This window comes from Schistocerca gregaria, chromosome 3 (genome assembly GCF_023897955.1).
Source record: "Schistocerca gregaria isolate iqSchGreg1 chromosome 3, iqSchGreg1.2, whole genome shotgun sequence".
NCBI lineage: Eukaryota > Metazoa > Arthropoda > Insecta > Orthoptera > Acrididae > Schistocerca > Schistocerca gregaria.
Window position 1 is genome coordinate 37,746,592 of NC_064922.1, and position 72,089 is coordinate 37,818,680.

The window sequence follows — 72,089 nt, forward strand, 5'->3', positions numbered from 1 at the left end:
ATGGAATTGGTCCGCCTCTACCAATGCATCGGTCACCGAATCTGTTGTTGAGAAGCGCACAAACACTTCGACTAAAATGTGCAGGACCCCGTGCGGGTTTGGGGGTTAGAATAGGTCCGCGGTATTCCTGCCTGTCCTAAGAGGCGACTAAAAGGAGTCTCAAACTTTTGGGCCTTATATGATGGTCCCCTGTTGGGTTTGACCTCCATCTCTCAAAATTTTCTGAAGAGCGAGCCGATTGGGGAAGGGCGCTTTACTTGGTGCATTGTGTCCATCTTGCGATCAGACCGTTCGCCTGCTTATACACTGTTGAATTGCAGTCCTCTCCACTCTCCATCTCTTGGGCATGACTCTGTTTCTCCGTGCAGATTACACCTTGCACTGTGCAGTGCCTGTTTCTGCACCGACGGCGACCATGGACCACATGTTACCTAACATCCAGCACGGTAGCCAGGCTGTTGTGGTGGGGCCGCCATGTACCCTATTGATTGTAGCCCCCTGACTACACAGGGATCGCTCTAGTGATGCCTGCGCCGTTAACTCCCCACGTATGCCAAGGAGTAGATGCCTATCCTCCTGGGGTATCGGGACTCCCGGCAACAGCCATCCTGCCAGGTGGCTTTTGCCGTGGCTGGGTGGCGCCTGTGGGGAGGGCCCTTGGTCGGAGTAGGTGGCATCAGGACGGATGACCCGCAATGAAGCGTGGTACATCGTCTCTCGCTGGTGGCCAGCCGCCAGCAGTCTCTAAGCGTTCTCGGGCTCAGTTTAACGCTCAGAAGTACGATCCGAAAACGTTTCCCTCCCTGGCCACAGTGTGGGAGAAACGTATGTCTCAGGATGGCAGTAGCAGTTATTCGCCCCGCTTCTTAGTTTGTATGAGGGCTGATGGGGAGTCTTTGCTCTCCACAAAGCCTCAATTCTTCGTCAAGCATTTAGAGGACAAGTTTGGGGAGGTGGAGGGCTTGTCAAAATGCGCTCTGGGTCAGTCCTGATATAAACGGCATCCTCTGCCCAGTCACGATGGTTACTCGCTTGTGAGAAGTTGGGGGATGTTGCCGTTATGTTCACACCCCATAAGAGTTTAAATATGGTCCAGGGAGTTATTTACCATAGGGATTTTCTTTTGCAGTCTGATGAAGAGCTGCGCGCCAATTTAGAGCGCCGAGGTGTACATTTCGTCCGGCACGTTCATCGGAGTCTGAAGGAAAATCAGATTGCTACCGGTGCCTTCATCTTGTCCTTCGAAGGGGATACATTACCGGAAAAGGTCAAAGTGATGGTCTACCGATGTGACGTTAAGCCCTATATCCCTCCCCCGATGCGGTTCTTTAAGTGCTGGAAGTTCGGCCATATGTCTTCTCGCTGCACTTCCAGCCTCACATGTCGAGATTGTGGACGGCCATCACATCCCAATACTCCATGTGCCCCGCCTCCCATCTGTGTCAACTGCGGGGAGCACCATTCACCTTGCTCGCCAGACTGCCGAATTTTCCAGAAAGAGCGTAAAATCATGGAATACAAGACCCTGGGCAGACTAACCTATACTGAGGCCAAAAGGAAATACGACCGACTCCATCCTGTGAGAATGACATCTTCCTACACTGCTGCTACAACACCTGTGCTAGCCCTGTCTGTTTCTCCAATTGCGGCTGGATCGACGAGTAGTACAACTCCTCCTGCCCCCTCGCCAGTGGGGGCTCTACCCACCGGGTTGCTCCTGCGCCACCTACCTCAGGAGAAACACCATCCCACCCATCGGGGACGTCCATCCCCACTTCTAAGCCAGAGAAGTGTCCAACTTCTTCGGCTTCTCACGCTTGCAAGGGGTCCCTTGGGGGTCCCTCCCTTTCCAGGTTTCCGCCAGCGAGAAGGCTGACGACTGACAGTGGCGTAAGTGCCCGCAATCCGCTGGTCGTAGGGCTTCACGATCCTACTCCGTCCCGGAGACTGAATCGGTGAAGCCCTCCCAGCCGGTGCGACCCAAGGAACGGCGTGAGAAATCCAAGAAGAGCTCTCAGCCCAAGGAACTCGTGGTGGCAGCCATCCCACCGCAACCTTCCAGCTCTGCATCTGAGGATGAGGTGGAGATTCTGGCGTCCCCTGAGGACCTCAATCTCGCCGGTCAATCAGATTCCATGGAAAGCACTAACACAGGTGCTAAATCGGAGGCAGCAGGTGACCCAGTGGCGTAATCTCCCTTCCCAGTCCCGTCACGCCTTTCTCAGCCATGGACACACCATCCTCCAGTGGAACTGCGGTTTCTTCCACCATCTAGCTGAGCTCCGCCAACTTACCAGCCTTCACCCTTTCCTCTGCATTGCTCTGCAGAAAACTTGGTTTCCGGCAATGCGAACCCCCGCCCTCCATGGCTACCAGGGTTATTATAAGAACTGGGCAGCTTATGAAAGGGTGTCTGGTGGCGTCTGCATATATGTCCTGAACTCTCTTCACAGCGGGTCTGTACCTCTCCAAACACTTTTAGATGCTGTCGCTATTCGGCTGTGGACGCCACAGGCTGTTACCGTCAGCAATCTTTACCTTCCACTGGATGGTGATCTCGTGCAGCATGTCCTGGCTGCTCGGATAGCCCAATTGCCGCCACCTTTCTTGTTACTGGGCGACTTTCACGCCCATACCCATCTGTGAGGTTGGTCAGTGGCAACAGGTCGAGGCGCCATCGTTGAGCATTTATTGGCGCAACTTGATCTCTCGATATTAAATGATGGTGCCTTCACACACTTCAGTGTGGCGCATGGCACATACCCCGACAAAGACCTTTCGATCTGTAGCCCTAGCCTCTTACTGTCTGTCCAATGGAGAGTGCATGACGACCTTTGTGGTAGTGACCAGTTTCCGATCTTTCTGTCACTACCACAGCGTCAGTCTTCTGGGCGCCCTAGCAGATGGGCTCTGAATAAGGCTGACTGGGACTTGTTCTCCTCCACTGCCGCTATTGAGCCTCTCTCTAACGATGACAGTAATGCAGTGGTTCAATCGGTCACCACCGGCATCGTTACTGCCGCCGAATCTGCCATTCCCCGTTCTTCTGGGTACCCTCGGCTGCGGACTGTGCCTTGGTGGTCGCCTGAGATCGCTGAAGCGATTAAAGCTCGCCGGCGGGCGCTCCAGCTTTACAAGCGACATTCCTCAATCGAACTCCTTATCGCCTTCAAACGGCTGCGTGCGCGAGCCCGCCGCATTATCCGCCAACACAAGCAGGAGTGCTGGGAGCTGTATGTGTCCACCATTGGCCTCCATGTCACTCCATCGCAGGTCTGGGTCAAGATTCGCCACCCCTATGGCTATCGGACCCCTGTCAGCGTCCCTGCGCTCTCACTGAATGGAGCAGTTTGTACTGACTCCGACGTCATTGCAAACCGCTTGGCAGAGCTCTTTGCTCTGAATTCCGCTTCTGCCAACTACCCCTTGGGCTTCCGCTCCATTAAAGAGCGGATAGAATGTCGGAGTCTTTCTTTTCGCACCCACCATCCTGAATTGTACAATGTTCCATTCAGTGAGTGGGAATTCCGCAGTGACCTCGCCGCTTGTCCTGATACCGCTCCTGGCCCAGATAGCATCCACTCTCAGATGCTGAAACATCTTTCAGTGGACTGCCAGCGACACCTCCTCGGCCTTTACAACTGCATTTGGGTCGAGTGTGAGTTTCTGTCGCAATGGCGGGAAAGCCTTGTTGTCCCCATTCTGAAACCGGGGAAGAACCCTTTGGAGGTGGACAGCTACCGTCCCATTAGCCTCACCAACGTTCTTTGCAAGTTTCTTGAACGGATGGTGAGCCGGCGCTTGAATTGGATACTGGAGTCTCGCGGCCTTCTGGCTCCGTCTCAGGGTGGGTTCCGTAAAGGCCGCTCCACCACCGACAATCTGGTGAGCCTAGAGTCGGCCATCCGTACTGCCTTTGCCCGCCATCAGCATCTGGTCGCTGTCTTTTTCGACATGAGGAAGGCGTATGATACGACATGGCGTAATCACATCCTTTCTACGCTTTATGGATGGGGCCTTCGGGTCCCTCTGCCGATCTATACCCGTAATTTTCTGTCATATCGTACTTTCCGCGTGCACGTCGCGGCCTCATGTAGTTCCTCCGAAGTCCAGAAGAACGGTGTGCAACAGGGTTCTGTTCTAAGTGTCTGTCTGTTTTTAATAGCCATTAACGGGCTCGCTGCGGCCGTGGGAAATTCTGTCTCCGCTTCCCTGTATGCTGACGACTTCTGCCTTTACTACAGCTCTATTGGCATTGCAGTTGCTGAACGTCAGCTACAGGGCGCAATCCGCAAGGCGCAGTCTTGGGCTGTAGCGCACGGTTTTCAGTTTTCGGCAGCCAAGACCTGCGTCATGCATTTCTGCCGGAGACGCACTGTTCACCCAGAGCCGCGGTTTTATCTCGACGGCGAGCTTCTTACAGTGGTGGAGTTACATAGGTTTTTGGGGTGGTTTTTGATGCCCGGTTGATTTGGCTGCAGCTTAAACAGGCGTGTTGGCGGCATGTAAATGCTCTGCGATGCCTGAGCCACACCAGGTGGGGCGCCGACCGATCTACTCTCCTACGGCTTTACCAGGCGTTAATCCAGTCCCGTCTGAACTATGGGAGTCTGGCTAATGGCTCAGCATCCCCATCTGCGCTGCGGATGCTGGACCCAATCCTCCAAAACGGGATACGCCTTGCCACTTGTGCCTTCCGGACCAGTCCTGTGGACGGCATACTTGTGGAGGCAGGTGTCCCTCCACTGCGGATACGACGCCAACAATTACTGGCTGCTTATGCTGCCCTTGTTTTTAGCTTGCCCGAGCATCCAAATTATCGTGTCCTGTTCCCGCAGTCCCTCGTCCATCTGCCAGAACGTCGGCCCAGGTCGGGTTGTCCGATCGCCGTACGCGTCAAACAGCTTCTCTACGGGCTTGGATGTTTCCCTGTACCACCTCCTTTCCAGGCCCCTCTGCGTACACCCCCATGCCTTCGGCTCGACTTGGCACAGGGCCCAAAGGACTCAGTTTCTCCGGTGGCCTTCCGACGCCGCTTTTATTCCATCCTGGACACGTATCAGGGCTCTGGCGTTGTCTATTCCGACGGTTCGATGGTTCCTGGTCGTGTCGGTTATGCACTAACTCTAGGGGACCATTCTGAACAACGTTCGTTGCCGGCTGGCTGCAGTGTTTACACTGCTGAGCTGGTCACCATCTTTAGCTCCCTAGAGTATATCCGCTCCTGCTCAGATGAATCCTTCATTATCTGTAGCGATTCCCTGAGCGGTTTACGAGCTCTCGACCAGTGTTTCCCTCGTTCTCGTCTGGTGATGGCTATCCAGGAGTCCCTGCATACTCTTACCCGTTGCGGCAGATATGTGGTCTTTGTTTGGACCCCGGGTCATGTTGGGATACCCAGAAATAAAACTGTTGACCGCCTGGCGAAAGAGGCCACTAGTGCACCATCTCTGGAGATTGGCCTCCCGGCGACTGATTTGCGGGCACTATTACGCCGCAAAGTTTTCGATTTATGGGACACTGATTGGCGCAACATGCCCATGCCTAACAAACTCCGCCGTATCAAGGAGACGACTACTGTGTGGCGGTCATCCATGCGAGCTAACTGCAGGGAATCAGTCGGCTCCGCATTGGCCACACCTGACTGACACACTTATTTACTGTGTTGTGAGGATCCCCCTCTCTCTCGTTGTGGGGCGTCCTTGACGGTGGTCCATATTCTGTTGGAGTGCGCCCTTTTATCTGTGCTCAGGCAGACTTTTGCGCTGCCTGATACGCTCTCTGCGCTTTTATCTGACGACTCTTCCATAGCGGACGTAGTTCTGCGTTTTATTCGGGCAGGGAGATTTTATCGCTTAATGTAAGTGTGTGAGTTTTTGTGTTGATTCTGGCCTATGGCCTACGATTTGACTGATTTTTTTTTCATGTCTTTCTCGATGGTTGGCTTTTCCGTTTTTGTTTGTATGGTCGGCCAACCACCGTCATACTCTGTGTGATTTTAGTTCGTCTTGTCTGGTCTTTGTCTACGTTTCTCTTGTTCTGTGTCGTCTGTCTTATCGTCTGTCTTATCGTCCGTTGATCGTTTTATTCTCAGTGGGTGTTTTTAGTATTTGGAAAAAGGGACCGATGACGGTAGCAGTCTGGTCCCTTTAACCCCCACAAACCAACCAACCAAAATGTGCAGGACCTCCATCGTGCATGAACCACATGTTGTGTCACACTTGTAAAGGCACATGTTCTAGCAGCACAGGTAGTATCCTGTATGAATTCATGATTACGTGCTCCATTGAGCGTAGGTGGAAGAACATGGGGCCAAATGAAGACATCACCAACAATGCCTTCCACAAACGTTCACAGAAAATCTGTGTTGATGACGTGATTGCACAATTGCGTGCGGATTCTCGTCAGGCCACACATGTCGATTGTGAAAATTTACAATTTGATCACGTTGGAATGAAGCCTCATACGTAAAGAGAACATTTGCACTGAAATGAGGACTGACACATTGTTGGATGAACCATTCGCAGAAGTGTACCTGTGGATGCCAATCAGCTGCTGATACATGGTACAGAAACAACTGGTTCTCCCGTAGCTTTCTCCATACAGTGACGTGGTCAATGTTACCTTGTACAGCAACAACTTCTCTCACATTGAAATTAGGGTTATCGTCAACTGCACAAAGAACAGCCTCGTCCATTGCAGGTGTCCTCGTCGTTCTAGGTCTTCCCCAGTCGCGAGTCATAGGCTGGAATGTTTCGTGCTCCCTAAGACGCCGATCAATCGCTTCGAACGTCTTCCTGTCGGGACACCTTCGTTCTGGAAATCTGTCTCGATACAAACGTACCGCGCCACGGCTTTTGCCCCGTGCTAATCCATACATCAAATGGGCATCTGCCAACTCCGCATTTGTAAACATTGCACTGACTGCAAAACCACGTTCGTGATGAACACTAACCTGTTGATGTTACGTACTGACGTGCTTGATGCTAGTACTGTAGAGGAATGAGTCGCATGTCAACACAAGCACCGAAGTCAACTTTACCTTCCTTCAATTGGGCCAACTGGCGGTGAATCGATGAGGTACAGTACACACGGACGAAACTAAAATGAGCTCTAACATGGAAATTGAGCGTTTCCGGACACATGTCCACATAACATATTTTCTTTATATGTGTCTGCGGAATGTTTCCTGAAAGTTTGGCCGTACCTTTTTGTAACACCCTGTATAGGTTCTATGTGTATCTATAAACGTTTATAGCTTCTACGAAATTTGGAAGGTATCAGCGTATGAAAAAACTGATGAACAATCAAAGATTATTTCCAAATGAAGAAAGTGAAATAGCAGAAGACCTTCTAAAATAATGGCTTAGAGGCATATCAGACCTAGCGAGGAGGTGCAGTGGTTAGCACAATGGACTCGCTTTCGGGAGGACGACGGTTCAAATTCTGATTTAGGTTTTCTGTGATTTCCCTAAATCGCTTCAGGCAAATGCCAGGATGGTTCCCTTGAAAGGGCACGGCCGGCTCCCTTCCCTAAGCCGACGAGACCGGTGGCCTCGCTGTCTGGTCCCCTCCCCAAATCAACCAACCAACAGAGACATCGGAAGAATCATATTGGAATACAGTTTTGTTATCGATTTGTAGACATATTAGATTTATTCTCTCTATGACTCCTTTCCCCTGTCTTCTTTATCTTCGTGGATGCATATTTATTTTTTCCTCGACACTTGGACGATAGTTTACATATGAACGGCGGCTTTCGTCAACGAATTAGACTATCACATGTGGCGATAAAATTGGGAAGTTGTAAGGCTGCAAGTATATGTCTTGGTGGGATTGTTAGAAAAATACGAAGCAGGATCCGCTTTGTACTTCGTACCTTGTATTTTAGATCGATAACCTATGTCTGGGGAATAAATAAATTACTGTAGTTATTGAGTCTGTCTAGTCTTGCTGTTCGTTGAGTGCAATAATGATTTCTTCAGATTTACTTACCTCATTAGTAACCTCAACAAGGGTATGTCAGTATAATACTCAGTATGTGATTAGTTCACGTTGTTTGATCAAAATAAACAAAGATCTGAACCGATTTGTAGCACCTATCACGTCAGTTGACCGGCATAAATTTTGCCTCCTCTCGCTCTCAGAGAAAACGATATGGCCTACAAATTATTGCGAGATTACGTAGCTAAGGTCTTAAGCTTTAAAATCATCTAAGATTATTGTATGCATCATTTATAGTTTACTAGTTACTGTCGATCATGGACAATATAACGTTTATAACCCAAACTTTTTCGAACATGCCTAAGGGCCTCGAACACGTGTAGCCACTCGCTAGGTAAGCCTTCTCAGTGTTTGTGTGCTTTCTTAACTGCGCCCTCAGAGCTTCGGCGCAAAACAAATCTGGAGCTGCATTTTGTGGAGGGCCGGTGCTTTCCCAGAAGTGACCTCCTGCTGCGAGACTAGGGGTGGCGGCTGCCCGCCTTTGTTTGTTTGACGTTATATAAGACGTCACTCAGCGGTAGGGTGACGGGAGGGCGACGCCAGTTGTCTGCAGTAACCACATTAGCAATCTGCAGACAAACATGACACTTTGTCCTGACGTCGTCCTTGTGCCTCCACAAACATTCCCTGGCCGCGGTTGTGTGTTTCGGACAAAATAAAGAAGAGGTTCAGTCACCGAAGTAAAGGAACAGCACATATGTTAACTGCTTCTTGGAGTGAAAACTTTACAGTTCTCTGTTAATACATCGAAAGCGGAGTCATATGCCCTCCTGTAAAATTGCTGAAGGGAATGAAAACTGAACATCAATTAAGTTTGTCTGTGTTTTGAGGACGTTGGTGTAAGAGAAATCGTTACCCCTGTTCATAGATTTGAATCCACTTCTGTCATTTACGAACCCAGGGATTTCTAACGTGGTGAAGCCCTCTATTGGTGATTAAGTAGTTACACCAACGGAATAGAGTCTCAGTTGGACAATGATATGAATCTTTATTAAAGGTATTTTGGGATGATAGTGCTGAAATATTAATCTACTGTCAGAGATATTTCGAATCTTCGAATAAATTTTTACTTTGTTATTTACATTTCTAGTGGTGATCATGTCATCTGTTTGCACTACCATTCCCTGTTACCGAATAACCCACTTGCGTTATTCATTTGCGTGTATAAAAGAAAACGAAGAATGCTCAGAATGCTCACATGTGCATTTCACCAAGTGTCGTATAGGTTGCACATATATCAGAAATTTTGTGATGACTAAATCTTATACAAATGGTCCGCCCCCGGTAGCTGATTCAGTCTGCTTTCCGCAGCGCTGCGGCGAGGACGTCTTGTTTACGTCCCGTCCGCGCGGTCGCGAGTGCTCGTAGTTGTTTACTACTGCGTTGTCGCTAGTTTAGCGTCCATCACTACCGACGGAACATGGCACATTCATACAGACAAACCACCATCAAGATCAGTTTTCAACCCGATAATGCACGACCGCGAGCTTTTGAAGTGGAACGTTTCCTTCATGACGACGTTAAAATTGACCCGCGAGACGTAATTGGTATCCATCTCTCTATCACGAGCAGTGTTGTCTACGTCAAGCTAGTAAGTGACGAGGTGTGCAACAGAATCGTGAGCGCACATGCCAACGGTCTGAAATTCAAACATTCTGATGGCCATATTCAGGCGGTCTCTATCGATCACGCTGGGCTTGGCCTACGTACGATACGCGTCTTCGAACTCCCTTTTGAAGTACCACTGGACGTAGTCACCGCGGCTTTCCAGCCCAACGGCAGAGTAATCAGCCATATGGCCGAAAAATGGACCACCTTTACAACGTACCCCGTTCTTAACGGGGTACGACAGATTAAAATTGAATTGACCAAACATGTTCCGTCATATCTGTCATCGGCGGATGTAGGGCGATCATTATGTATGACGGTCAGCCACGCACTTGCTCTGGTTGTGGCCAAGTAGGACACGTCCGTTCGGATTGACTCCGACGACGGCTTACTCAAATCCCGACAGGTGAATCTATGACTCCTTCTACGGTGACGACCCTTCCTCTCAATTACGCCGAAGTTACACGTGCAGCAACCTTTACCGCTGCTGACGACATTAGTCCGATAACCGCCCTCGATGGTGAGAACATAATGGCTTCTGCAGTACAGGATCCGGCACCCCCACCTGAAGATAATCACCGACCGACCTTGCAAGAAGGCGTAGATGCCAGGATGGACATTGACCCACGGGTTGTGCCGACAGCAGCTTTTCTTCCAGACACCGGAGCAGCTGAAGAAATCTACCCACATTCAGATACTGAAGCACACGTCCGTAAACAGCGTTCCCCGCGAAAACACAAGAGACAGTGGCGTGCTCCATCGGACGAGTGCTTGCAGCAATCGTCTGCCATGGACTGTGGAAATTCCAACGACGGTACCGGCGGTACAGAGGCCGCTGTAACTTCAAACTCAACAGATCGCCGTGGTGACGGCTTCAGCCCCTCCGACCCCACAGAACAGCAGGATCACAAGCAGACAGCCGCTGCCGATTCCCAGCCAGAAGAGCCGATGGAGTCAGCGCCGAGTGCCACAGCAGCCACTAACAGCCACCAACAGCCGATGGTATTTCATGGCGACTGAGCAGACGACTGTGAGGCACACTCCTTGCCCATCGTGTCGGACGACACGGGGGGAAATTTATCCCACCAGTGCTGACCCTTTCCCGCCATTAGGTAGAGTGACGAGACAGCCTTACAGGGGTACTGATGGCCAACACAGATGCTGTGGATAGACCTCAAACTTATCGCATTGCAAATATAAACATCAACACCATACGGACGCGCGCTAAGTTATCATTGCTTCAGGATATGTTGAACTCGGCTTCCATCGACATAGCCCTCCTCCAGGAAGTGTACGTCGAAGACTTCCCAGACATGTACGGTTACGATGCTTGCGTCTCTCCACCTTCCCCAAAAGGCAGCGGTGTCGCTGTACTTCTTCAGGAAGGGGTAGTGGCAGACGATATCCTGTTTCTGCCTGGGGCAAGAGGAACGGCACTCACAGTACTGGGTGTCCGCCTTATCAATATCTACGCACCTTCCGGGACGGACAAACGTCGCGAACGTTCACGATTCTTTGCGGAAGACGTCGCCCCGGTCTTCCAAGGCCCCCACGTCCATCTGTCGTTTGGAGGTGACTAAAATTGCGTACTGGCGCCCAGAGACCAACTCCCACGACATAATCCTTGCCCGGAACTGGAGACGCTAATTCGAGACCTGCAGATGGTGGACACTTGGGAACATCTTCACAGCCACCGACCGGGATTCACGCACTTCACGAGTCACTCTTCCAGTCGTATCGACAGGATTTATGTCTGACGCTCTCTCGCCGCTGGAACACAAGATGCGGAACTGTGGCCTGCAGCATTCTCGGACCACTCAGCTTACATTTGTGCCGTCACCCTGCGGCGGCAACAAGTGTGGAGAAGCCGCAGCCCGTGGAAATTAAACATCGCTCACCTGTCGTACCCGGATTGCCGCCAAGCCGTTGAGGATACGTGGCTTTCGTGTGAAAATCCCTTCCGTGCATATCCCACAACGATCCGCTGGTGGTTGGACTGCGCCAAACCGTCACTGAGGCGAACGTTGATAACCTACGGTCGCGACCACGCTACTTGGCGAAGACATACACTCGACTTTTACTTCCGGGTCCAGCGCGACTGCGATACTATGGCGCCGTCTCCGGAACGACAAACGGCGGTCCACCGTGCTAAGGCTCATATTCTCGTTCATATGCGACGCCACCTAGAGGGGGTAGTCATCCGCTCGAGGACGCAGGATCGGATGTCTAGCGAACGCCCGTCAATGTTCCACGTCCTTCGTGAACGTAAACGACGCCAACGAGCGCTGATACGCTTCATCGACACGGAGGACGGTCATCGCCTCACCACGCAACAAGGCATAAACACAGCGTTCTACAATCATTAATCCCAGCTCAATTCCGCACAGACCCCTGATCCGACAGCACTGGAGGACGTCTCTCAGACGATTTACGGCACCGTCACCCCGGTAATAGAAGCGGCCTTGATGGAAGAAATTACAGAAGAAGAAGTGATCAACGCCATTAGAAAAGGGGCTGTCAACAAGTCTCCGGGTCCTGATGGGCTCCCCTTGGAATTTTACCGGACTTTTAATATTTATTAGCCTCCCGATGGACGGACATCTGTCGCAAACTACTATCCCCGGACGTGCCGCTCCCTGCGGCCCTTGTGGAAGGGATGATTATTCCTATTCACAAACCGTCCGGTGGCTCACGACTGCAGGACTACCGCCCGTTGACGCTATTGAACTGCGACTTTAAGATCTTTTCTCGACTGTTGGCGGCGCGGATACGCCAGACCCTACGCAATGTTATCTCACCCGATCAGACGTCATTGGGAGGCGACAATAATATTCAAACGGCACTCAGCGAATATCGTGACTTGATCTCACTGGCGAGGGCATGTAGTCTGAAGGGTGCACTGGCGGCCATCGATTTTAGTCAAGCTTTCGACCACAACTATTTGGAAGCGGTCCTCCAACATATGCGGTACCCACAGCCATTCGTCACTGTCGTCATGCGACTACTCCGCGGCGCGACGTCCAAGGTGATAGTCAACGGCCGACCTACGCAGCCCCTCACCATTTCTCGATCGATACGCCAAAGCTGCCCTCTGTCCACTTATACTTTACGCTGTGGCCACAGAACCTCTCCTCTGCGGCCTGCGCCAACGACTAACGGGTATGACGTTACGAGGCCACACTTTCCGATGTAAAGCGTACGCTGACGACCTGGTGATTGTCATCCGCAACGGTGACGACACCGCTAGCGCACTAACTTGGATAGCGAAATATGGCATGGCCACTGGTAGTCGTATCAACGTCGCAAAATTGGTGGCGATGAACATCGGGGTCGGATTGTCTGAGAACAGTGTCACCCCCTTACAGCTCAGTGATAGTTGGAAATGTCTCGGCATTGATTTTACAGATGATATACGACGGACCGCTGCTCACAACTTTCGAAGGCTTTTACGAAATGTTCGGACTGGAATTGCCAACAACCGCCTACGAGCCCTGGATATCGTCCAACGGACCCAGTATGTCAACACACATTTAGCGTCACGCATTCCGCACTACGCCCAGATATTACCTATACCGGTGATGTTAGCTCGCCGTATACTTGCGGCTTTTGGGTTCTTCGTGAGTTCTGGAATGCTTTTCAAGATCAAATATGAGACTCTCACCCTTCCCCCGGATTGGGGAGGGCTTGGCCTTTATCACGTTTATGACAAAGCGGTCGCCCTATTTGTCAGCACATTAGTCAAACTATGGCACCGCCGTCTGGACAGTCTGACCAGTTTGTTAATAGAAGAACTAGCACCGCCCTCCCTGTTGCCGCCTGTGCCAATACACCACGTCCCCTCATCGCTCTTCTACATCGGTGTCTTTTACCTCGAACTCAGTTACGTTCGACTTGCCTTACCAGCGACTCAACTGGCGACGGCAAAGACTCTTTGTAGGGTCCTGCAACGTGGACGACCCGATAACGTCGTGGAGAGGAAGCACCCAAACGTCAACTAGCGAGTAGTGTTGAGGACAATTCACCACGTAACACTAGACACTGACGTCACGGCGATGTGGTATATCACTATCGACGGTAAGCAGGTGACCAGATCAAGGCTTCATGCGATCCACATGGTAGACTCACCCATGTGCACGAGCTGTGGCGTTCAAGACAACGATGAACACCGCCTTAGCTGTGGCGAGTCTACAGCAGTGTGGCACTTAGTGAGGCAAATGTCAGCATACTTCCTTCGGGTAACGCCGCATCATATCGACCCCAAGACTATCTTATACCCGGATGAAACGTATTACCTACGCACTAAAACTAATGCAACGACGTGGCTTCGTGGACACGCAGTGCACTATTTGTTTCAAGACGGCACTAAGGACACTTTAGACTTTTGGAACTATTTGCAGGAACGGCATTGCAAGATCCTCCGTAACCCAAAGTATCGACAATATTTTTCCAATTTTTTGTGGAGTGCGTTCCACGACCCTCCACGTAGCTGGAACATCACGGGTAAGAGAAGCTAAAATTACAATACGATAATAGAACACTACACGGTACAAGGTGGGATCTACTTTCATCATTAAGAGAAGTCATACCTGGATGATACAGCAGATGGAGAGTTTCGTTGGGAACCCTCACACTCTGTAGCAGTATTTGTCCCATTTCCTCTTTTTGTCCCCGGTGCGAAAAGGTCTTCGCAGTTTTAGTTTTCCCATCCGGTGCAAGATGTAGCACTGGTTAATGGTTGTATGGATTCCACCCTTCAGTTTTGTTTCATGGTTTCCTTCGCCCCGCACTTTGCTCTCTTTCTTTATGCCCTTTTCTACAACTATTAGTATGGTTTTAGTTACGTGCGTCCCCAACTCGACGCAACGAGTGCACTTACTAGTTTTCTGTTCCTTACTGTTAAAAGAAATAAAAATAAAAATTAAAAAATAGTGGTCAGCGCGACAGACTGTCAATCCAAAGGGCCCGGGTTCGATTCCCGGCTGGGTCGGAGATTTTCTCCGCTCAGGGACTGGGTATTGTGTTGTCCTAATCATCATCATTTCATCCTCATCGACGCGCAAGTCGCCGAAGTGGCGTCAAATCGAAAGACTTGCATCAGGCGAACGGTCTACCCGACTGGAGGACCTCGTCACACGACATTTCATTTCATTTTACAAATGAACTTGTCAGTTAGTTTTATATGTTGTCACATCGGATCGATATAGGATTTTAACACAATGGCATGTTCGATGTAGTTTTTTAATAGTATGATTGACAGTAAAAAAGTGGTGACCAAAGCTCGTTTTGTTTAAAATCTTTCTGTTTGAATATGTTAGTCAAACATGAAACAGTTCCACGTATAACATAACAAAGAAATGAAATTATTGCGCTAGTCGTACACTGGTCTTACTCAAAGAGCCTAAACAGCCCATCACCCATAAAAACATAGAACCCAAAATATATTTTATTATTATTAGGTGGCATTGAAGTTAGTTGACTACAGGCATACAGTAAAAGTACGGATCGATAATATGGTTTAATGTATATTAGCTAACGAGAAAATACCTATTATGTAAACGTAAACACCCTACGTAACGTAAAAAAAATATAAAAAGATGTCCACTGGCTGCCAAACTAATGCAGCACGTGGTGCAGTTGTAAAGCTACAAGAACACATGACAGGTAAAGGAAAGTTAGCGCGCATCACTTATAATGGCGGACACCAAGCTTACTCAGTTAAAAGTGGAAGTATTTCATGTGTGTCGTCAGTCTCTCTTTCATTACTCATTATTTTCGCGCTGGTATTTTATTAAAACGCTCATTGTTAATGTGTAATCATCGACACAGACACTCTTTTATATATTTTGTGGAGTTGTTTAAATATTCCGATACAAAAGTGGCTATGTAACTTATAAACTATTAAAGAGTCCATTTTCTTCCGTTTTCAGTTTATATCATCTACACAATCTCTCAACTTGTCAATTAATTTTTTTCGCCTCAGGTATGGATCCATTTTTGGTTCAACTGCGTCTTCTGCCACTCATGTACTGCACCCTCCCGAGACAGTTTAACAAAATTTAATTTGTCAACAATTAATTTTGAACTAAAACGATTAACAAACCAGCTTACTGGTAACAATTGTTCAATATACATACGCTTTTATACTTCACACACGTCTTCTTTGCAACTTGGGCTGCAATCGAGTGTTAATATTCGATCCACCAAGTCTATACTGCCAAAAAAGGAAAGAATCGTACTTTAGTGCATCGTGATTCGTTTAGCTAGACTGAACTATCATTGTCTGTCACCAATAAATCAAACTCTCATACAACGCCTTCATCACACAACTAATGTAACACGAGAAAATCACAAAATTAAATTGATAGCTTCCAGTCGAGTAACGCGAATTATCAAATAAATCTAAATCATTTACTCAGTATCAGCTGCGAGAAATACCGTTAAATTAAAACACAATAGTGACGATCTACATTCCTGTGTTGAAACTGTCTTTTTTGTTGTACTTTTAACACTTCACGTCATCTAGTTAATATTTATTGTAAGCCTTCAGTAAGCTTTTCGATAATTGATGATAACTCTGTGTAGGGCATCTACGTATCTGTTCTTTGTTTTTCATACGATGGGTGCAACAGTTTTGTTTAGACAACGAAAAGAACGACGACTTACTTTCTCAGGTGAACTTCTTCCTCACTGACATCTCAACGGAAAGCCTTCCTCGCTGAGTAGCTGACTGTTTATAATGATCTTTGACAGACCGTGCGCTAAATTCGGCACCATTAACTGCAATAATAGAAAAATGCTAGTTGTTATATCAGATTATATGCCGTGTACAGACCTTCTCCATAAAATTTTGCTGATCTGAAAAATAAAATATAGTCTGTCAGATTCACTGCTCAGGATGTTAGCCCTAATTTTTGTGTATAAAATAGATTCATATATTGACGTCTCCGGTACGTGCACAGATACTGAAATTTTGGTAATTCCCAAGAATGATTGCCTATCGAAGTTGGTGGGGTCCAAACGATACATATCGAACGTGCGATAGTAAATCGATTACGGAAGTCTCGTGGCGGGCGTTATGAGTATGTTTCAAGTTGTCACTACAAAAACGACCAAAGAAAAGTGTTGGAGAAGCATTTGTAAATTCAAAGGAGACGACTTACCTTACTCGTCGTTGGTGTTATCGTCTTGTAACAGACCGTGTGATGTATAAAGTACAGGGGCAATTCCATTTTCCTGTGGCCAGGATAAACTCTGCCAATATCGCGCAGGAATATCGGAAGAGTGTCGCATGCATCGACTTTTCCCTGCAAACGCCAAGTTGTGGAAGTACAGGTACTGGAAGGAGTACAGTCCGTTCCTCTGTCCTGGACGCCCTTCTCTTTTTATGGGAGACTTGACAGACTTCCACAGCCATTCTATATTCTGGGTGTGGACACTGTGGAGTTCGTCTCTTTGGAAGACGCTAGAGTGGTTCACAAATTCGTGGTAGAACCCTTCAGCCATCAGAGTCTGGTACGACTGAAATCTTGTGTGATTACTTTTGTTCGAGGCAGTATGAAGTGTTTTATGAGACCGATTAAACTCAACTTGTCTCGGGACAATACCCTCACAACACTTGCGGTACTCTCTTTGCCCGCATCTCGTGGTCGTGCGGTAGCGTTCTCGCTTTCCACGCCCGGGTTCCCGGGTTCGATTCCCGGCGGGGTCAGGGATTTTCTCTGCTTCGTGATGGCTGGGTGTTGTGTGATGTCCTTAGGTTAGTTAGGTTTAAGTAGTTCTAAGTTCTAGGGGACTGATGACCATAGATGTTAAGTCCCATAGCGCTCAGAGCCATTTTATTTGGACACCCTTTCTGTTCCACCGATAACCCAAATATGATCTACTTCACTTTTAGAAGGCCGTCCTCTCTGGTTCTTTCGTCTAATATATATAAGATTCGTCTACTTCTACTATTTTATTCGGTCCTCCAATTTAGTTTGAGTGTGGCTGATTAACGTCTCTGCAAGTTAGTTTTACACTTTACACTTTACACATCACAGAAACTAAAAAGTGTTGTTACATTGGAGACGTACACGAATTCCGTTAAAAATATCTATTACATGCATAATTGTAACATGACAGTTTTGTTATCCGCATTAAATATTAGTTCACGTGTATATGTACTGCTTCAAAAATTGCCAGAAAAATGGTACCGTAGGAATGAATGTTGAGAAAAGGATTAACTTTGTGGTGTGTTTGGTGCGTTATGTGAGTGCAGTTCATATTCAGCCTTTGATGCCGGCGCCGTGCGCTGTGGCCGAGCACCAGTGCCCGCTGCACGCCGCAGTTTTTGCGCGCCCTGCAGCTCTGCTCTGTCCTGCTTTCACACTCGTAGTGCTGTCGCCATTATTGGACTTTGTACTAGATATTTATTAGGCAAGATTTATACGAATCACTCATAAGTGTTCCATATTAATCGTCAGATTCGGACGATGATTCCCTTTCATCTTCAGAGTCACTATCCAGTATGAGAGAAAGAGTTTCACCCACAGTATATCGCTTACCTGCAATATCACTTCTAGTAGAATCTGAAGTTAACAACACGTCACTTCAGATCAGAATCAAGGCGGGAAATGAGCGAAACAAACACTTTGAAAGTGATTGCAACTGCATCTAGCGACTGTTGTTAACTACAGACGTTGAACAAAGCCACTAGATGGTGCATAGGTCAAGCTTCCACACAAGTCGAGCGTAGTGAAGCGGAGAAGTATGACGCGAAGCGGAACTGCTGCACCAGTCCACCGGTTGAGCGCCACATTCGCTCCCGACTTCTACAGAAGTTCATCGTAGCGAAAGGGTTACTCGCGGGGATTGGATCCGGTTTATAAGAATCAGTTTGGCACCTAATTGCAGCACTCTCTCATACCCTAGCCAATCGACACAGCCAGAGTTCGAGCTCTGCGACAGTTCCCAACTCAAGTCATGGGCGGCACTGTCAAGTTTGATTTCTGATATCCATCAAACTCACTCTGAGTTTCGATTTGTGTCATGTTAGCTTTATTGCCGACAGCATTGCAGTTACTAATCTGTTTCGTGCTGTCATTATTAATATTACTCCAAAATTGTTTCAACTGCGAGTAGACGACCTAACGTATTTAATTCACCGTGACAATGTAAACTTTAATCCGACTATGTCAGTGTTCGCCCGCCCGGTTGGCCGTGCGGTGTAACGCACGTTTTCGGGCGGGAAGGAGCGCCTGGTCCCCGGCACGAATCCGCCCGGCGGACTTGTGTCGAGGTCCGGTGAGCCGGCCAGTCTGTGGATGGTTTTCAGGCGGCTTTCCGTCTGCCTCGGCGAATGCGGGCTGGTTCCTCTTATTCCGCCTCAGCTACACTATGTCGGCGATTACTGCGCAAAACAGTTCTCCACGTACGCGTGCATCACCATTACTCTACCACGCAAACATAGGGGCTACACTCGTCTGGTGCGAGACGTTCCCTGGGAGGCCACCAGGGGCCGAACCGCACAATAACCCTGGGTTCGGTGTGGGGCGGCGGAGCGGTGAAGTGGACTGCGGTAGTCGTCGTGGGGTTGTGAACCACTGCGGCTGCGGCCGGGACGGAGCCTCTCCGTCGTTTCTAGGTCCCCGGTTAACATACAATACAATGCAATGCAATGCAATGTCACTGTTCTCCTGCGGTCGGTCAGAATCCACTCCACGTGTTATTTTCAACTAGTATCCGCACTGCGCGACAATCTCGCTCCCCACTGTCTACTACCGATAGTTTATTCTCGAGTCTTGTACAAGCTTCCGTAAGGATCACATACTCACACAATGAAAATCTGGAACCTAGCAGTTACAATTGGAAACTGATTGATAAGGGTTATCAAATGTCTATTTCGTAAAAGTACCTGCAGATATTAATGAAATATGAAAAATAAATTACAAGGTCTTTTCTTTTTTACTGTTTCCTGTTCACCGTACTTGAGTAATCTTAACTCTGGTTACGGTTCTCCCACAGTTGAAGTGCGAAGGAATGGTTGGACCCTTATTTTGAAAATATAATTTTAAGCTAAACGTCAAAGCAGCAAAAATATTTCTGAATTTATATTTGATGACGAACTACAGTTTCAAACACAGAAACTTAGTTCTTAAATTCAACTTAACTGTAATATATAAGGTGTTCAACTTTGCTTCCGCCGTTTGCCGATAGGTGGCGGCAACGATAAGTAGCGGTCGAGAGAAACAGATCGCAGACGTCAGGCAGTTAGCCTTGACCTCGGTCAACATAACCTCATTCAGACATTAGTCGATTTGTGTCTGCGTAATAAAGTCAGTTTACGATCCTAATTCTCGTCATTTGCGGGAGGTGTTACTGTTTTGTTTCAATATGAACAAAACAGCGGCGAGTCTCATCGAATGTTCTCAAGCACGTATGGTAAGGACGCTATTAGTGAAAGAATGTTGCGTGAGTGGTTTCAACGATTCAAGAGCGGTGATTTTTACGTCTTAGACCGGCATAGTGGTGGAATAGAGAATGTTTTCGAAGATGCAGAATCGGAGGCATTGCTGAGTGAAGACTCTCGTCAAACTTAAGAAGAATTGGCACGATTAGTGGGAGTGACACAGCAAGATATTTCAAAACGTCTCAAGGCTATGGGCACGACTCAGAAAGAAAGAACGTGGATCCCCTGTGAACTGAAACCGAGAGATGTTGAACGGCGTTTTTGTGTGAATAGTTGCTTCAGAGACAAAAACGGAAGGGATCTGCATCGCATTGTGACCGGGGACGAAAAATGGGTTCATTACGATAACCTAAAGGCAGAAAATCATGGGGATATCTCGTCCAAACCGAATATTCACGACTCCGAGATCATGCTCTGCATTTGGTGGAACCAGCTCGGCGTCGTGTGGTGCAGTATGAGGTGTTAAAATCAAGTGAAACAATCACAGGTGCTCGTTATCGAACGCAGTTAATGCGTTTGAGCAGAGCATTTAAAGAGAAACGGCCGCAATAGAGCGAGAGGCACGATAAAGTGATTTTGCAGCACGACAACCCTCGACCCACGTTGTAAAGGAGGTCAAAATGTACTTGGAAACGTTAAAATGGGAGGTCCTACCCCACTCGCCGTATTCTTCACACATTGCTCCCTCTATCACCTGTTTAGATCAATGGCGCATGGCCTGGCTGACGAAAAGTTCTGAACTCGTGAAGAAGTAGGAAATTGGATCTATTCTTGGAACGTTTCAAAAGATGAACAACTTTTTCGACGCTGGATTCGTACAGTGCCCGAAAGATGGGAGAACGTATTGGCCACCGGTCGAAAATACCTTGAATGATACAAGTGTAATCAATTTTTGTCTCTAAAGCCTCAAATGTTGGGGAAAAACGGGGGAAGCAAAGTTGTACAACTTGTAAACAAATTTATGCCGGCCCTGGTATCAGATTTTCAAATGTCGCATCGGTAGTACATCTATACCTTTTACAGTTAAGTTGAATTTCAGGAATAAATTTCAGTATTTCACAGTGCTTGTAGAGATATTTACACGGCTTGGAAATTGCTATGTTGGTACTCAGATCTAAAACTCCGGGAATGACGAGGATCGTAAGACGACAACATGTTAATATGTAACTCATTAGAAGGTTTGCTCCATAACGAACGTTGTATAGTATATACAGGGTGTTACAGAAAGGTACGGCCAAACTTTCAGGAAACATTCATCACACACAAAGAAAGATGATATATTATGTGGACATGTGCCCGGAAACGCTTACTTTCCATGTTAGAGCTCATTTTATTACTTCTCTTCAAATCACATTAATCATGGAATGGAAACACACAGCAACAGAACGTACCAGCGTACCTTCAAACACTTTGTTACAGGAAATGTTCAAAATAACCTCCGTTAGCGAGGATACATGCATCCACCCTCCGTCGCATGGAATCCCTGGTGCGCTGATGCAGCCCTGGAGAATGGCGTATTGTATCACAGCCGTCCGCAATTCGAGCACGAAGAGTCTGTATATTTGGTAGACAAGAGCTTTCAAATGCCCCCATAAATGAAAGTCAAGAGGGTTGAGGTCAGGAGAGCGTGGAGGCCATGGAATTGGTCCGCTTCTACCAATCCATCGGTCACCGAATCTGTTGTTGAGAAGCGTACGAACACTTCGACTGAAATGTGCAGGAACTCCATATTGCATGAACCACATGTTGTGTCGTACTTGTAAAGGCACGTGTTCGAACAGCACAGTATCCCATATGAAATCATGGCGGTGAAGAGAGGAAGTACGAAACTAAAATGAACTCTAACATGGAAATTAAGCGTTTCCGGACAGATGTCCACATAAGATCTTTTCTTTATTTGTGTGTGAGGAATGTTTCCTGAAAGTTTGGCCTTACCTTTTTGTAACACTCTGTATAATATGAGTCGACCAAAAAGTTCCGTTTTAGGGCGTTGCTGCAGCATATATATAACGTAACTTGACTTATATGTGGGTATATAAACAGTAAGATGCAGGCAAGGGATTAGTGTGGTATCCCTTTCTATCCGACGTGTGTTCGGTAAATGTCTAAACGTGGCATACTACCAAATGCGTCGAAAAGGGACCAACGTGCTGTTATTGTTTCCTTCACTGCCGAAGGATAAGCAGCGGTAGACGCCCTTCAGAGAATGAAGAATGCGTGCGCTAAGGGCTGCTGGTGCTTCACGATAACGTACGTCTCCACATTGCACATGCCGTTACGCATTTGTGCCAACTACTGATCTCTGCCCCATGTGATTGTCATACCTTTCGTCCCTTCAGAAAAGCCACTGAAGGATGGACGATGTGTAGCACGCAGCAACGGACTTCTTCACGCAGCAGGACACCGTGTTTCATCAACATGGTGCACCGATGGGGCGAGTACCTCAATGCTGACGGGGATTTCGCCGGATTGAAATATCGTTTCTGGATTGTACGGCCTTCGAACAGAAACATTTTGATCAACCCTTATATGAAGACCTTGTCTTGATAATGTTTCCGTGTATGCATTGGAGTAAGTAAAAGTCGTAAAACATAAACGCTCCTTTTGTGTAAGAACCAGACGCTGTGGACAGAAACGGAGACTCATTTGTTACAAAAGGGTGAAAAACATTTTTCAGGAATCGTCAGGAAACTATTCTTCCTGCCAAACTAACATTCTCTCTTCTTCTGTTGCGGAAGCAGTGAACTAAATGGCCCATAATGAAACAAGAACCAGGAAATCATTGTAGAACTGTAGCTGTGTCGCCTGTAAAAAGGACTGTCAATACGTTTCACCTGGCCAGATGTAAAAACTTTAATAATCGCATTAAAACTACGAATTTCGTAAAAATTACACTAACTACGTATTACAAGAGTAATACTAATATAATTCGTTCAGTTGTTAAAATGAGTGCTTGATTTTTAATTACAAATGAGAATAACTGCAAATGTCAGCTCCTCTTCACATCGTGTTTAATGATAGAAACTCAGATTTTCGTCTACGTCTACATCATACTGCGCAAGCCACCTAATTGTGTGTGACGGGGGGTACTTACGGTACCACTATCTGATCCCTCCAGCCCTGTTCCACTCGCGAATACTGCGTGGGCAGAATGATTGACTGTAAGCCTCTGTATTGGCTCTAAGATCTGTAATTTTCTCCGCGTGGTATGTGGAGGGAAGTAATATGTTGTCCGACTCCTCCTGAAAAGTGCTGTCCCGAAATTTCTGTAGTAAATCTCTTCGTGATGCACAACGCCTCTTTTGTAACGTCTGCCAGTGGAGTTTGTTTAGCATCTCCGTGATGGTCTCTCGCCAGCTAAACGATCCCGTGACGAAACGCGCCGCTCTTCGTTGGAACTTCTGTCCTAACTGACAGGGATCCCAGATGGATGGACAATACTCAAGAATCGGGCGAACAAGCGCCTTATAAACCACTTCGTTCGTTGCTGAGTTAGACTGATCGCAAGAATCGTAAGGAAATAGGAGTCTGGTGTCTGCTTTTCCCATTATTTCTTTTACGTGGTCATACCACTTAAGGTCGCTCTGGATAGTTACGCCTATCGGATATTTTACGGCATATGCTATTTCCAGGTGCTTGTCATCAATGGTATAGCTGTGTAGTTGCGGATTTCTTTTCCTACTTATATGCAATGTTACATTTATTTACGTTCAGGGTCAACGGTCAGAGCCTGCACCACTCATCGAATCTGTGTAGGTCGTTATGCAAATTCGTACCATCTTGTGGCGTTGCTACTATGGTATAGACAACTGCATCATCTGCGAATAGCCTTGAAAGGCATCCCACGCTTATATATATATAGTGTAAACAGCAACGGTGCTATAACACGTCCCTGTGGTACTCTGCATATTACCTTTACATCTGCCGATTTTGTTCCGTTCCCCTTCATGTGGCTTACGTTGTTAGTTATTGGTGAAACCTGCTAGGCAAGAGAAAGCAGGATTTGGTTACGCTTGTGGACGGGGCCGTTATACACAATTTATTTTAAACCAGTAATTCCATACTCAACAATAAATAAAAAATATCACACGTTAATAATGAAGAAGTAAACAACTGTCTAAAAAAGAGTTTTCAGTGTGTTAGAATTTAGCAAATCACCATTAAATACAGATACAGCAGATAATGTTTTAAAAGCAAGCCACTGTGATCTGGGCAGAATGTCTTACACGCCAGGAATGGCAATATATTAAGAATTGTATAAGAACTAGCTGCAATTCACAACTTACTGGTATTGGAATATTAAAGGTAAGTCGCCACAAACACAGCAGAAGGCATCAGAGGCCAGGAATGACAAATTAGAATTTTAAGGCAGATGGCCACAATCACGCCAGGAACGGCAATAATATAAAAAAGTTTAGAAATCTGTTGTAAAACAGCAAATACAATAGCAAAGGTTAATTAAAAAACAACGCTTTCAAAGTTAACCAACCACTGAACGCTACACTGCTAGATTTATTCCAGAAGGTGACCAGAACTATTAAGTAGACATATATAACCTCTAATGTAGGCATTACAAGGTATTGTAGTAAATAATACAATACTAAAACACAAGGACCAGTACATAAGTTCCCTAAAGGGTACTGAGGCAGATTATACCCGCAGAAGGCGTGGGCTGAAGGAGCGTAACACAGAACTATTGGCCATCAGTCCTTTTGGAACACACATGTCTTACAAGAACCAAGGGGCCACAGACGGTGCTCCAGGAATCGACCTCAGAGAAGCTCCGGCAACAAACACTTTCGCGAGCGATGAGATTGACAGCCAAGAGTTGCATTCACTTCACGAGATGGTAATTCAGACGAATGACTAATGGTAATTTTGGTGAAGCTACCTGACGTCTGATAAACCAAATGCAACGATGGAACAATACGCCAAAGCTGGAACCGGCAGTCTGTATTACGTCCCCAGAATACTGTGTTTAGAGCCCCCGGAACGAGAAAGCAATCACTACAACCGGAGTAGAAGAATCACCAGCCGGCCTACGATCAAGAAAACTTCCAAAACTACGCGCTTTACTGGACAGCAGAGGAAAGGCGAGGAAACTTACACTGCCGTTACGCACACTAACCCCCAGGGTAGGTAACTGGGACGTTAGCGGCCACCAGGCAAAAAAAAATTACCGTTTGTTGAACTTAACAAATTGTAACAAGTTGAACGCAGTAAATAGTAATAAGAAGCTAATCAGATCTGCCTTTCCCAAGCACTCCACTCGCTACTCTTCGCGTCGGCGAAACTACGAGCAGCAACACGAACCCAAGTCACTGGAGAATCGCGAGATATCACATTGGTGGAGGTTTCTGTACATGGATTGAAATGCACTGACCTTAAAGCTTGCTGGATCCGGTTTACGACGAGGTCGTACTCCCTCGTGAACACAGCCCTTCCATCCGGCAGTCCATGCGTACCGCCAGCGGCCCCGACGTGTTCTGGCACTGTGCGGGCCTGGCTCCTCCTGAGTCCCCAACCGAACTGGCCAACTCACACGACCCAGAAAACCAACGACGTCGCCCCAAAGATGGGGCAACAGTTACTACATATCGATAACAGCCGCAGCTGCCACTAGCTGGCATGCAACCCTTGCGAAACCGAGTGGCGCCAGTCAACACGAGAAGCTGACAAACAAACTCAACCGTGCCAACTAAACGATACCGTCTGGCCCCAAACAGAGGGCGAAAACTGTACGTTGTAGAACAGCACCAACGTGACCGCAGCACGGCTCAGTTGGTGTCACACGCAAGCGTGGTGGAGGCAGGGCGCGCATTGTGGAGGAGGAAATTATAGTTTAACGTCCCGTCGACAACGAGGTCATTAGAGACGGAGCACAAGCACGAATTAGGGAAGGATAGGGAAGGAAATCGGCCGTGCCCTTTCGAAGGAACCATCCCGGCATCTGTGTGAAGCGATGTAGGGAAATCACGGAAAACCTAAATCAGGATGGCCGGACACGGGTTTGAACCGTCATCCCCCGAAAGCGAGTCCAGTGTGCTAAGCACTGCGCCACCTCGCTCAGTGGCGTGCATGGTCTGTATGTAGACAGTCCACGTGACCACTGCCTAAGTCTGACGTCAGCGTGCAATAATCACTCACAGACAGCACGCCGCAGCAGTGGCAGTGGAGGGTACATGAAAGATGTCAAGGGAAGCGGAAAACAATACAGTCGTTGAAACTTCCTGACAGATTAAAACTACGTGCCAGACCGAGACTCGAACTCGGGACCTTTGCCAGTCGTTGACATAATCTACATCTACATCTACATCCATACCCTGCAGCCACCTGACGGTGTGTGGCGGAGGGTACCCTGAGTACAACTATCGGTTCTCCCTTTCTATTACAGTCTCGTATTGTTCGTGGAAAGAAAGACTGTCGGTATGCTTCTGTGTGGGCTCTAATCTCTCTGACTTTATCCTCATGGTCTCTTCGAGAGATATACGTAGGAGGGAGCAATATACTGCTTGCCTCTTCGTTGAAGTATGTTCTCGAAACTTTAAAAGCCCGTACCGAGCTACTGAGCATCTCTCCATCTTCCACTGGAGTTTATCATATCTGTATCGCTTTCGCGATTACTAAATGATCCTGTAACGAAGCGCGCTGCTCTCCGTTGGATCTTCTCTATCTCTTCTATCAACCCTATCTGGTACGGATCCCACACTGCTGAGCAGTATTCAAGCAGTGGGCGAACAAGCGTACTGTAACCTACTTCCTTTGTTTTCGGATTCCATTTCCTTAAGATTCTTCCAATGAATCTCAGTCAGGCATCTGCTTTACAGACTATCAAATTTATATGATCATTCCATTTTAAATCACTCCTAATGCGTACTCCTACGGTGCTACTTGTGGGCTTGAGCAGTAGGCGCCCGCTTCCTGCGCCCGTGGCGACTGCTGTTTGCCATTCACTGGCGACGAAGGGTGGAGTTTGCACGCCAGTACTGCAACTGGACGTCCACCGAGTGGCCTTTTCAGGTAAATCACGTTTTACGCTTCATCTGAATGAGACATCTGAAAGCAGGTACCTTTCAACAGTCATCGGAATGGTCCAGGCGGGGGAGGGGGTGATGGGGAAGGGGGGGGGGGGCAACGTTATGACCTGGAAATCTTTCCGTGGCTTTCCGTGGGTGATATCGTCATTCCGGAAGGCACAGTCGATCATAACATGTATGCATCCACCACTGTGAACCGTGTCGACTTCTATATGCAGCTCGTTTTTCCTCAGCACCACTGCATCTATCATCAGTACAATGCAACTTGTCACACAGTTGGCAGTGTACGTGTGTAGTTCGAAGAGGACCAGGTCACCAAACTCCACGGATTTAAAACCAGTCGAGAATCTGGGGGACCACTTGGATCCGTGTGTTCGCAACACGGATCCTCAACCTGGATACCTATTGCAGCTCGTCTCGCAATTGGAGTTGTGGTTGCATCAGAACACGATTACTGACCCCGTGGAGTGCGAAAAAAGTAAACAATATTATTAAAATGGCTCAAATGGCTCTGAGCACTATGGGACTTAACCCTAGAACGTAGAACTACTTAAACATCACTAACCTAAGAAATCACACACATCTATGCCCGAGGCAGGACTCGAACCTGCGACCGTAGCAGCCGCGTGTTTCCGGACTGAAGCGTCTATAACCGTTCGACCACAGAGGCCGGCAAAACCTTACGTCCTGCTATGACTAATGTACAATGAGGGGCAAAATAATAATTTAGGCAAAATAATAATTTAGAGTCCAAGAACAGAGCATTACCAATGCCCAAGTTCAGAAGAGCCTGTATTCACATCTCAGCGATTTGTGGAGATTCAGCTTGCTGTTAACGACTGCAAATAGAAGCAACACAATAGTTAGGATATAGTATTTGTCAAGATACATTGCAATTTAACTCATCCTTTCGCTTCGTTTGGAAATCATTATTCGAACTCGCAGACACGGTCGAAATATAAGAATTCCACGTCGGTAAAATTACTGCGACCAAAGTTGGCCGTCAGTGACGGACCGGCGAGGACGCGTCGTCGCCGCCCCGCCGGCCTCGTGGCGTTCGCGAGCGCGAGAAGCTTACTACAAGCTCACTGCAATGACATGACGAACTCATTTAGGAAGAACACTACCAAGATTACATTCCAAGCCGAATATCCGAGACCGCGAGCACACGAAGTAGAAAACTTGTTGCGTGAAAAACTGCGTCTAGATCCAAAGGACACAACTGGTATTCACTTTTAGCACACAGCCAGCGTAGTCAATATTTAGATGATTGACGAAGAACAGTGCACTGCCGACAAACCACAGTTTACGTACTTTGATGGACTTACCGGCGCTGATACCGCTGAACACGCAGGCAGGGGTGTAAGGCCACTTTCTGAGGTATCCACGAAGTCCGTTATCCCCCCCTCTCAAGTATATATATATATATATATATATATATATATATATATATATATATATATATATATATGGTATCTGTTCTCTTGGACATGTCCGAAAGAACAGATACCATCGCTGACCATGCAGCTCGTTAGAATGATATTGCAATGAAATGAACTCCCATAGCTGCTTACAGGCGTTGACATACGTCAACGGGGGCAGATGAAAATGTGTGGCCCGTACCGGGACTCGAACCCGGGATCTCCTGTTTACATGGCAGACGCTCTATCCATATGAGCCACCGAGGGCACAGAGGATAGTGCGACTGCAGGGATTTATCTCTGGCACGCCTCCTGCGAAACCCACATTCTCAACGTATTGTCCCGCACTACATTCGTTGTGTCCCCGCCCATTATACTCATTCCTCACGGCGCATTGGCGATTCCCGTAAGAGTTCGGGCACTGTTCGTGCATTCGCACAATGTGGATTTCGCAGGAGGCGTGCCAGAGGTAAATCCCTGCAGTCGCGCTATCCTCTGTGCCCTTGGTGGCTTAGATGGACGCCGGCACGGTAGCTCAGCGTGCTCGGTCAGAGGGTTAGCTGCCCTCTGTATTAAAAAAAAACTGAGATAATCGAGCAACAACGAACTTAAACGGATGGCTTACGACGTCCGCCCCGAGCAGATGCAACGAACAAAATGAAAATGAGATGTCGTACAATTATCGCGTACGATGGACAACCGGGCACATGCTCAGGAAGCAGCCAGGAGAGTCACATTCGCTCTGATTATTTGCAGGGGCGGATCGCCAAGAGTCCTTCAAGAGAAGCGGCACAGCACGTTCCTCCATCGATCCTGCCAGTTACTTATGTACATCTGCGACGTCGTGCGGCGGGGATCGGGACATGCTGCCACCGCAGGCGGGCGAAGACGCTGTTGATGAGCCACATACGGTCCTCCTTATGCAGACGGAGTCGCCTGATTGACCTGAACAGCAATCGTCACCTCACAACGAGCGGCTGGATGTTGATTCACGAGTCGTGCCAACCCGAACTTTCCTGTCTGAAGGCGCCGAGGCACGGAGGCACGCCGTCTCGGGACTGTCTCTTGTGGGCAGGGGCAAACGATCACACCGATGTCGACAGTGTCGTGGATGTCCGTGCTCCGGAGTTGTCGACCGACGCTGCTCACTCTTAGGAACTGCCACGACGGACTTTTCTTCTTGCTGACACTAGTGCGGGGATGGAGGGGCGATGGAACACCGACGCAGCCGCGAGGAATCGTAACAAGAGGGGCTTCTTTGATAGCCGATGAACCACACCGACAGCCTCTCTCCAGTAACTCGTGGGCGGACGACTCTCACGTGGGCACACCACATGCAGAAGAGGGGGAGTTACATCATCCTACCCATCTCCTGCGGACAACATGGTAATGGTAACGTCAGGGTGGCGTGCGGGTGAGCGAACCTGTCGCCACCGGGTGCACCGATGACTGACTCTGCCGTCGAGGGCGAACGACAGTCATGTCGATTCGTGAAGATTAACATCAATATCATCCAGTTGCGCGAGAATCTTGCATTGTTACGCGACACACTTTATTCAGCCGACACTGAGGTGGCCTTATTGCAGGAAATATACATTCTTGGCTTCCAGGACATCTCTGGATGCACGACATGCGTTGGATACAGGCAGTGGCCCCGCAAAACTTTTCAAAGAAAGTTTAATAGCGACCGATATAAGTTACCTATCAAATGCCAGGGGAATGGCTCTTATAATCCCAGAGATACTCCTCGTCAATGATTACGCAGCGTCCGGTACCAACAAAAGGCGTGAACGTTCCTCAGTTCTTTACTGAGGAATTAACACAGTTATGCCCAGGCAGGATAGATGATATGGTGATCAGGGGCAGTTTTATTGTACAATTCGCTATGACCAAATTCCTCAGCATACACTACGCCCAGAACTCGGCACTGTCATTTGCGAGCTCGATTAGATAGACACTTGGATCATCATCTGTGCTGATAGGGTTTCGCGCACTTTACGGGACATTAATCAGGCAGAATTAAAAGGATGTATACATCCCGCTCTCTCGAGGATGCGGTCAAGGCAGCCGAGTTGTGGTCAGCTGCATTTACTGATCACACTGCTTACGCCTGTACCATCAAGCTTCGACGACAACTACTATGGCGTAGGCGCTGCCCGCTTACCTGATCTCACCGGAATGTCAACCGGCAGTTGGAGACACGTGTAGACTGTGCCTACTTAAACCTAACTAACCTAAGGACATTACACAACACTCGGTCATCACGTCGCAGAGAAAATCCCTGACCCCCCCCCCCCCCCCCCCCCCCCGGGAATCACAGAGTTTTACTACGCCATCCTCAGGTATTGTTCCGTTATGCGACAAACACGGGCTCGACAGATGACTGTCAACCGAGCACGTCAACACTGTGAAGGGACCATCATTTGAACTCGTCAAATGGTTGGAATCATCAACGACTGCCCTCCATATCCCACGTTGTTTTTGTTGGAGTCTTCAGTCCTGAGACTGGTTTGAAGCAGCTCCTTATGCTTCTCTATCCCTCTGAATCTGCTTAGTGTATTCATCTCTTGGTCTCCCTCTACCATTTTTACTTTCCACGCTGCCCTCCAATACTAAATTGGTGATCCCTTGATCCTACCAACCGATCCCTTATTCTAGTCAAGTTGTGCCACAAACTTCTCCCCAATTCTATTCAATACCTCCTAATTAGTTATGTGATCTACCCATCTAATCTTCAGCATTCTTCTCTAGCACCATATTTCGAAAGCTTCTATTCTCTTCTTGTCTAAACTATTTATCGTCCATGTCTCACTTCCATACATGGCTACACTCCATACAAATACTTTCAGGAAAGACTTCCTGACACTTAAATCTATATTTGATGTTAACAAATTTCTCTTCTTCAAAAACGCTTTCCTTGCCATTGCCAGTCTACATCTTATATCCTCTCTACTTGGACCATCATCAGTTATTTTGCTCCCAAAATAGCAAAACTCCTTTACTACTTTAAGTGTCTCATTTCCTAATCTAATACCTTCAGCATCAACCGACTTAATTCGAACACATTCTATTATCCTCGTTTGGCTTTTGTTGATATAATCTTTTATCCTCCTTTCAAGACACTATCCATTCCCCACAACTGCTGTTCGTAGTCCTTTGCTGTCTCTGAGGTTTGCCGATGACATTGAGATGAAATAAATACATAAATCTATACTCGATGTTAACAAATTTCTCTTCTTCAGAAATGGTTACCTTGCCATTGCCAGTCTACATCTTATATCCTCTCTACTTCGAACATCATCTGTTATTTTACTTCCTAAATAGCAAAACTCCTATACTACTTTAAGCGTCTCATTTCCTAATCTAATTCCCTCAGCGTTACCCGACGTAATTCGACTACATTCCATTATCATCGTTTTGCTTTTGTTGGTTTTCACCTTATATCTTCCTTTCAAGACACTATCCATTCCTTTCATTTGCTCTTCCAAGTCCTTTGCCCTCTCTGACAGAATTACAATTTCATCGCCAAACCTCAAAATAAAAATTCGGAGTATGTATTAAAATCCATGGAGAAGAAATAAAAACTTTGTTTACTTCACTGCTTACTCAATATACAGATTGAATAACATCGGGGAGAGGCTGCAAACCTGTCTCACTCCCTTCCCAACCACTGATTCCCTTTCATGCCCCTCGACTCTTATAAATGCCATCTTGTTTCTGTACAAATTGTAAATAGCCTTTCGCTCCCTGTATATTACCCATGCCACCTTCAGAAATTCAAAGAGAGAAAACTTTTGACAGTGTTGACTGGAATACTCTAAGGAAAGGCCAACCTACGTTTCTAGCTTTTGTAGACATAATCTATTTTCTAAGATAAGTCGTAGGGTCAGTATTGCCTCACGTATTCCAATATTTCCTAACTGATCTTCCCTGAGGTCGGCTACTACCAGTTTTTCCATTCGTCTGTAAAGAATTCGCGTTAGTATTTTGCTGCCATGACTTACTAAACTGATAGTTCGGTAATTTTCACATTTGCCAACACGTGCTTTCTTTGGGATTGGAATTATTATATTCTTCTTGAAGTCTGAGGGTAATTTTTCTGTCCCATGCATTTTGGTCACCAGATGGTAGTTTTGTTAGGCTTGGCTCTCCCAAGGCTGTCAGTAGTTCTAATTGAATGTTGTCTACTCCTGGGGCCTTATTTCGACTTAGGTCTTCCAGTGCTTTGTCAAACTCTTGATGCAGTATCATATCTCCTATTTCAACTCCATCTACATTTTCCTCCTGTTGTATGATATTGTCCTCAAGAACACCGCCCTTGTATAGACCCTCTATATACTCCTTCCACATTTCTGGTTTCCCTTCTTTGCTTAGAACTGCGTTTCCATCTCAAATCTTGAAATCCATGCAAGTGGTTCTCTTTTCTCCAAAGGTCTCCTTAATTTTCCTGTAGGCAGTGTCTATCTTTCCCCTAGTGACTATCACGACAGCTGTCCCGCAGAAATATGTGGACGGCAATCAGCGCAAAGCGTGTGGCACGTGGTGTCCACTCACAAGCAAATATTCTGTTAGGCCGAATTATGGCAATGGTATGATGCACACAGGAGTAAAAAACAAACCAGTTTGAGATGGGCTATAGTACCGTGTATACACGTATTCTGGGTCTGGTGCAAGAGCCATGGACTACTTGGGTTGAGCTTAACGTGAGCTACTGATGTGTTTGGCTTTATTTAGGGCTGTCCACATGTTTCGCTTTCGTTCCTAAGTACAGTGTGCCTGGTGGTTCATAAAGAAAGTTTGCTTCACTCCAGACTTACGTCCATTGTTATTCCGTGGTCACGTGATCGGACGACATGCTCATATCACTGAGGCCTGTATGCCCTCAACGTGCACTCCTGTGAGAACATCATTTACCGCATTCACCAGCTAGTAGACATTATAAATAGATTTCATTTGCCGGTTACTTGTTTACTCTTTTGTCCAGAGTCAATGTATTTATGGCAAACAAACCTCATCAAGTGCCATCGCCATGCTATCACTTTATCCTTGTCCCTCAACACAGTACAGGTGTACAGCAATAAAGCTAGTTCACTGCGCAACTGGCATGTGAGCAACAATATTAGCCTGTTCCGTCTTCACTGGTGATCCAGATGTGATCTGTGCATAACATTTGGTGAAGAACTTTCGCTGATGTCTGTGACATGGAACCATTAGGTGACAAACCATCGAGTTTTTTGTAATAAGCCTCTGCATCCTTACATTTGTCCTATAGCCATCCCTGCTTAGCCATTTTGCACTTCCTGTCGATCTCATTTTTGAGACGGTTATATTCCTTTTTGCCCGCTTCATTTACTGCATTTTTATATTTTCTCCTTTCATCAATTAAATTCAATATATCTTCTGTTACCCAAGGACTTTTACTAGCCCTCGTCTTTTTACTTACTTGATCCACTGCTGCCTTCACTACTTCATCCCTCAAACCTACTCATTCTTCTTCTACTGTATTTCTTTGCCCTATTCCTCTCAATTGTTCCCTTATGCTCTCCTTGAAACTCCTTACAACCTCTGGTTCTTTCAGTTCATCCAGATCCCATCTCCTTAAATTCCCACCTTTTTGCAGTTTATTGAGTTTTAATCTACAGTTCATAATCAATAGATTGTGGTCACAGTCCACATCTGCCCCTGGAAATGTCATACAATTTAAAACCTGGTTCCTAAATCTCACACATCGAGTGGCAGCTCGAATTCTGCGTACGACATCCCGTGTCCTATCAATAGATGAGTCATCGATAGGTGGGACGCATAATATCCGCTCCGCCCTGTGCCGCTGATTGCCCTCGCTAAGGTGCGTCACGTATCGGGAGCTCTGGCTGTGATGTTCGTCAAGCATTTGATTGCGTCAGTCATACGTACTAAACTGCTGTTCTTCAGAATAAGCATTACCCCGACGCTTCCTCCGAGGTGTTACTCGTCTCCTACGTGGCGCAACAGGGAAAGCGCTTGTCAACGTTAGACTGTCGAACACCTTGTAAATTCGCCGCTGTGTTACACAGGTACGCCTATTATGGACAATACTGTACGCCTTGCAGTAGAACCTTTGTTGTGCGGGCTGCGACACCGCCTCACGGGTTTGTCTCTTGGTGGCTTCTTTTTTAGGTGCACTGCGTATGCTGATGATCTGATGTTACCTCTTCGTGACGAACGTGATGTGCGCAAATCATTGGATTGGTTAGCCACTTCGAAGCTTCGAGATGCCGTGTAAATGTACATAAATCAATGGTTTTGAACACTGGCGTGGGATGACACCTGCGAGGGTGGCACTGCGCGATAAAATCCGTTGTCTCGGTATCGACTTCACGGACTACATCTCACGCACGACCACCATCAATTATCGGAGTCTCTTGCAAGTGCTGGGCTTGTGGATCTTCGTCTTCGTGTGTAGGACCTACATCAGCGGACCGAATATGTTAACGTCTATCGGGCATCACGAATTCCGCACGTAGCGCAAACACTACCGATGCCTAAACACATAGCTCGGAGCATCGTGGCCGCATTCGGTTCCTTTGTCAGCGCTGGAATGATATTAAAGGTTCGATATTACTCCGTCACTCTTCCGAAAGAACGAGGCGGACTTGGCCTTGTCAGTGTTCACTATCGAGAAGTATTTCTCTTCGTTAGTTTGCACCGCAGGCTTTGGCGACGAAGACCGACCAGCCTCACCGGCCTACTGACGGATGGCCTGGCACCGTGTTCCCTTGACCCTCAGGTCAGACACGGGTGCCCTTTTCCTGCTTTGGCAGGCTTTACCTGGAGTACGGCAACCTCCCCGTCTCTCGCTTGCCAACAGCCAGTCACCTGCCGCACACTACTTCGCCGCCGGTCGCTTAATGTCGTCGAATTGACGTGTCCTACCGTGCACTGGAACGTAGTATGGTGCACTGTCAACGCGGTGACGCTCGATCCTGGTGTACGTTCGACCTGGTATTCGAGGGACTCTCCATAGGACCCATCTTGCAGATTCGCCTTATGTGTGAACTGCAACGTCTAGAATACAGACCAACACCGGCTTCGTTGTGGGCCAGTGGAAGAGATATGGTGTTTTGAGCGTCAAAGTCTGGCTCTCTTTTTACGTATGTCGCCCTCTTATGCCGATTCCCGCACTCTACTCTACCCGGACGATGTTTATTATCCGAGGACGAAACACAACGCTGTCACGTAGATACAGTGCATGTACTACAGCTATTAAAACATCGATATCTAAGCCTCTTGTGGCGGTAATACAACACTAATGCTGTAGGTAGATAATAAATTTAAACAAATTTAAAGAAATTAATACAAATTTACAGAGATTATATTCGAAGTGAATTGGAAACACGCTACTAACTCCCATCGGCTGCTAGAGCAAATTTCGTGAGCAGAGTGGATGGTTGTAGTGCTATAGTCGTTAAAAAAAAAGATTTATGTCTAGTTCATGTAATACAGTTATTCATATCTCAGCCTGTTGTGGCGGTAGCATGAAACTAATGCAGCAGATAGGCAATAAATTTATAAAAAATTGAACAAATTATATTCGAATTGAAAGGAAACACCATACTAACTCTCATCAGCTGCAAGAATAAAGTGTTAGAGCAAATTTCGTGAACATTCTCAAAGACGGTGGCGAACACACTTGATGGTTGTAGAGGTTCTAATTGTTTAAATAAGGACTTATGTCCAGCGCAAGTAATAGAGCTATCGATATCTTAGCCTCTTATGGCGGTAACACGACAATAATGCTGTAGGTAGATAATAAATTTAAACAAATTATATCCAAATTGAATGAGCTGGCTCTAGTGGAGGCCACACAACACTAACTCCCATGATTTGTGGGAGTAAGCTCTTAGAGGCAGTACCACAATCCTCTTGGAAAATGCACGTTAATTTCGCTCTAACTGCTTAATAAGGACTTATGTGTAGAGTTGAATGATTTCATGTAACATACCGACAACCTATATCTCAGCCTCGTGGTGGTAACACACTAATGCCGTAGGTAGATAATAAATTTAAAGAAATCTAATCAAATTTAAACATATTTAAACAAATTTATAAAAATTATATTCGAATTGAATGACAATATCATAATAACTTGCATCAGCTGCAGGAGTAAGCTCTTAGAGGAAAATTCGTGAACATTTGACAAGAGCATGGCGAAAACACTTGATAGTGGTACTACCTCTAATGGTTTTAATAAAGACTTATGCCTACTTCCTAGGAAGAGTTGACTTAGGTTAGTGGAGATAGCCAATTCTTTCTCGCCATTTTTTTTAGGTTAGTAGAGGTAGCGCAATTGAGCTATCATCCCTCCAAAAGCCACTATCTTGGATAACGGTAATCGTGTCATCAGCTAACATCAATCGCGTTATCAGTTGCCCCACTACTTGAAGTTACTCATTCTGAAACACTAAATTTTGAAAGTAACGTTAAATGTAATGCAAAAAAAAGATGTTCAGTAACCTCAGTGTAACTTAATGCAAAATTTAGAAAACGGCAAGCATTTATTTTTGACTATTGAAAGATTGAACTGAATTACCTTTAAGCATATGAGAAATAGGTTTCACTTTTAAAATAACAACAATCAAATAAATACCAAGGTAGCAGAAGTCACTCTCTAAGGTTAATACAGAGTAAATGAAAGGTCTTTCAGTGCTCTCTCAAACTCTTCACGCAGTATCGTATCTCCCATTTCATGTTCATCTACATACTCTTCCATTTCCATAATATTGTCCTCAAGTACATCGCCCTTGCGTAGACCCTCTATATACTCCTTCCACCTTTCTGCTTTCCCTTCTTTGCTTAGAACTGGGTTTCCATCGGAGCTCTTGATATTCATGCAGTTGGGTCTCTTTTCTCAAACGGTCTCTTTAATTTACCTGTAGGCAGTATCTATCTTCCCCCAAGTGAGATAAGCCTCCACATCCTTACATTTGTCCTGTAGCCATCCCTGCTTAGCCATTTTGCACTTCCTGTGGTTCTCATTTTGAGACGTCTGTATTCCTTTTTGCCTGTTTCATTTTCTGCATTTTTATATTTTCTCCGTTCATCAATTAAATTCAATATTTCTTCTGTTACCCAAGGATTTCTGCTAGCCCTTGTCTTTTTACCTACTTGTCCTCTACTGCATTCACTATTTCATCCCTCAAAGCTACCCACTCTTCATCTACTGTATTTCTTTCCCCCATTCCTTTCAATTGTTCCCTTATGCTCCCCCTGAAATTCTGTACAACCTCTGGTTTAGTCAGTTTATCCAGGTCCCATGTACTTAAATTTTCACCTTTTTGCAGTTTCTTCCGTTTTAATCTACTGTTCACAACCAATAGATTGTGGTAAGAAGCCACATCTGCCCATGGACATCTCTTAGACTATACAACGGTAAGATACAACTTAAAACCTGGTTCCTAAATCTCTATCGGATACCTGCTAGTATCGCCAGGATTCTTCCATGTATACAACCTTCTCTTACGATTCTTGAACCATGTGTTGGCTTTGATTAAGTTGTGCTCTGTGCGAAATTCTACCAGGCTGCTTCCTCTTTCATTTCTTACCCCCCATTTACATCTACATGACTACTCTGCAATTCACATTTACGTGCTTGGCAGAGGGTTCATCGAACCACATTCATTCTATCTCTCTACCATTCCACTCCCGATCAGCGCGCGGGAAAAACGAACACCTAAATCTTTCTGTTCGAGCTCTAATTTCTCTTAATTTATTTTGATGATCATTCCTTCCTATGTAGGTTGGGCTCAACAAAATATTTTCGCATTAGGAAGAGAAAGTTGGTGACCGAAATTTGGTAAATAGATCTCGCCGCGACGGAACACGTCTTTGCTTTAATGACTTCCATCCCAACTCGCGTATCATATCTGCCACACTCTCTCCCGTATTACGCGATGATACAAAAGGAGCTGCCATTTTTTGCACCCTTTCAGTGTCCTCCGCCAATCCCACCTGGTAAGGATCCCACACTACGCAGCAATATTCTAACAGAGGACGAACGAGTGTAGTGTAAGCTGTCCCTTCAGTGGATTTGTTGCATCTTCTAAGTGTCCTGCCAATGAAACGCAACCTTTGGCTCGCCTTCCCGACAATATTATCTATGTGGTCCTTCCAACTGAAGTTGTTGATAACTTTAACACCCAGGTACTTAGTTGAATTGACAGCCTTGAGAATTGTACTATTTATCGAGTAATCGATTTCCAGAAGATTTCTTTTGGAACTCATGTGGATCACCTCAGACTTTTCGTTATTTAGCAACTGCCACCTGCCGCACCATATAGCAATCTTTTCTAAATTGCTTTGCAACTGATACTGGTCTTCGGATGACCTTACTAGACGGTAAATTACAGCATCATCTGCGAACAAAATAAGAGAACTGCTCAGATTGTCACCCAGGTCATTTATATAGATCAGGAACAGCAGAGGTCCCAGGGCGCTTCCCTGGGGAACATCTGATATCACTTCAGTTTTACTCAATGATTTGCCGTCTATTACTACGAACTGCGACCTTCCTGACAGGAAATCACGAATCCAGTCACACAACTGAGACGATACCCCATAGGCGCGCAGCTTGATTAGAAGGCGCTTTTGAGGAACGGTATCAAAAGCTTTCCGGAAATCTAGAAATACTGAATCAACTTGAGATCCCCTGTCGATAGTGGCCATTGCTTCGTGCGAATAAAGAATTAGCTGCGTTGCACAATAACGATGTTTTCTGAAACCATACTGATTACGTATCAATAGATCGTTCCCTTCAAGGTAATTCATAATGGTTGACGTCGGTTTTCAGTAGGGTTTTGGAGCATATACTGTATTCAATGATACAGGTCTGTTGTTCGATGGATTACTCCTACTACCCTTCTCAAACACTGGTGCGACCTGCGCAATTTTCCAATCTGTAGATACAGATCTATCGGTGAGCGAGCGGTTGTATATGGTTTCTACGTAGGGAGCTATTGTACCAACGTAATCTGAAAGGAACCTAATCGGTATACAATCTAGACCTGAAGACTTGCCCATATCTACTTCTAAGAAACTCATGCTAGCAGCTGTTCGTGTTTCAAATTCTGGAATGTTCTATTCGTCTTACCTGGTAAAGGAAATTCGGAAAACTGCGTTCAGTAAGTCCGCTTTAGCTTCACAATCGTCGGTAACAGTACCATCGGCACTGCGCGACGATGGTATTGACTGCGTCTTGCCGCTTGTGTACTTTACATATGACCAGAATTTCTTCGGATTTTCTACCAAATTTCGAGACAATGTTTTGTTGTGGAACCTATTAAAAGCATATGGCATTGAAGTCCGTGCCAAATTTCGCATGTCTGTAAATTTTAGCCAATCTTCGGGATTTCGCATTCTTCTGAACTTCGCATGCTTTTTCTGTTGCCTCTGCAATAGCGTTCGGCCCTGTTTTGTGTACCATGGGGGATCAGTTCCATCTCTTACCAATTTATGAGGTATGAATATCTCAATTGCTGTTGCTACTATATCTTTGAATTTGAGCCACATCTCGTCTACATTTGCGTAGTCAGTTCGGAAGGAATGGAGACTGTCTCTTAGGAAGGCTTCTAGTGATACTTCATCCACTTTTATTTTGCGTTTGTTTCTGGTGGATTTGGAAGAAATGGCATTGAGCCTAGCTACAACGACCTTGTGATCACTAATCCCTGTATCAGCCACAAACAGTCCAGAGCTAATAGCATCGTGACTAAGAGGTCAAGTGTGTTTTCGAAACAATTTACAATTCAAGTGGGTTCGTGGACTAACTGCTCGAAACAATTTCGGAGAAAGCATTTAGGACAATCTCGGAATATGTTTTCGCCTACCACCGGTTTTGAACAAGTATTTTTGCCAACATATCGAGGGAAGGTTGAATTCCCCACCAACTATAACCGTTAGAGTGAGGGTATTTATTTGTTACGACACTCAAATTTTCTCTGAACTGTTCAGCAGCTATATCATCGGAGTCTGGGGGTCGGTAGGAGGAGCCAATTCAGTTGTTAAGTATAACCACCACACATACGAATTCGCACTGAGTACCTACTTCGGCTTCACTACAAGATAAACCACTACTGACAGACACAAACAGTCCACCACCAATTCTGCCTAATCTATCTTTCCTGAACACCGTCTGAGACTTCGTAAAAATTTCTGCAGAACTTATTTCAGGCTTTAGCCAGCTTTCTGTACCTATAACGATATCAGCTTCTGTGCTTTTTATTAGCGCTTGAAGCTCAGGGACTTTTCCAGCGCAACTACAACAATTTCCAACTATAATTCCGACTGTTCCTTGATCCAAGCACGTCCTGTAATTGCCAAGCACCCTTTGACATTGCAGCCCATCCCGCACTTTCCCGAGGACTTCTAACCTAAAAAACCGCCCAGTCCACGCCACACAGCCTCCGCTACCCGTGTAGCCGCCAGCTGAGTGTAGTGAACTCCTGACCTATTCAGCGGAACACGAAACTCCACCACCCTATGGCGCAAGTCAAGGAATCTGCAGCCAATACGGTCGCAAAACCGTCTGAGCCTCTGATTCAGACCCTCCACCCGGCTCTGCACCAAAGGTCCGCAGTCGGTTCTGTTAACGATGCTGCAGATGGTGAGCTCTGCCTTCATCTCGTAAGCAAGACCGGCAGCCTTCACCAAATCAGATAGCCGCTGGAATCGAGAGAGAATTTCCTCAGATCCAAAGCGACACACGTCATTAATACCGACATGTGCCACCACCTGCAGCTGGCTGCACCCTGTGCTCTTCATGGCATCCGGAAGGACCCTTTCCATATCAGGAATGACTCCTCCCGGAATGCACACGGAGTGCACACTGGATTTCTTCCCCTCCTTAGCCGCCGTATCCCTAAGGGGCCCCATTACATCGCCTAACATTGGAGCTCCCAACTACCAGTAAGCCCACCCTCTGCGATTACCCGGACCTTGAAGGCTGACAATGATCCTCTGAAACAGGGCAGGCAGCTACATCAGGCTCAGCCAGAGACAGTGCCTGAAACCGGTTTGTCAGACGCACAGGGGAGGCTTTCTGATCAGCCTCCGGGGACGCCTTTCGCTGCCTGCCACGCCTTGGAACGACCTCCCAATCAACCACAGGCGAGGGCTCAGCCCCACTGAGGGCAGCAACCGGGGCAACCACAGCGGCAGACCGATCTGGGGACAGACGGGACGAGGTTGACATCCCCGTGATACCCGAGCCCGGCTCCCCACAGTGGTGCCCATTGACAACAGCCTCAAGCTGCGCGACCGAAGTCAGCGCCGATTGCAGCTGTGAGCGAAGGGATGCCAAGTCAACCCTCATCCGAACACAGCAATCGCAGTCCCTGTCCATTCTAATCGATGTTTCACAACAGTTACCGAAACACGAGAACGTGCCTAGATAACGCAAGCGGAACACACAAAGAATATATCAACTAACCTGTACAAATGCCTAACGACTGCGCTACAATCTGCTGAATCAGTTTTGATATTCTTATGACACTCGATGATTGCATAGAAAGGAAAGGGACCCTGCATGGTAATAATGTGTGAGGACAATGCAACACAGGTGTCCTAGAAATTTTAACTTTTGCAAGTTATTATTCAAGTTATTCATACTCTGTGAATGAAATGTTGCTGGTTGAAGCCTCTCTACACTACAATGTTTGTCAATTAACAGTCCTTCGATATTGTAGCTGTGCGGATGACAAGTATGTAGCCGACGACAATGCGGAGCTGCTGTTGCTGCTGCTGCTTGATGAGAGGAACCCCGAGTCGTCTCCAGAGCCACGGATACGTACGGGACAGGCAACAGCTGAAACTGCAGCTTCCCCCGCCTGTCCACTCCTACCGTGCTCTCAGTAATCGCAGGTTAACGAGTGAGGGATGTCTACACTGGCGCGAGTATAGGTACACACCAGGTCGGCCGGAGCGTTCAACAAACACTTCCGCACTCTTTCATGACACAAACTGCTCTGCCTCCCATCTGCACGCCACGCGACAGAGGCTCTCCATGCGCAAAGATAAACATCGGTACAGCTATTATCATTTCGTCGTTGCTATTGATACATCTCAATAAAGCTCCCTTGGCTATTACCCGGCAATTTATAATATTTCTATTATAATTACAATCAATTATATACAGTCAAATTTTTATATAATACGTAATCGAAGTATTGATGTATTTAATTTCTGTAGTGCAGCATATAGCATCAGAATCAAGAGTATAGTGCAAGATATCAACGAAAATTAAACGGCGAAAATTTTGGATGTTGCAGACGGTACTTTGTCTGCATTTTTGGTGTTATACCCTCTATGAGACATGTGTATATTGATGATTACCCGGTACACGCCTGATCACGTGGTACCGTAGACATGCCAGAAAATGGAGAGACACCGAAATCCATTGCAAATAAATACATAAAAAACCACATTTAGACGTCAACTGCTAGGAGTCTCACGCGTACATCCGAAGGACTACCTCATGTATATATGTTTGAGGGAATCCCATCATTCCCAGAGTGACAGGTAGGTATTGCAACTCGCCGGACAATGATGTGACCGCCCAACATTCACCAAGCTTTTGTATGTACAGAAGGACCTCCACTTGCTTTGCCTGTAAGTTAGGACGATAATTGCCCGTGGATGATACTGAGGCCAAGAAGATTTACTAATCATCAGGACACAGTGGTTGCGAATGCTGAGAGATATCGTAAACCAACCATTAACCAGGAAAGGAATCCTTTTACATTGACAATTTTTTTGTGAAATACGTCTTTCTTTATGTGTGTGGCAAAGGCATTGCCCAACCGTAAGGGAAGCTGCTAAGAAGTAATTCAGCTGACTGCTTGTAGAATCCTATCTGGCTAATCAAACGTAAAGAAACGACCACGGTGAATAAAGTGCTCGGAATACTGCTGCATCCAGTAACTGACCTGTGCTGATATTTCGTCCGAGACTTCTTCGTAGCCGTAATATTCTTCACAGATGTCAGCATCTTCCGAATTGCTGTTTTATATTTTTTATTGAGGTCAGAGTATGTGTTACTCGATGCATATATCTCGCTTACCAAGTGGAATGGTGCTACGAAGGTAAGTTCACCCAGAGTTTCAAGAACTCTGAAGGAATTTCGTCTACTACAGCTGCCTTCTTTTGATTTATGTGTTTCAGTGCTCTTCGGCAACTGCTGTTGTTATAACGTCAAAACTCAGAGACTGAAAAATATTCCCGTTACGAGCAATACTACCGCTGAAATGGGTAGTTTGAAGCGCGAGAAGTTGTCAGATACTACCCTACGCCTGGTACTGTTCATGAACGCCTGCGGTTCAGCGGGGCAACCTCATGGCTGGATGCACGTTCCCCTCACGCTGCGGCATCCCGTCACACCGGTAAGCTCTGCGGACTGCCGTGTCTCATGCAGAAAAGGTACTTGTCTGGTGCATAAGTTCTAACGTAACACAGACGTTATTCAATAATACGTTCTCCTTCTCTATTTAAAACAATCCGTCAACGCTGGAGTACGTTTTATATTCCGCGACTGTGGAAATCACGTGGTTTTGAGGCGAAGAACTCGTCGAGCCATGTTCATAGAGCATCTTCATTGGAAAGGGAAGTTCCTTCAAGGTTGTATCTGTGTATGAGGACACCAGATCAGCTGAATAACGTGGTTGCGGAAGGACTCCCCAACACAACTCCCGTATAGTGTCTTCCCTCAGCCTAGCAAAATGCGGGTGGTCGTTATCGTGGAGCAGCATCACTTCACGCGGTCTTCCTCCTTGTCGTTCTTGGATTGCGTCTGCAAAACGTCGCGGTTGCTGAGAATAAACGTCAGCAGTGATGGTTACACTTCGGGGAACAATTCGTAGCGCACCAGATGCATAACATCATCTTTTGTAGATGATTACAGGTCGTTGTTCGGGGAGTTGCTGCTTTGCTAAGCTCAACCATTCCTTTCGTTTCCCTGTGTTAGCATTGTTGTTGTTTGCTGTCTTCAGTTCTGAGACTTTCTTGATGCAACTCTACATGCTACTCTATCCTGTGCAAGCTGCTTCATCTCCCAGTACCTACTGCAACCTTCATCCTTTAGAATCTGCTTAGTGTATTCATCTCTTGGTCTCCGTCTACGATTTTTACCCTCCACGCTGCCCTCCAGTGCTAAATTTGTGATCCCTTGATGCCTCAGAACATGTCCTACCAACCGGTCCCTTCTTCTTGTCAAGTTGTGCCACAAACTCCTCTTCTCCCGAATTCTATTCAATACTTCATCGTTAGTTATGTGATCTGCCCATCTAATCTTTAGCATACTTCTGTAGCACCACATTTCGCAAGCTTCTATTCTCTTCTTGTCCAAACTATTTATCGTCATGTTTCACTTCCATACACGGCTGTCGTGCGGTAGCGTTCTCGCTTCCCACGTCCGGGTTCCCGGGTACTATTCCCGGCGGGGTCAGGGATTTTCTCTGCCTCGTGATGACTGCGTGTTGTGTGCTGTCCTTAGTCTAGTTAGGTTTAAGTAGTTCTAAGTTCTAGGGGACTGATGACCATAGATGTTAAGTCCCATAGTGCTCAGAGCCACTTGAACCATTTGAACCATACATGACTACACTCCATACAAATACTTTCAGAAACGACTTCCTGATACTGAAATCTATACTCGATGTTAACAAATTTTTCTTCTTCAGAAACGCTTTCCCTGCCATTTCCAGTCTATATTCTATATCCTCTGTTCTTCGACCATCATCAGTTATTTTGCACCCCAGTAGCGGTACGGAGTAGTCATCGTCGGTGTTGTTCACGAGCCAAGCAATGATGCACATGTGGTCACCTGCTGATTTTGTGATTTTGGCTTAGGGCATGCGACACCCGTACTCTTGATGTTTGAGCCTTTCCCATTACACTTAAATTCGTACGGTGGTGAAATAATTGCAGTTTACCACATTTACCAGCTCTCGAGTACACTCGCGTGGATCATTGTGGGTTCATGTGTGTGAACGACTTCCATCAAACAGCGAAATCATTAACGTCAAAACGATCCTCCTTAACAAGAGAAAACCACTTCCTTAGAGTTCTCTGTCCAATAGTATTATCCCCACACACGGTGCAAATGTTTCTGGGTGCCTCCGTTGCTGTAGCCCCTCGAATGAACTGAGACCGTGAAAAATGTCGGAAATGTTCCGATTTCTCCTGTTTGTACTCCATTTTGTAGCGTCGACAGCTCCACTCACTATCTTCAGACACAATATTTCAACATGTAAACTCAAATAGCAACAGTAAACTAAAAATAAAAACTTACAATCGTTAAATAAACCCATAGCAACCTGAATACCAGCTGACAAAAAAAAAAAAAAAGAAAAAGCTGTGAACTTCTGCACCAGCCTAATAGATACATATTTTCAAGTGAACCTAGGATTTCAGACTTAATTTTTTTGTTTTAGAGCGATTGTATCAGGACGCTAATTATGGACAAAGTATGGTCACAAAATTTCGACATAATATTTACAGATGACTTTGACATAACACAAATCAATATTTTGCACATTTTGCGCCATTTTCTGGAGCATCTATGTTCCACTACATCCGCATTATGTACAAACCAGCAGAATTTCTGAGATTTATAGTAGTGTTGCAAAACAATACCTATGATGTATAAGAAAACACAATTAGTTACTTCAGACATTTTTTGAGTACAACCTGTGGTCCATAGCATTCTACTTAAAGCTCCTAAAGCATCTCGCTAACACTAGGCAGATATGAGACATCGACGTGACAATTCTAAACACTGCGTATGACTTTAGTATGACAGATGTATCCCATCAGCAACGAAAGATTTAACTTTTTCTCAGTTACCCTGATTTATTTAAAGAAGTTAAATCGTTTTTCGCAAACCTAGGCCTCACGCTGGTCTATTTGCTTCCTCATATCCTACTCTTTGTTTCGAACAATTTATAGAGAATCATATTTTCGTTACACTGAAAAATTTGACCAATGAAATACACAGACAGCATTCCGCTCTAGGCAGAAGCACGCCAAAAAGAGAAACTAAAGTGTAGCCTGTATAGAAACAATAGCTGTTGTACGTTCTCGCTTCCCACCCCCGGGTTCCCGGGTTCGATTCCCGGCGGGGTCAGGGACTTTCTCTGCCTCGTGATGGCTGGGTGTTGTATGCTGTCCTTAGGTTAGTTAGGTTGAAGTAGTTGTAAGTTCTAGAGGACTGATGACCATAGATGTTAAGTCCCATAGTGCTTAGAGCCATTTTTGAATAACTGTTGTAGAATTAAGGAACATGTTTTATGTGGAAGATCTGCGATGTTTTTGGAAAATGAATATCTCTTCTATAAAAGTCAACATTGACTTATCAGGATGGCAACGTGAGAAGGCAGTATTGAATACTGAAAAGAATTGTCCTCACCATTGCTCTTTGCAACGTATGTGAGCCGTGACTGGCTGGATGGGTGCCTTGCTTTTTTTTTTTTTTAATCATTTGTTGTAGCCCAGTGGTTACCGCAATAACGTTGCTGTCTTCTCTCCGTGAGCCGCAGCAGTGTGTATCGATACTAGTACTGCTGTACTATGTCTGGTGTGGCGGATATGTTTTCCGGGTGTGCTGTGTGTGACAGTCGGTCCGTTGGGTCAGAGCAACGAGGAAGTCTCTGTGGCGCGTGGTCAGACCGGAGCCGCTGGCGGCGTGCACGTGCGGTTGGAGTTGTTAGGCACTTCTTGCGAGGGTTACGAAGTTCGTCAGCCACCGAAACTGGACACTAAAGTTGAGTGCTCACTTAACCTACTATCAAGCCTCAACTGCTATCACATCTCTTGGTTTGATCCTGGTTGTCACTTTCTGAGAGATCCACGCGAGCAACAACGTGTGTGCAGCACAGCGTGTAGTGTGACAGCTAAGGTGTTGGTAGTTTTGGGCGTTTATTCTCATTTGGCTTGATTGGCCACCAGTATCCGGAACGTTTTGCGATTGACATCTTGTTGTCGTTTTGCTGTTCAGATGCAGTAGAACTGATGTTGTTGGTTGGTTCCTCGGCTGGCTTTTTGTTGGGTTGCCTTTTGATTAAGAAGTTGTCGGTCTGGCTGCCTGTTTCACCTAAAAGTGCGTTAGTTACTTCCCCAGGTTGGAACCTTCTGAGCGCCGCTCCTTGTGTTTTACAGAGTGATTTCCTTTTTAGTCTTAAGTACTGTGTGTGGCCTTCAGCGGAGTTTTTTCTTATTGAAATTTCAAGGCTTTTCTTCTTAGGCCTTAAGGCATAAAAAAAGTTTCTTAACTGGTATGTGGCCTTCAGCCGAGTTTTCAGCCTTTTAAAATCAAGAGTTGAAAATTTTGTCTAGGATTTAAGCCGGAAGAAATATTTTGTAGTTTTTATGTGGCCTTCAGCCGAGTTTTTCAGTTAAAGCCCAGACAAAGAAATTTCCAATTTTTAATTTTAAGACGTGAGATTGTTTGGGTTTCGTATGTGGCCTTCAGCCGAGTGTTATGTGAAGCATTTTAGGATAAAGACTTTAGCCTATTTTAGTTGAAATTCAGAATCTCTTCCTTTAGGCCTTAAGTCGTAAAATTGTTTTCTCCATGATGTGTGTTTTAATCTCTATTAAATTAAAAATTCAAAATCCTTGTCTTGCCCTTAAGTCATAAGATTGTTATTTTTTAATATGAGGCCTGCAGCAGAGTTTTACACGAAGTATTTTGAGATCAGGCCTTCAGCCTTTTCAAATTGAAAGCTCTTCTTCCCAGGCAAAATCCGTAAAATTGTTTTGTTGATATGCGGCCTTCAACCGAGTTTTCAGCCAATTTAAATTAAACTTTGAAAATCTTTGTCTCGGCCTTAAGCCGCGAGACTATTCTTGTTTAACGTGAGGCCTTCAGCCGCGTTATATGGGATAAAATTAAAGCTAAGGCTTTCAACCTATTTATATTGAAGATAAAAAAAATTCTGAAGAAGTGAAGCCGCCAGAAGAACTCCTGTACCTTGCTTAGGCCTTGTGCCTTGGATTTTCGATGTGGCCTTCAGCCGATCTAAATTAAATCAAAGGAGGTCTTTCGTTAAAACCTTGAGAGTTTTGATTCTTGCTTGTCTGATTGTGTGTTTTAAGAAATAAATTTTGTATGTTGGTGTGCAACTGACAGTAACATATTTTGACCTCTTTCCACAAATCTAACCGCATCCGCTCCGTCCTGCTAGCCCAGGGATTTCACTGGTAGCAGAGCGTGGTTACGTTTGTGTTCTTGCCATTCCAGTTACTGTTAGTTTCAATTTTATTTCTGTTCTGTGACACCACATTGTTTTGGGTGTTGATTGTTTCAGGTGTATTGTAATGGCGGTCAGTCAGAGTCCGGGGATCGGCCTGCTCAGAAACATCTTGTTTACGAGTTGGAAATAAGGCGCCAAGCTACTGAGGGCAGTGATCCGGATTTAGTGGCCCGTTTAGGTGCTGCCGTTTTTCAGCCGGTTGACGTCACGCCGGCGGTGTTGGGTGAGACAGAAGCGGCCACTGAATTTTTGTTGAAGGCTGTTAGGGGCCTTGTGGACACTATTTGCGTTTTGGAAGGCACTCAACCTAGTGCCAGTCTATTGGATACGGTGTAGGCCCAGTTAATGTATTTAACAAATCGGAAAGCGGATTTGGGCATGTTAGCTTTGGAAGATCACCATTAAAAATTAGCCGCCGAATTGGGCTCTTTGGTTAGTGCATTGCAGTTTAATCTTACGTGTTTAGAGTTGGTGAGAGGAGGATTGAGTAGCGGGACTTGCTGTGTTCGGGAGAAGGCGAGAGCCTACCCGGGATGGTACTGTTACGTCCTTGGTGAAGTTAGACGCAATGTTTGCCAAGTTGCCTAATCCTCTCGTGATATTACTGAATTAGTCGTGGAGCGGCTTGAACAGGTCGAAAAATTATTACGGTTGTCGGTTCGTCTTGAACTTTATGCTTCTCCCTTTCGTGGTTCCACACCAAGTAATTTTGTCACTGCCGTACCTGTCAGCTAGAAGTGAGTTGCAGAACCTCCTCTTCCGAGCCATGGCTGAAGTGTTCTCCTTACAGCAGTTCAGGGAGCTCGTCATTAGGCAGAGATTGACCACAGGAGTTCGAAAACCGCTTGAATGTCGTTACATTTGGGAGTTGCAGCGGGATAAAGAGCAGTTACATCAGTATGTGGACAAAGTTCAGACGGCGTCCTTGGCTTTGTTAATCGATTTGCCTGAACAACAGCCGGTGTCTATTGTTCTTAGGGGAATGCGCGTTGCGGATAAGTAGCACTATGTCTTCCGTAATCAGCCTTAAACTTGGGAAGAACTCCGTGCCGCGGTTGTAGCGATATGGGCGTTGCCGCTTGGATACGATGTATGTCACGAAGTTAAGGGGCAGGCCACCGGCGGTGGCTAGGGAAATTCCGAAGTGTCTGCATCCGCTGAAGCAGTAAAACTGGAACCCCGGTGTTGTTTCAGGTGCGGCAGCACGGCTCACTTGGAGCTCTCTCGGATTCAGCCTCGCGCTCTCAGAGCCAATAAATGACGCCGGACTGGGCAGCTATCTCGTGATCGAGCCTTTAGACGCTGGCGTACCCGTGTTGTCGCTCCCTCTTCACCGCCCTCGCCTTACGTTTGTTCTCGAGTAGGTGGCGAACCGATCTGTGCTCTTTCCGATTCTGGTAGCTCATTTTCATTATTGTGCTTCGAGTGGTTTTTGAAAGTTGGTCATTTTACGAAACTTCGGTCGGTGCTTTCTCCGGTGCAGAGATGTCGGGTGGCCAATGACCAGGTGTTGCCTCTGCATGATTGGGTCCGAGGGAGTATATCGATGGGGGATTTTTCCTGGCCATTGTCATTAGCCTCGGTCAAGGAGCTGCCGGTCGATCTAATTTTGGGATGTGATTTCAATAAATACTTGGTTATTCTTGGATTATTCTGGGCACACCTTTTTCTTTAAGTTAGGTCCTGTGGAGAAGTTTCTACATCTACATCCATACTCCGCAAGCCACCTTATGTTTCGTTTTATAAGTGCGCTAAACGTATTGTGCATCGAAATGCAGATGCATTGGCCGTTCAGGATGTGGCTAATGAGTTTGATCTTACCCATCTCTCGCCGCATCACGCTTCTCAATTACGGGATTTTTTACAGAGATTTCCTGAGCTTCTTAGTGATAACTTGAGTGTCACTAATGTTCTTAATTACCATATCCTTCTATCCGACGATAGTCCTGTCAGGCAGCCCCCACGTCGCCTCTCACCTCCTAAGGTGAAGATACTGAAGGCGAGAATATCACAACTGCTCCAACAAGGAGTTATTACGCCTTCTACATCTACTTATGCTTCCCCCATATGCCATGTTCCCAAGGATCAGGAGCACTATTTCAGACCTGTGGTTAACTACCGGGTGCTTGAACACTAAGGTTGTCTTCGAATGTGCCTCTGCCTCTGATCTACATAACTTTTACCTGGTTTGCCGGTACTAATTGGTTTACTGTTCTTGGTTTGAACCAAGCCTGTTATCAGATTCCATTAGCTGAAGAATGTAAACATGTTACCGCATTTTGTACTGACTGGAATCTGTTTGACAGAGTTCCTTTTGGTTTGGCAACTCGTTTGCTGGATAATATCCTTAGGGACTTGAAAATGGTGTTTGCCTATAATTATTTGGACGATTTAGTCATCTATAGCCGTTCGTTTCTGGACCATTTGGATCATATCCAGAAAGGTCTTTCGAGGTTTCAGGGAGCCGGGCTGACTGTTAAACCCAGTAAGATGACATTAGAAACGCAGCAGGTGTTCTTCTTAGGTCACCTAGTGTCAGGTCAGAGTATTCGCATCGAACAAGAGCGAACTAAGACCATACGGGCGTTGCCTCCGCCTACTGATAAACGCGGAATTTGCTAGGTTCATAGGCATGTTGAACTATTTTATCGTTTTGTCCCTAATTTTGCTTAGTTGGCCGCGACTTCAAACGAACAGTGCCGAAAAAAAGTGCGTTTTGAATAAGGACCTGTCCAGGAGCCCGCGTTTGAGTATATTAAGGCAGCTGTAGCCAATCCTCCATTTCTAGGAGTACCATACTTTAATAAAAGGCTTATTGTCCAAAATGACACATCTAATGCTGGTATTTGAGCTGTTCGAAGGTCAGACGCAGCCATTAGCTTACGCGTCTCGTCGGTTCACTGGCGCCGAACTTAAGTACTCCATCTACGAGTGCGAGGCGTTGGCCGTTTTGTTTGCATTGGAGAAGTACCACTTCTGCCTTGAGCATCGGGAATTTCAGTTAGAAGCCGACAATCAGGCTTTGAGCTGGGTGCTGGCTAGGCCGCGTAAAACTGGCCGTAGTGCCAGATGAGAGGTACGCATTTAATTTGAAGTTAAACACGTGAGAGACACTGAAAATATCCTTGCGGATGTCCTCAGCCGGTAGTTCGCCGAATCTACACCTAGTGAGGGAACCCGGGAGACAGATGGAGGCAGGATTGGGAGAAATTCCTCTTTAGTTTGATGTCGCTCAGCGTCGGGATCAGGACCCTATTTGGCTGGGGAACTGTCGCATGAGTATATTATTAACAGTTGCATTCTGCGTAAAAGGGTCGGGCATGCGAAGCAGTTAAAGAAGTTTGCCAGTAGCTCTGGTGCGCCCGGTTTTTCGGTACTTTCATGATTCGTTGGTGGGTAGCCACTTATAAGTTCCTAAGACTCTGAAAAAAGTCAAGGAGCATTTGACTTGGCCCACCATGGAGCGAAATGTCAGAGAGATGGTATAGCAATATCGGCTGTATAATGTAGTCAAACCCAAGAATGCTCTTCAACAGGGTTTGCTGAGCTCTGAGCGCGAGTCCTGTCCTACGCACAAGCTCTGTATCGATTATCTAGGACCCTTTCTTCGTACTAAGAAAGGTCATCGATACGTGTTAGTTATTATTGATGCGTTCTCCGGATTCACTTGGCTCCTTCCGAGCCGTAACGTCACTGCTACCACCACTATTTCTCATTTAACTAAAGTTTTCATTGTTTTTGGCCCCCCTAAGAACATTGTTAGCGATAATGCGCCGGCCTTCCTTTCGGCTCCTTTCAAGGCGTCCTATTTTCAGAACGGTGTCAAGCATATCACGACTGCGTCGTATTATCCGCAGGCATGCTTTACGGAGAGGGTTAACCGAAATCGTAAATCCGCTTTGATTTCAGAAAACGCCTAGTAAGTGGGACTCTAGTCTTCCTTGGCTTAGTTTTGCTTTTAATACCACCAATCATGAAGCCTTGGGAGCCACTCCCGCCTCTTTGATCCTTTCCTATCCTGTTAATTCCCCTTTTTAGAACTTGTGGAGAATTCAAGATCTAGTTCCTCAAGTCATCAATGAAAACTGGAACCGTGCCAGACGTAATATACTCAGGGTCCATAATAATCAAGGTGAGCGTTACAATCGTAATCGGCGAACCTTTAGAGGGAGGCTAGGAGATCAGGTCTATGTCCGTAGTTTCCCCAGTAGGCAGCTGCGTGTCGGAAATATGAGTAAATTTACTCCTCATTTTCTGGGGCCTAGCACCAATTTGCGCATTTTAGGCCCGGTGAATCTGCTGGTTAAGGATAACCATTCCGGTAACCAGTACTGGGTTCACCTTAGCCAGGTTAAATCCAGTTAGTTAGTCTGATGGTTAAGTAGCCCCCCCCCTTCCAGCATCGTGTTTGTTTGAGGGCGGGAGGTTGAGCCGTGGCTGGCTCGTGTTATGCTTCCCATTAAATCTTGGTTTTGGTTGATATTCTGTGATTAGTCTCTCGCGGTTATGCTGTTATCCTCTGTCTCCGTGAGTCGCAGCAGCAGCGCGTATCGATATTAGTACCCTTGTACTATCTATGGCATCGCGCTTATAGTTTTCCGACTGCAGCGCGTGCGGGTAATGCTCCCGTCCTTTTGCCTCAGAAAGTCTACAAGGAAGAGCTATGTGGTCTACTTAGTTCTGGTGCATAACGGAAGATTAACAAAGATCCTACTATCAAGGTGACAGTATGGACTGCTGCCTTGCTGAACGCTTCATCACTACCAAAGGAAGTCAAAAGAAGTACCACCGAGATATTATGGTCTTCCTAAAGTTCACAAAATGTCTAAGTATGAGAGTGTAGAGGTCTATGAGACCTATAACGAGCGCTATTGGTTCACCGACGTATTTTTCTGCCAAACACTTGACTTCCTAATTAAAACAATTGGTAGGAAAATGGAGTCACCACATTCGTAATTCTATGGATTTTATTCAGAGACTTAACACGTCAAAACTAACTAGCACATCATTATTATTTAGCCTGACGTTGCTGTCATTATGCACCGGTACCTTTAAAGGACTCTTTCTCTTATCAGCCAACATCTTGATACGAACATTACGGCCTTATTTGATCATGTGCTTTTATCATCTTATTTCCAGTTTAATGGTGAATTTTATGAGAAGATTGATAGTTAATAAAAATTTGCGGGTTTCCAGCCGCGTCGGGTGGTTAAAATCCCACGGGCTTTCGACCGAGCTCTCCCCGGTCATTCTCAAGTGGTAAGACGGACTGCTGTGTCGTCGTGGCCGCGTCGTTATACAGCCGCACTGCTGGCTGTGACGTCACTGGTGCTCTCTTCCACGCCATATATGATCATGTTTTCATACCGCGTTCATCGCGGCCGTTTTAACATCGCGATAGCCGGGTCCCAGGCTGTGCTGAGTTGCAAACATCCGCCCTTGTTGATGGTGTTTTCAGCGGTTTTTATTTCAATAGCTTCTTTTATGACGCTATCGCAAAATCCCTCCGCTTTCATAACGACAGATGTTTCGTCGAATAGAATTCGGTGTCCATTTTCTAAGGCGTGTTCTTCCACGGCTGATTTTTCTGGATAGCGTAGGTGTAAGCACCTCTCGTGTTCCTTTCCGACGTTGCTCTACCATGCGTACTGTTTGGCCGACGTAGTAACAGCCACACTGACATGGTATCTTGTACACTCCAGGCGTTCTTAGCCCTAGGTAGTCCTTCACAGTCCTTATGAGCTGACGAATTTTTGCTGGGGGCCTGAACACCGATGAAATGTTATATCTCTTCAGGAGTCGGCTAATCTTTCCCGACACTGTACCACAGAAAGGCTAAAACACAAGTTTCTTGCTTTCTTCTTCGGTGGTGTTCTCTTCTCTGTTGGTGTGTTTCTTGCGTGTCACGCCAGATATAGCCTGGACACCTGTCCGTGGCTGTACCCGTTTTCCCGGAAGACGTTTCGGAGGTGGCTCAGTTCTAGTGGCAGACTTGCTGCGCCTGGTACGACTTTAGCACGATGGACGAGGGTATTCAGAACGCCACGTTTTTGTGCCGGATGGTGGTGGCTGAGAGCGTGCAGATACTGATCTCTGTGTGTGTGTGTGTGTGTGTGTGTGTGTGTGTGTGTGTGTGTGTGTGTGTGTGTGTGTGTGTGTGTGTGTGTGTGTGTGTGTCTCCGTTTTCTGTAGACACTGTGGCTGAGGGGCCCCTTGGTTTTCCGTCGAATGAGGACGTGAAGCAAGGGCAATGTACCCTCTGTCTCGACTTCCATCTTACACTTGATGTGGCCGTGAATGCTGTTCAGGTGTTCCAAAAATTCACGACCATGGGGCTACATGATGAAAGTGTCATCGACGTAACGCTAAAAGCAACTTGGTTTAGCTGGAGCCGTGTCCAAGGCGAAGTCTTCAAATTTTGCCATAAAAAGTTTGGCTATGGATGGAGCCAGAGGGCTTCCCATAGCCACGCCGTCCAACTGGTCGAAATACTGGCCGCCATGTAGGAAGTACGACTATGTCACTGTGTGCTTAAACAGTCCCACAATTGTGCTATCAGATAATTGGGAGAGGAGATCTTATCAGTCTTTGACCGGAACACGTGTAAACAGGGAGACCACACCAAAACTAACCATCATATCTCCTTGACTAAGACGCAGTTGTTTAATTCTGTTGAGAAAGTCGACGGTGTTCTTGATGTGATGCACACAACGACCCACATGCGGTGCAAGGAGGCTGGTCAGGTGTTCTGCCAGTCTATAAGTGGGTGACCCAATGGTGTTCACAATGGGACGAAGAGGAGAATCCGGTTGTGGATTTCTGGTAGTCCAGAAAGCGTAGGTGGTCTCGGCGCCTGAGGGAGGAGAGTCTTAATAACGCCCTCTTCCAGCATTGACTGTTTTAGAAGCTCTGATGTCTTCCTCATTATTCTTGACGTCGGGTCCCGTGGCAGTTAACGTTATATATCCTCTTCAAGCATTAACTGAATTTTGGCATCGTAGTCAGCTTTATTTACAATGACGGATGCATTGCCCTTGTCGACTGGCAGAACCACGATGAGTGCGTCGTTGCGGAGTGCGTGAAGACCATTGCGTTTAGCCCTAGTCAAGTTAGACCTCGGTGGTTTAGATTTTGAAATGATGCGACACGTTTCGCGATGAATTTCGTCAGCATTCTCACTAGGCATCTTACGGATTGTTTGTTCAACCCCACTTACATCATCACAGACAGGGATGCTCTGAAGCGCTGGTGCGAAGTTAATACCTTTCTTAAGCGCCGAAATGGCACCCGCATCGACCTCTTTCTCCGTCATATTGATGACAGTTCCTTCTGTTGATTTCCGTTCTGCACCGTGTTGTTGTTAAGAAATCCGCGCGAACTACACTTTCTGTTTCTCTGTGGCCTTCTTTTGCTGTGGTGGCCGCGTCGACCCACTCAAAATCTAATTGTGAGAGTACCTCTGTCAACTGCAGATGTATAGCCAGCAGTTCGCGACCTTTTAAATCCAGCTGCCTCCTAGTGAAGTGTATCGTTTCCCGCAACAGGGCAGAGCTGGCTGAACGGTAGATTCACCTGGCTGCCGAGGTAAATCGTGGAATCGCGTTCTCATCTCGACAGCGTAGCAGGAAGGCTAGAGAGCTTAACAGGTTAGCCTTCTTCCCAAGCAGGTTCCCTAGGCGCCACGTTTCCCCCCCGTAGAGGTACGCCATGTATGAATGCGTGGTTTCGTGGCGATATGAATTAATAAGATTTTCTCGGGCTTCCAGCCGCGTCAGGTGGTTATAATCCAACGAACTTTCGACCGAGCTCTCCTCGGCCACATCAAGTTTACGATGGAAGTCGAGACAGATGATGCACTGCCCTTGCTTGACGTACTCGTTCGACGGAAAACCAACGGGCACCTCAGCCACAGTGCCCGCAGGAAACCTACACACACAGATCGGTAACTCAGCCACCACCATCCGGCACAAAAAGTGGCCTTCTGAATACCCTCGTTCATTGTGCTAAAGTCGTCCCAGACGCAGCAAGTCTGCCACTAGAACTGAGCCACCTCCGAAACGTCTTCCGGGAAAACGGTTACAGCCACGGACAGGTATCACAGGCTATATCTGGCGCGACACGCAAAAAAACAAACTAAGAGAGGTGAGAACACCACCGAAGAAGCAAACAAGAAACTTGTGTTTTAGCCTTTCTGTGGTACAGTGTCGGGAAAGATTAGCCGGCTCCTGAAGAGATATAACATTTCATCGGTGTTCAGGTCCCCAGCAAAAGTTCGTCAGCTCATGAGGCCTGTGAAGGACGATCTAGATCTTAGAACGCTTCGAGTGTACAAGATACCATGTCAGTGTGGCTGTTACTACGTCAGCCAAACAGTACGCATGGTAGAGCAACGTCTGGAAGGAACACGAGAGGTGCTTACACCTACGCTATCCAGAAAATTCAGCCGTGGAAGAACACGCCTTAGAAAGTGGACATCGAATTCTATTCGACGAAACATGTCGATATGAAGGAGGGATTTTGCGATAGCGTCATAAAAGAAGCTATTGAAATAAAAACCGCTGAAAACACCATCAACAAGGACGGAACCCGTCTATCGCGATGTTAAAACGGGCGCGACGGACGCGGAATGAAAACATGACTATATACAGTGTGTTACAAAAAGGGACGGCCAAATTTCAGGAAATATTCCTCACACACAAATAAAGAAAAGATGTTATGTGGAGATGTGTCCGGAAACGCTCAATTTCCATGTTAGAGCTCATTTTAGTTACGTCAGTATGTACCCTACTTCCTCTATTCACCTCCAGTTGGCAAAATAGAAGGAAGGTAATGTTGACTTCGATGTTTGTGTTGACATGCGACTCATTGCTCTACAGTACTAGCATCAAGCACATTAGTACGTAGCATCAACAGGTTAGTGTTCATCACGAACGTGGTTTTGCAGTCAGTGCAATGTTTACAAATGCGGAGTTGGCAGATGCCCATTTGATGTATGGATTAGCACGGGGTAATAACCGTGGCGAGGTATGTTTGTATCGAGACAGATTTCCAGAACGAAGGTGTCCCGACAGGATGACGTTCGAAGCAATTGATCGGCGTCTTAGGGAGCACGGAACATTCCAGCCTATGACTCGCGACTGGCGAACACCGAGAACGACGAGGACACCTGCAATGGACGAGACAATTCTTCGTGCAGTTGACGATAACCCTAATGTCAGCGTCAGAGAAGTTGCTGCTGTACAAGGTAACGTTGACCACGTCACTGTATGGAGGGTGCTGCGGGAGAACCAGTTGATTCCGTACCATATACAGCGTGTGCAGGCACTATCAGCAGCTGATTGGCCTCTACGGGTACACTTCTGCGAATGGTTCATCCAACAATGTGTCAATCCTCATTTTAGTGCAGATGTTCTCTTTACGGATGAGGCTTCATTCCAACGTGATCAAATTGTAAATTTTCAGAATCAACATGTGTGGGCTGATGAGAATCCGCACACATTTGTGCAATCGCGTCATCACCACAGATTTTCTGTGAACGTTTGGGCAGGCATTATTTGTCGGTGATGTATTGATTGGGCCCCATGTTCTTCCACCAACGCTCAATGGAGCACGTAAATATGATTTCATACGGGATACCCTACCTGTGCTGCTAGAACATGTGCCTTTACAAGTACGACACAACATGTGGTTCATGCACGATGTAGCTCCTATACATTTCAGTCGAAGGGTTCGTATGCTTCTCAACAACAGATTCGGTGACCGATGGACAGGTAGAGGCGGACCAATTCCATGACCTCCACTCTCTACTGACCTCAACCCTCTTGACTTTCATTTATGGGGGCATTTGGAAGCTCTTGTCTACGCAACCCCGGTACCAAACGTAGAGACTCTTCGTGCTCGTATTGTGGACGGCTGTGATACAATACACCATCCTCCAGGGCTGCATTAGCGCATCAGGGATTCCATGCGACGGAGGGTGGATGCATGTATCCTCGCTAACGGAGGACATTTTGAACATTTCCCGTAACAAAGTGTTTGAAGTCACGCTGGTACGTTCTGTTGATGTGTGTTTCCATTCCATGATTAATGTGATTTGAAGAGAAGTAATAAAATGAGCTCTAACATGGAGTTAAGCGTTTCCGGACACATGTCCACATAACATCTTTTCTTTATTTGTGTGAGGAATGTTTCCTGAAAGTTTGCCGTACCTTTTTGCAACACCCTGTTTGTCGAGGAAGAGAGCACCAGTGACGTCACAGCTAGCAGTGCGGCTGTATAACGACGCGGCCACGTCGACACAGCAGTCAGTCTTACCACTTGACAATGACCGGGGAGAGCTCGGTCGGAAGCTCGTGCGATTTTAACCGCTGGAAGCCTGAGAATATTTTATTAATTCATATCGCCGAGAAACCATGCATTCATACAAGATCGATGGTGTTGTCATGGGACGCCCCCTCTACCCTCTGGTAGCTAATTTATTCATGGAAGACTTCGAGGACAAGGCACTGGACTCAGCAAGTTTTAAACCAACGGTCTTCTGGAGGTACGTGGACGACACATTTGTGGTATCGACGCACGGGATGAATGAATTACATCGATTTCTTGAGCATTAGAATTCCATCCATTCTAGTATCAAATTTACTATGGAAATATAAAAAAACGTCTACCTCCCATTTTTGGATGTTGTCGCTCGCCGTAAAGTTGATGGCACATTAGGACACGCCGTATACCGGAAACCAACGTATACAAATCTAAATGTTCATGCCAGTAGCTGCCATCACCCTTCACAGACCGTATGTGTTCTTAAGACCTTAGTGCATAGGGCACACTGTATTTCCGATAAAGACAATTTGCAACAAGAGCTCACATACCTTAAGAGCATTTTTAAATCGAATGGATTTTCTCCGCAACAAATTTGTAGAGCATTCAATGTAAAACCTAGGAAGAAGATAGTAATTCTTTCAAATCTAGTACTTTTTTACCGATGTGGGTGTATTCCTGAGAAATTCTGTGTTGTGGTGGTCTTTCACCCCCCCCCCCCCCATCCCCCCCAACGAAGACTGCTGCAGCTTTACTCTGTGAAGGACGATTTACAGCTTCGTAAAGCGGGTGTGTATCAGATTTATAGCGGAAATTGTGAGAAATCGTACAGAGATCAAACAACACGCACCGTTCATGAGAGATGTGTAGAGCATCGAAGATACAAACGCTTATTACAGCCAGACAAGTCAGCTGTGGCCGAACATTGTCTTGGTACAGGTCATTCCATGAATTACAGTGATGTGAATATTTTAACATCCACGTCTTCCTTTTGGGAATCTGCCGTCAAGGTATAGAGATTAGAGCAGCTAATAATTTAATAAACAGAGATAATTTTTTTTTTAATTTGGACAAAGCATGGAATCCGGCTCTTGGGGTAATTGAACTGCAGAGAAGTCTTCACGGTGTCACCGCCGCCGATCATACATCGATAAGCGAATCAAATGTCTGTACGCCTTCGCCACAGGCGGTGCATGTATAAGCGTATTTCTTTGCCGCCGACCAACATCTGTCAATCGCATGCGCAGTACCGCTTCGGTGGAGCATCTAAGGCCGCGCTTGGCATCTTGTCGTCAGTCTTATGACTCACTCTGAGGATGGCCGGACGATACGCGGCCGAAATATCAGCGGAGGAAATTTTATTTGCGCGGCTGCGTGCCCAAAATTTAATGGACTGTTCATTACGCGGCGAGAAATTGAAAATGGACAGTGGTTATGAAGTTTTTTAAGTGAGAAACTGAGGAAAAATAGGGAGGAAACGTTTATGAAAAAGCACATCGCCGATTCAAAAATGAGCTTGTAATGTCTTCACTTACGTTGTACTATATCCCACAGTATGTCTCGTTTCACCAGCTATCGATGCCCCTTAATAATTACATTGTTTCATCGTATAATGCGGTCAGTAATTAAGTTTTGCATGTTAACCATACGGCAAAGCACTCTTCTCTTTGCGTGCTGTCATTTGCGAAAATCTTGTTTCCATATCTCAAACCGTTTGAGATGTGAGGAATGTTGAGAATATCTCATTCTGGCTCTTTCGCTGGCTCGGACGGTTGCAGATGAGTGCGCTACATCAGATTAATTTTTCCGTCATTGGTGACTGAGACTTCCACCAAAGTCTAAAGAAAAATTCATTATCTCAGCTGAATTTTATACGCGGCAACATATTATGTAATGTGTACCAAACGCAAAATCTTAGCAACCCCTATTTTCTATTTTAAGCTTTTTCGTATTTCATGCAGTGTCTTACTTAAATCGAAGTACCATAATAACTGTCACCATTAACGAAATGATGGGCACGTCACACGAAGCTGGCATATAAAGCTATAAGTAGGGAAAAAAGATTTTTTTTTTTTTTTTACGGAATAGTATCTGTAAAATCGTTTGAGGAAGAACGCAGGGCTTGTGGCTCGCTTCTGCCATCGCAGTGTGTCGCCAGCCGGCTGGAAGTGGCCAGACAAGGTCGGCCCCGCCTAAAGAAACAAATGAAATCGCTCAGTAACTGTTCCCTGCGCATCGGCCACTGTATCCAGCACGGATTCCACCATCTGCCACAGCATATTACACGGCTTGCAAGGTATAGGGTAGATGTGGACCAGTGATTTTCCACAGCTGCCACTATGCTCTGTATGTAAGTAAAGATTTTACAACGGGTTTGTCGTTCAGAAATCGCATTTGAGTGTTGTTTGTTTGTGGGAAGACTGTGTGACACCTTGTGTACGAAGGGGAAACGTCTACCAGCACTTACCAAAGTCCGAGACTGCAGTTTGTCGTTACGCTGCTCGCGCTGTCACGTGAATACGGTGCCCATCGGTTCGCGAGGGTCACGTAGGCTGTTAATGGCCCTACGTGACTAGCGCCTGAGAGGCTCGACGTGCTGTTTGGTTGGCTGTGCAGGACCACACAGACACACCAGGTTCCCTGTGTCATGGAACGCAGCGATCTCACTGGTGGCCAGAAGAGCGCCCTCACGGACAGTGCGGCGACGTCCAGCGACAACTGCTGTCGAAGCCCACATCGACGCGGCAGGAGACCGAGGCGGTCGACAGTGGAACTCCCAACAAGGAGACTGGACATACCAGAGTGGCACTATGTCGTCTTTGCAGACGAGTCCCAGTCCTGTGTACAACATCACATTGGACGTATCCATGCATGCAAGCTCTGAGGAGGACGAACGTTGCCAGGCTGCTTTCGTCATCTTCTCATGGGCTCATCATCTGACTTGTTGGTATGGGGTACCACTGGGTAAATAAGATGATCGCGTCTTGTCCACACAGATGGTAATTTGGACTGTACCTATCACATTTCTGGCGCCTTAAGTACGGTGGCTATGACCCTTCTCCGAGATCTTCGTGACATTATCTTTCAACACATTACACCAACATCGCATGTTGCCCATGCTGTGCTGACCTGTGCCGCACACCGGAGTATATTTACCGAAATTATGGCCAAAATGGCAAAAATGGACGTTTGGTCAACTATTGTAGCAAGTACATGAAAGGTTCTCGGTTCACTTGCCTCGTCAAATTTTCAGAAAATTCCACGCTTTCGATGATACCCTCCACCATCGTCGTCAGGGACTAAAACTGACTGTCGTGAACTGGCAAGGTTCCCTCTTTCATACTCATAGGAAGGCATCTGATTTGCTGGATTACGTCACGGTGGAGCATACAGATATGTTGCCCCCCTACGTAGATAGATTTTGCTTGCAATCTAGCGATGCATGCAGCACCATCTATCGCATCAGGCTGTGAACTGCGAGAAGTAAGAAAATAAACCAACGTGCAATTGAAAAGAACTTTGCGAGAGGCCTGGGACAATCACCTGCTGTGATCGGTAACATTAGACAAGTCAACGTAGCAGAACCAACCTAGATTACACACACTAACATTCACTTCTCAATACGCACATATATAACACAGTACATAGCTATAATTAGTTTGAAGGCGCATTTAAAAATTGCGAGAAAAGTATGGCAAACTAACTACATATGGAACAATCACACACGTGACGAGTAATTCGGTGCCCTAGAAGAAGCAGTCCTGTCATCACGTCACCTGTAAAATTGGTACAGCAAATTAAGGGTATCACACGAATCTACTTTGAAATTTTCAAGTACAAAAGGTTAAGAACTAGTGGAAAGTGGCATGGTACAAACTGAAAGACAGGCACACAAACTAACAAATGCATGCCGATTCATCCCAGGCACCTCTCTATGGACGGCAGTGGAGTAGTTTAGGGGTATTCACAACTACAGTTAACCTAGTAGTGAAAGGGAGTGCTTTAAAGGTTTGAAACTATCAAAAATAATTTTGGCCAGGATTTCGGTACATGTAATCCACTGTTGGTTGGTTGAATTGTTGGAGGGCACCAAACACCAAGGTCATCGGTCCCTCACATTAGGGAAGGATGGGGAAGAAAGGTGGCTATGCCCTTTCAGAGGAACCATCCCGGCATTTGCCTGAAGCGATTTGGGGAAATCACGGAAAACCTTAATCAGGATGGCGGAATGGGTTTGAACCGTCGTTCTCCCTAACTAGAGTCCAGTGTGGTAACCACTGCGCCACCATGCTCAGTATATAATCCTCTTTGCGTCGATACAGAGCGTTCCAGACTGTTGCTTTAAACAGAAACCAGAAACACTGGCTACGAACTGTGCAGAGACAGCCACAACAGGGGGTGAAACCCGTGTAGGGGCTACACGTAACACGACTTCGGTTCGCTGTCAGGCCACTTGCAGTGCTGCAAGTTTATTAATGCATCATGTCGCTTTCTTATTGGATGATCGTTAGGTTCTGTGTTTGTTTTCGTTCCGTAGTGAACGGAACTTAACAGATGCTCGTTTCAAATCATTGTGCTTCTTATTCCTTATTGTGTGCTTTGCACTCTTTGAGTTACGTTGTAAGTATGTTGCTCATATTCTGATTGAGCTCTGTTGACATCAGTAATACTGGGTCGGGTAAATGATTCCATATTTGGTTGTTGTTCATATAAAACAGAAGTTGGTTTCTTCACATGATGTTCTGAGATTTATGATTTTTGTTACCACTTACGAATCTGTGTGTTAACTACGCGATTTAGACAATTGTTAAGAACGCCGCTTTTATTATACTTTATGTGGTGTCACCGCCAGACACCGCACTTGCTAGGTGGTAGCCTTTAAATCGGCCGCGGTCCGGTAGTATACGTCGGACCCGCGTGTCGCCACTATCAGTGATTGCTTATCGAGCGCCGCCACACGGCAGGTATAGTCTAGAGACTCCCTAGCACTCGCCCCAGTTGTACAGCCGACTTTGCTAGCGATGGTTCACTGTCTACATACGCTCTCATTTGCAGAGGCGACAATTTAGCATAGCCTTCAGCTACGTCATTTGCTACGACCTAGCAAGGCGCCATATTCAGTTAATATGAATGTATTCTGAACAGATAATATTGTGAATCATGTACCGTCAAGAGCGACGTTCATCATTAATGGATTAAAGTTAAGTATCAAAATAATTACGTCCGCTTTCTGAATTCTAATTCCTTGTCATGTTCCAGATCTGACGTCAGTATAGTACTTTCCTCCTCACGCCAGCCTGCGTGAGCTACAACGCGTGCATTTCGCCCACCTCTTGTAACACGGTGTTGGCTCTTCTGCCAACACAACACTTTATATCTGTTTACATACGTGTCCTGTACTTTCACGCTTTTAATGAAGAACTCCATCTTAGCGGGTGTCGACAGTATTGCTATTCCACATTATTACATCTGTTGCGGAACTTGTATCTAATTCTGCATTGAGTGCTGTTGCTTCTCGTCACTGGATGCCATGCGTTTCACAATGGCTCGAAGAGTGTCGATGTAGGTGTAGATGTCTGTTTCGTAGTCTCAGTAACTAGCAAATGTTTTCACACGTTATTAACAGGCAGTGCAGATAGTGCATTTTAGCAGAAGTCAATGAAAATTTTGGTGGAGTACGAAAAACGAATGGGAACAAAAATAACAAAGGATACGAAGAGTACACTAACAATGGATTTCAATCGAGGTTCTTAAGCTGTAACAAAAATACGTGAGTCTGCAGAACACCGCGAGACAAAACCAGCGTCCTTTAGCATGCAACAAAAACAAATACAGAAGCATTTAGTTCACCCTATAATACGGATGTCAGCAAAAATTAAACAGAATACGAGCAACGTATTTGCAATGCAATTCAAAGACTGCAATACACATAGAGAGGTCCTCAAGTGGTTTGAATGGCTGTGAGCACTATGGGACTTAACATCTGAGGTCACCAGTCTCCTAAAACTACTTAAACCTAACCAACCTAAGGCCATCACACACATCCATGCCCGAGGCAGGATTCGAACCTGCCACCGTAGCGGTCTCGCGGTAGAGATGTCTTAATCGGGAACATAATTTCAACTCGATTATAGCCAAACGGTAGAAATTGCATTATTGGGTTTTAAAATAAATGCACTTTGGCACCAGACCCACTCATATAAATGAAAAATATTATCATATAGTACTCGCATTTTGCAGAGCAAGAATACAGATTATCACGTCATATTTCCCCGAATTCAAAGTTCACCGCCAGGCCATTTGGAGCGCTAGTGTCGGTCTCTGCGACCGTACCTTAACATAGTCGCTACTCTTGTGATATTTTGGTATTCTGTGTGGCGGATCACCACCCTCCATTCAGTACGATACAGAGTCGTATCAGCGTGGAATGCCTCGCGGCACCCCTGTCTGTCACACGAGCTTAGTTCGTCTCGATGTGCTGCCGCTTGTCACTGCCTGATGTAGCTTCACTGTCTATTAATTTTCGAAGCCTGAATGAGCAAAAAATTAAGTACTCTAACTAGAAGAGAAACCAGGCATTGAGCAGGTATTTATTTCTTCTAGTCTTCTGTTATTCCATCTCTTCCTCCCGCTTCACTCTGTCCACCTCCTTCCCCCCCTTTCTCTAGCCATCCTCTCTCTCTCTTTATCCACTCTTCTCTCCCGTCCCTCCTTTATCCACGGCCTCCACATCTCCCCTCTCTCTCTTGCCATCTCGTCCTCTCCCCTCTCTCTGTCCATTTCCTCTCTTCTGCTGTCCATGTCCTCCTCCTCCTCCTCCTCCTCCTCCTCCTCCTCCTCCCCTCGTCTCTCTCCACGCTATCACGCTCACCCCAGCAGGAAGCTGGTGGATTTTAGCTCTTCATTCTAGACAGGGACAAATATGTGTACCAAATATGACTGAAGTCGTTTCAAGGATTAGGATGAGCATTTTACCGCTAGTTTGCTCGTATACGTACACGTCACCTAATTTCAGACAAATTTCGATCATATTTGTATACATATTTCACCTGTATGCCTAGCGAATTTTCACCCTGCTGTTGTGTTTTCATATAGCTAAATGTTTATGACGTCGTATATCCTGAAATATGTGTTGTACAATGAGATAATTTTCCAGGTAGATCCAGCAGTATACGTGGCCACTATCTGCGAAATGCGTTGTGAACACAGTTGGCAGTAAAGAAGTAATAAATTAAAACGTCACAGATCATCTGACAGTTTCTCGCGCATCTCACTGTTTATGACGTCATATCTTTTGAACTATTTGTTATAAAATTATATATTTTTGTAGGTACGTTGAGCGCCATATATGAATGATGTTTGCGACTAGAGTTGGTTTCTAATAAGTGATAAATTAAAATGTCATGCATAATCTGAACGTTTTTCACTCATGGTTCAGGAGACATGTCAAATACTGAGATGAGTTGTAGAATGATATATTGTAGGTACAAATGTAGATATTGTCTGCAAAAAATGTTGCGAATAGAATAAGTAGCAACTAAGTAATAGATTTAAACGTCTTGCATGATATGGTAGTTTTCCACGCAGTCAGTGTTTATGAAGTCTTGTCGCCTATACTACACTCCTGGAAATGAAAAAAAGAACACATTGACACCGGTGTGTCAGACCCACCATACTTGCTCCGGACACTGCGAGAGGGCTGTACAAGCAATGATCACACGCACGGCACAGCGGACACACCAGGAACCGCGGTGTTGGCCGTCGAATGGCGCTAGCTGCGCAGCATTTGTGCATCGCCGCCGTCAGTGTCAGCCAGTTTGCCGTGGCATACGGAGCTCCATCGCAGTCTTTAACACTGGTAGCATGCCGCGACAGCGTGGACGTGAACCGTATGTGCAGTTGACGGACTTTGAGCGAGGGCGTATAGTGGGCATGCGGGAGGCCGGGTGGACGAACCGCCGAATTGCTCAACACGTGAGGCGTGACGTCTCCACAGTACATCGATGTTGTCGCTAGTGGTCGGCGGAAGGTGCACGTGCCCGTCGACCTGGGACCGGACCGCAGCGACGCACGGATGCACGCCAAGACCGTAGGATCCTACGCAGTGCCGTAGGGGACCGCACCGCCACTTCCATGCAAATTAGGGACACTGTTGCTCCTGGGGTATCGGCGAGCGAGGACCATTCGCAACCGTCTCCATGAAGCTGGGCTACGGTCCCGCACACCGTTAGACCGTCTTCCGCTCACGCCCCAACATTGTGCAGCCCGCCTCCAGTGGTGTCGCGACAGGCGTGAATGGAGGGACGAATGGAGACGTGTCGTCTTCAGCGATGAGAGTCGCTTCTGCCTTGGTGCCAATGATGGTCGTATGCGTGTTTGGCGCCGTGCAGGTGAGCGCCACAATCAGGACTGCATACGACCGAGGCACACAGGGCCAACACCCGGCATCATGGTGTGGGTAGCGATCTCATACACTGGCCGTACACCCTCTGATCGTCGAGGGGACACTGAATATTGCAAGGTACATGCAAACCGTCATCGAACCCATCATTCTACCACTCCTAGACCGGCGAGGGAACTTGCTGTTCCAACAGGACATTGCACGTCCGCATGTATCCCGTGCCATTCAACGTGCTCTAGAAGGTGTAAGTCAACTACCCTGGCCAGCAAGATCTCCGGATCTGTCCCCCATTGAGCAAGTTTGGGACTGGATGAAGCGTCGTCTCACGTGTTTGCACGTCCAGCACGAACGCTGGTCCAACTGAGGCGCCAGGTGGAAATGGCATGGCAAGCCGTTCCACAGGACTACATCCAGCATCTCTACGATCGTCTCCATGGGAGAATAGCAGCCTGCATTGCTGCGAGAGGTGGATATACACTGTACTAGTGCCGACATTGTGCATGCTCTGTTGCCTGTGTCTATGTGCCTGTGGTTCTGTCAGTGTGATCATGTGATGTATCTGACCCCAGGAATGTGTCAATAAAGTTTCCCCTTCCTGGGACAATGAATTCACGGTGTTCTTATTTCTATTTCCAGGAGTGTAGATAGGAGCTGGCGTGTATAGCTTGCTGTCTAACTAGCAGGCGATAACCCTGATACTGGCGGAATGTGTGCGCCACTTAGAAAGCGAGTGTCGTAATGACTGCAAGTCTAGTATACAGGCACGTTAATGCAAGTGCTTTTTCCAAGGGAGGGTGGTCTTCCCTGGCCCTCGCGACGTGTGACGGTGCCTCACGCCGCAAATTCTGAGATCGCAAGCTATTAGGATGGTGCATAAGATCGCAGCGCTTTTTCTGTATATTAATATTGTTATAGGTTTTGGATTTTACAAGGAGTGTTATACGTCATTGGTCCCTTACCTGCATTTGTCGTAAATCCCTCGCCCAGCGTAAAGTTTCAAGCGACTGGAAAAAAAGCGCAGATGACTCCAGTATATAGAGAGGTAAAGAAACGGACCCGTAAAATTAGAGACCAATATCCAAAACTTCTGATTGCTGCAGACTCCCTGAACACATTCTCAGTTCGATTATAATAGACTTACTTGAGGCTAAGCAACTTACGTCGACGAATCAACATGGCTTTAGGAAGCATCGTAAGTGCGAAACTCAGCTTGCCCTTTCCTCACGTGACATACTGAGAACTATGTATGAAGGGCAAAAGGCAGATTCCATATTTCTAGATTTCCGGAAAGAATTTGACATCGTGCCCCATTGCAGATTGTTAAAGAAACTACGAGCATATCGAATAACTTCACAGATATGTGAATGGCTCGAAAACTTCTTGAATAATAGTACGCAGTATGTTGTCGTCGACGGTGAGGGTTCATCAGAGACAACGAAATGTGATAGAACGGCTGTTGGTCTTTATACAGGGCGAGGCCATCTAAATGTTCAATACATTAGCTCTGAGGAACAAATGGCAGTTTACTGAAATGTCCAGTCCTAGTTGCTTTTGGTAAAATATGTCAAAAGCTGGGGATAGTGAATTTTACTGGTAATTAAGGAAAGTATTAAATTGATGGGGGTGTTGAAGTAATGACAATTTAATAATTATACTTTGCTAACTTCCAGCAGTCTGGAAGGCATTGTAGTGTCTCGAGAATTTCGGGGTCAATCCTAGAGACCCTCGTATTTCCACCGTCTTGAACACGGGTTATTTTAGAGACGAGTGTGGTAAAGTAGAATGTATCTACTGCACCACAATTATGTGTGTGCAGAACAGACATGTATGGGACGGATGATAGGCGCGGGCAGGTAGTCGCCGATCCTGGCTAACAAGGGGAAGGCTTCAGACACGGCCAACCGATTCGGCTCAAATTTGGCAGGTTGCTTGTGTAGAACCTAAAATGAAATACTCCAAGATATTTTGGGTCAACACCCCCGCAATTTTGAGAAAATCAACCCTAAAGGTTTTGACGAGCAACGGACTCAGAATTAGAGCGATCGATAGATAATTGTAAATAGAGCATTTTTCATCATCAGGTATGGGGTCCGCAAACGCAAACTTTTCCAAAAATCGAGGAAAGAAACTTTTACAATTGTCGCTCATGTACCCACATGGTAAACGCTTTTCGCCGACAGCGGCGATAGCGGAACAGCTAAGGTAACTAACTGGCTGGGAATCGGAGAACCCTAGCGGATGTTATTATTTTCGTTTGTATTTTTCCATATGTCAATTGATAGGGATAGGATGGTTAATAAGGTAAGTAAATTAATAAAGAATGATAATAATAAGGTAGGCAAACTAATTACCCCAACGCCGTTGGTTAGTAAAGTATTAAACTTTTAAGCCTTGTCACATGACCACAACTACGACTAACAAGGGGAGGCCGCCAATTGTGAAATTCAGATTCGATCCCTACTGCGCATAATAAAAGCTCATGGCTCGAGGTGTAATGTGGCAAAGCACCAAGATGCACTTCTCAGCCGTTGTCGAGAAAATCGACAGTTAAAAGAAACCGTTGCGGTGAAATACTCTCTACGATTGATAGTTTTCTACAGCGTCGTGGCGCAACGGTAAACGCTCGGGTTCGTAATCCGAAGGTGGCCGGATCGAACAGCCGGCACGGTAGCTTAGCGTGTTCGGTCAGTGTGTTAGCTGCCGTCTGTTTTTTTTTTTTTTTTATTACAAACTGAGTTAATGGATCAACGACGAACTGAAACGGGTGTCTTGCGACGTCCGCCCCGAGCAGATACAATGAACAAAAATTAAATAAAAAAATAAACAAAATAAAAAAATCTATGGAACGCCTAACCAACTAACTAGCAGCACAAGCAGCGCAGGGTATATGAAGCGTGTCGGGAGAGGCGGAAAAATAAAAAAAAAAATCTCGCGCCATGCTACATTTTTTATTATTAGTGCTTTGTAATTCATATATGAATTGCTTACACATGTTGGTGAAGGCGGATCGCTCTCCAATTGTACCGCCTCCATTTTTCCGTTTGTTTAACAGGGTGTACCAAAGCTCTCACGTCCGCACTGATTTTCGACGATGTTATAAGTTGCGCTAGGGACCGCACCTACCTTCTTTCGAAGTTGGCAGGCAACTACGCTGTTATGCGGCGGCTCGTTTCGGTCCATTCAACATCTGTCCTTCGAGTGTAACGAGTGAGTAACGGAGTTTATATTTCATACCTGCCACAGCAAATTTGTGTACGTGGGGTTTCTATTCTAATTCGAACGTTTGATTTACGCTATACGTATTGGTTTCGGAATATCGTTTCTACGTCTTCCGTTAACTATACTTGGTTAACATTATGAAGACAATTAATAACATTAATGAAATACAACTTTGTTTGCGGAAAACATAATGATGTTCGAAGTTGCCAGTTTTTCCACGACAAACGACTTTCAACAACTTATTATATGCATAATTGTTGCAACTGATTGCTGGGAATTATATATATATATTGTGTGTATGTACACACATTTGACTTACAAAAAACAAATACTAAAAAAAAATGGTTGCATGGCTCGAGATTCGATCCGGCGCACTTCGGAATTACGAACCCGAATCCGAGAGCTTACCGCTGCGCCACGACGCTGTAGAAAACTATTAATCGTAGTGAGTATTTCACCGCAACGGTTCCTTTTAACTGTCGATTTTCTCGACAACGGCTGAGAAGTACATCTTGGTGCTTTCCCACATAGCACCTCTGGCCATGAGCTTTTATTATGCGCAGTATGAATTGAATCTGAATTTCACAATTGGCGGCCTCCCCTTGTAAGAGTGCTTCCAATTCCTCACGAGGGATCACAGACAGCCAACCGCGCGACGCTTGTTTACAGCGAGGCACGGGACAGAATGCACGCGGGGAGAGTTATGTTGTCCCGGTTGCCTGTTCGTCATATCATAGTTGTGAATCTGGAAAAGAGAAGGTGTCCAGCACGAGCCTTATAGACGTAAATCGGAAAGAGTTGTTTTCCGTCATTTGGCTGCCGCGATCCTGGCGGATACAGTAGTGATTTTTCCATCATTAATGTGCCGAAGGAAATAAGTTTCGTGAATGAATACAGTGTTATTCTGTAAGTAACATATGACGAGTGCTGTATGTAGTTTGTAGAAATTAGCTCGTCTGTTTATGCCGTAGTAACTAGTTATTATTTGTTGTCATATCTTTCAGGTGCATAATCTGAGTAACGGAGGATGTACACCCTTCGACTAGCGTTGTAATATATAGTTGGGAGCCTGTCACAGACGATGGCAAGCGGGAAGTTACCGTCGCTGTGTTTTGGTTTGCCAAATACAGATGCATTATCAACGCACTACTGGAAGCAGCCAGGTCTGTTTCTCGGCGTTCCAGGTTGATAGGAACGGCTATGGTCGAGAGATTTTTGTGGTGACGAACGAAATAACTTTTCTTGATACTGAGGTACTATACCATGAAGACGAAGCAGAAGGTGATTCAGTGGAAGATATCCCGACTAGTGAATCGCTAAATTGTCATAACATTTCAGAAATCTCCACGTCACTGG